At 41.3% G+C, this 72089-nt stretch overlaps 1 long non-coding RNA gene across 1 annotated transcript; it reads right to left on the bottom strand.

Annotated features, from left to right (window-relative positions):
- Positions 1-35394: 35394 nt before the first annotated feature.
- On the bottom strand, positions 35395-51892 carry LOC141140748 (uncharacterized). The gene is made up of 3 exons (XR_012243994.1): positions 51782-51892; positions 42796-43038; positions 35395-35591 (listed from the first exon to the last, which is right to left on the bottom strand). It is a non-coding gene; the product is annotated as an uncharacterized lncRNA (long non-coding RNA).
- Between the last annotated feature and the right edge of the window lie 20197 nt (positions 51893-72089).

The raw sequence follows: 72089 nt of genomic DNA, 5'->3' as shown, positions 1-72089 counted from the left end.
ATAAGTTAGGTTTTAGGGTCAGATAGGGTCTGCGTCGCCCCAGGCAGCATCAGGTTAGCGTCAGTATCGCTAACACCCACGCACACACCATACACCTCCCTTAGTGGTATAGTATCTGAACGGATCAATATCTGATCCGATCAGATCTATACTAGCGTCCCCAGCAGTTTAGGGTTCCGAAAAACACAGTGTTAGCGGGATCAGCCCAGATACCTGCTAGCACCTACGTTTTGCCCCTCCGCCCAGCCCAGCCCAGCCCACCCAAGTGCAGTATCGATCGATCACTGTTCCTTACAAAATACTATACGCATAACTGCAGTGTTCGCAGAGTCAGGCCTGATCCCTGTGATCGCTAACAGTTTTTTTGGTAGCGTTTTGGTGAACTGGCAAGCACCAGCCCCAGGCAGCATCAGGTTAGTGCCAGTAGCGCTAACACCCACACACGCACCGTACACCTCCCTTAACACCCACGCACGCACCGTACACCTCCCTTAGTGGTATAGTATCTGAACAGATCAATATCTGATCCGATCAGATCTATACTAGCGTCCCCAGCAGTTTAGGGTTCCCAAAAGCACAGTGTTAGCGGGATCAGCCTAGATACCTGCTAGCACCTGCGTTTTGCCCCTCCGCCCAGCCCAGCCCACCCAAGTGCAGTATTGATCAATCACTGTCACTTACAAAACACTAAACACATAACTGCAGCGTTTGCAGAGTCAGGCCTGATCCCTGCGATCGCTAACAGTTTTTTTGGCAAGCACCAGCAGCCTAGTACACCCCAGTTGTAGTCAAACCAGCACTGCAGTAACACTTGGTGATGTGGCGAATCCCATAAGTGCATTTCAAGCTGTTGAGGTGGCAAGCACAAGTAGTGTCCCGCTGCAACCAAGAAAAAGACAAACACAGGCCTGTCGTGCTCATAATGCCCTTCCTGCTGCATTTGCCAATCCTAATTGGGACCCGACCACTTCTGCAGCACCCGTACTTCCCCCATTCACATCCCCAACCAAATGCAGTCGGCTGCATGAGAGGCATTTTCTTCATGTCCTCCCGGGTACCCCTACCCAACGAACCCCCCCAAAAAAGATGTCGTGTTTGCAGCAAGCGCGGATATAGGCGTGACACCCGCTATTATTGTCCTTCCTGTCCTGACAATCCTGGTCTTTGCATTGGTGAATGTTTTGAACGCTACCATACACTAGTTGAGTATTAGCGTAGGGTACAGCATTGCACAGACTAGGCACACTTTCACAGGGTCTCTCAAGATGCCATCGCATTTTGAGAGACCCGAACCTGGAACCGGTTACAGTTCTAAAAGTTACAGTTACAAAAAAAATAAAAAAATAAAAAAAAATAGTTGTCATTTTATTGTTCTCTCTCTCTATTCTCTCTCTATTGTTCTGCTCTTTTTTACTGTATTCTATTCTGCAATGTTTTATTGTTATTATGTTTTATCATGTTTGCTTTTCAGGTATGCAATTTTTTATACTTTACTGTTTACTGTGTTTTATAAAGCCTTGACTCCAGCGGAGGTGATATATACAAGAAAAGGACAATTCCATAGCTCAACTCACCAACCAGTCTGCTGACCAACCAAATTTACCTGTCTAACCGTATGTTAAAAGCAGGGGTTTCGTTAGCACACATTTGCAAACGCATGTGAAAGCTGCAAGGCCTCGTCAAGGCACCCTGTATTACTTGCAGTCCTAACACTAAATTTATAAGTGTCTCCACAGTGGAAGCACATGCATTGAATGGATAGGTGTGAGACAGGTGAGCCTGGAGGCCGCCCTAGCCCCCTTAAAGGGACAGGACACACACTGGACACCCAGCAAGAGCAGCAAAGGCGTCCAGTGTGTCCCCGACCCAAATATACAAACGTTAACAAGACACTGGTCACCGCCCACACCCATAACTGGCCTTCACAGTAAGGAGCACATGGAGGGCATATACATACAAGAAAAGGACAATTCCATAGCTCAACTCACCAACCAGTCTGCTGACCAACCAAATTTACCTGTCTAACCGTATGTTAAAAGCAGGGGTTTAGTTAGCACACATTTGCAAACGCATGTGAAAGCTGCAAGGCCTCGTCAAGGCACCCTGTATTACTTGCAGTCCTAACACTAAATTTATAAGTGTCTCCACAGTGGAAGCACATGCATTGAATGGATAGGTGTGAGACAGGTGAGCCTGGAGGCCGCCCTAGCCCCCTTAAAGGGACAGGACACACACTGGACACCCAGCAAGAGCAGCAAAGGCGTCCAGTGTGTCCCCGACCCAAATATACAAACGTTAACAAGACACTGGTCACCGCCCACACCCATAACTGGCCTTCACAGTAAGGAGCACATGGAGGGCATATACATACAAGAAAAGGACAATTCCATAGCTCAACTCACCAACCAGTCTGCTGACCAACCAAATTTACCTGTCTAACCGTATGTTAAAAGCAGGGGTTTATATGCCAAAGCAGGGGGGCAGCAGGGGGTGGAGGAGAGATTTGCTCCTAACTTTTGGAGCAGATGCCCCCATGTTTCGGCATATATAAATGGTGCATGTATGCCCGTCATTAGAAGTGGGTGGATGAAGGGAGGTATTCTAAGGGTGGGCATACCCACCGATCAATCTCTTTTTTTCGTTCAGCCCACAGGCTGCATGAAAAAAAAACATTACAATATATGCCCAACAAGGACCAGAAACATACTGATATGTTGCTGGACTTTGAGTGGTTATACCAGAATGATGCCTGCAGGTTTAGGTATCATCTTGGTATCATTCTTTTCAGCCAGCGGTCAGCTTTCATGTAAAAGCAATCCTAGCAGGCTAATTAGCCTCTAGACTGCTTTTACAAGCAGTGGGAGGGAATGCCCCCCCCACCATCTTCCATGTTTTTCTCTGGCTCTCCTGTCCCAACAGGGAACCTGAATATGCAGCCGGTGATTCAGCAAGCTGACCATAGAGCTGATCAGAGACCAGAGTGGCTCCAAACGTCTCTATGGCCTAAGAAACCGGAAGCTACGAGCATTTCATGACTTGATTTTGCCGGATGTAAACAGCGCCATTGGGAAATTGGGAAAGCATTTTATCACACCGATCTTGGTGTGATCAGATGCTTTGAGGGCAGAGGAGAGATCTAGGGTCTAATAGAGCCCAATTTTTTCAAAAAAGAGTACCTGTCACTACCTATTGCTATCATAGGGGATATTTACATTCCCTGAGATAACAATAAAAATTATAAAAAAAAAAAAATGAAAGGAACAGTTTAAAAATAAGATAAAAAAGCAAAAAATAATTTTAAAAAAGCACCCCTGTCCCCCCCTGCTCTCACGCAAAGGCGAACGCAAGCGTCAAATGTGAACAGCAATTGCACCATGCATGTGAAGGATCACTGCAAAGGTCAGATCGAGGGCAGTAATTTTAGCAGTAGACCTCCTCTGTAAATCTAAAGTGGTAACCTATAAAGGCTTTTAAAGGCTTTTAAAAATGTATTTAGTTTGTCGCCACTGCACGTTTGTGCGCAATTTTAAAGCGTGTCATGTTTGGTATCCATGTACTTGGCCTAAGATCATCTTTTTTACTTCATCAAACATTTGGGCAATATAGTGGGTTTTAGTGCATTAAAATTTTAAAAAGTGTGTTTTTTCCCCCAAAAAAATGCATTTGAAAAATCGCTGCGCAAATACTGTGTGAAAAAAAAAATGAAACACCCACCATTTTAATCTGTAGGGCATTTGCTTTAAAAAATATATAATGTTTGGGGTTTCAAAGTAATTTTCTTGCAAAAAAAATAGTTTTTTCATGTAAACAAAAAGTGTCAGAAAGGGCTTTGTCTTCAAGTGGTTAGAAGAGTGGGTGATGTGTGACATAAGCTTCTAAATGTTGTGCATAAAATGCCAGGACAGTTCAAAACCCCCCAAATGACCCCATTTTGGAAAGTAGACACCCCAAGCTATTTGCTGAGAGGCATGTCGAGTCCATGGAATATTTTATATTTTGACACAAGTTGCAGGAAAAAGACAATTTTTTTTTTTTTGCACAAAGTTGTCACTAAATGATATATTGCTCAAACATGCCATGGGAATATGTGAACTTACACCCCAAAATACATTCTGTTGCTTCTCCTGAGTACGGGGATACCACATGTGTGAGACTTTTTGGGAGCCTAGCCGTGTACGGGACCCCGAAAACCAAGCACCGCCTTCAGGCTTTCTAAGGGCGTACATTTTTGATTTCACTCTTCACTGCCTATCACAGTTTCGGAGGCCATGGAATGCCCAGATGGCAAACCCCCCCCCCCAAATTACCCTATTGTGGAAAATAGACATCCCACGCTATTTGCTGAGAGGTATAGTGAGTATTTTGCAGACCTCACTTTTTGTCACAAAGTTTTAAAATTTGAAAAAAGAAAAAAAAAATTTTTTTTTCTTGTCTTTCTTCATTTTCAAAAACAAATGAGAGCTGCAAAATACTCACCATGCCTCTCAGCAAATAGCTTGGGGTGTCTACTTTCCAAAATGGGGTAATTTGGGGGGGTTTGTGCTATCTTGACATTTTATGGCCTTCGAAACTGTGATAGGTAGTGAGGAGTGAATCAAAAATGTACGCCCTTTGAAATCCTGAAAGCGGTGATTGGTTTTCAGGGGCCCCGTATGCAGCTAGGCTCCCAAAAAGTCTCACACATATGGTATCCCCATACTCAGGAGAAGCAGAAGAATGTATTTTGGGGTTTAATTTCACATATGCCCATGACATGTTTGAGCAATATATCATTTAGTGACAACTTTAGTGACAATACCCAGTAACCCAGAGGATTTTTGGTGGGAAAGGTGTCCAAGTCAGATCTTGCCCCTAGGTATTCCTGCACCATGTAAAACAGATGCTAGCGATGGTTGCTGGAACCGATCATACCTTGGGGCTGCGGACTAAAAAATTGTCTGAACGCATCAGTCAGACGGCCACCTTCTCCACCGCTCCTTCTTTGACTGACCGAAGCCTCAGCAACACGCCCAGAAACAGGAGTTTGTAACCTCCCAGTCTCTGGGAATGCGTTGCACAGACCTTTCTGCAAGGCCTCCCGAAGATGTTTCATCCTCTGCTCCCTCTGCGATGGCAAGATAAGGTCCGCAACCTTACCCTTGTAACATGGATTAAGGAGGGTTGCCAGCCAGTATTGTTCCTTCTCCTTGATACCATGAACACGAGGATCCTTCCACAGGCTTTGCAGGATCAGGGAGGCCATGCAGCGTAGGTTTGCTGAGGCATTCGGTCCGGAGTCCTCTTAGTCACTAAGGACGACATGATCCGCAGCCACCTCCTCCCAGCCACGTACAAGTCCATGTGTTTCTTGGGACTGTAAATGATCCCTTAAAGACTGCTGCTGATGCTGAGTGCCAGGCTCCACCTCCATACTGACACAATCCTCCTCCTCCTCGTCCTCTTCCTGTGTGATCGGCGGGCATGCAGGAACACTGTCTGGATAAAGGGGGCCTTGAGAGCTAAGGAAGTCCTCCTCTTCCTGCCTCTGTTCTGCCTCAAGTGCCCTGTCTATTATTCCAAGCAGCGTGTGCTCCAACAGGTGGACAAGGGGGACAGTGTCACTGATGCATGCACTGTCACTGCTCACCATCCTCGTGGCCTCCTCAAATGGTGACAGGACAGTGCATGCATCCCTGATCATGGCCCACTGGCGTGGGGGAAAAAAAACAAGCTCCCCTGACCCTGTCCTGGTGCCATAGTCGCACAGGTACTCATTGATTACCCTCTGCTGCGTGTGCAGCCGCTGCAGCATGGCCAACGTTGAGTTCCACCTGGTGGGCATGTCACAGATTAGGCGGTTCTTGGGCAGGTTAAATTTCTTTTGGAGTTCTGCCAGCCGAGCACTAGCATTATATGACCGGCGGAAATGCACACAGACTTTCCTGGCCTGCCTCAGGACATCCTGTAAGCCCGGGTACCTGCCCAAGAACTGCTGCACCACCAAGTTAAGGACGTGAGCCAAACAGGGCACATGGGTCAGTTGTCCCTGTCGGAGGGCAGAGAGGAGGTTGGTGCCATTGTCGCAAACCACCATTCCTGCCTTAAGTTGGCGTGGCGTCAACCACCATCTTTTGGCCTGCGTACTTGCGTAGCCCCTTGAACGCCTACGGAGCACCGCTGGTTCCTAGTACAAAGCACAGTAAGAGGCCATGGAGGAAGAATAAGAGGAGGGGGTGGAGGAGAGAGGTGTGTCAGAATTACTAGTAGTGGCATTTTGGAGGCGTGGTGGCGGAACAACCTCCAACACTACTGCACCTTGTCCTGCATCCTTCCCAGCTGCCAGAAGAGTCACCCAATGCGCAGTAAAACTAAGGTAACGTCCCTATCCATGCCTGCTGGACCATGAGTCAGCGGTAATATGCACCTTACCGCTGACCGCCCTGTCCAGCGAGGCCAAGACATTGCCTTCCACATGCCGGTAGAGAGCCGGAATCACCTTCCGTGAGAAAAAGTGACGTTTGGGAACCTGCCATTGAGAAACCGCACATTCCACAAACTCACGGAAGGGGGCAGGGTCTACCAACTGAAAAGGTAGCAGTTGAAATGCTAGCAATTTTGCCAAGCTAGCATTCAACCGCTGGGCATGTAGATGGCTGGGAGCAAACTTCTTTTTGCAGCTGGGGCAGGGAAATTTGCCTGGTACAATCTGACGTCGGTGTACCGATAGCAGATTGCCTGCAAGCACTTGGCTGTGACACACCTAATTCTACACCTTCATTCCTCTCAGTGCAGGTCTCAGAGAGGACTGAAGGTATAGTGGGGTTGGAGATTCCAGCTGATGAGGAGTAAGGAGAGGTCCTCTTTGTTTTTTGGTGTGGGTCTTTTAGGTATGCTTGCCAATGAACTGCATGGCAGGTCAACATATGTCTGGTCAAGCATGTGGTGCCCAAGCGGGAGATGTTTTGGCCACGCAAGATACGCTTGAGACATATGTTGCAAATAGCAGCGGTGCCATCTGATGCACTCGTCTCAAAAAAGGCCCACACCAAAGAACTTTTGGAATAATGCGCAGAGACAGCAGCGCCCTGCACATGCGAAGCTCTGAGGTGTGATGCAGTCAGTGTGCTGCCCTTAGACTGGTCCCTGGAGGGCATCCTGCCTTGTCGGTGATGTGCCTCCTCCTCCTCCTCTCTCCTATCAGGCACCCATGTTGAGTCAGTGACCTCATCATCTCCTCCCTCCTCATCACTGGAGCAAACCTGGCAGTATGCTGCAGCAGGGGGAACATGACTGCCAGATTGCTGTCCTTCTTGGGAACCCCCTCTGTCTGTGCTCACGTTACTGCCTTCATCTAGCTCAGTATCATCATCAGAGCCTTCTAAACGCTGGGCATCCTCCTGGAGCATGTACCCAACATTGTGGTCAAACAGTTCGAGGGACTCCTCAGGAGGACATGGTGGGGCTAGGGAAGGAGTCACTGATGCCATTGAGCCGAGGGAAGAGGCCGGGTTGGCAGCTGCTTTGCCAGACTAAGTACCCTGAGCATGGGTGAGAGAGGATGAGGAGGATGATGACAGCTTGGTCATCCACTCGACCAAGTCTTCTGCATGTTGTGGCTCAACGCGGCCAGCTGCCGAAAAAAGGCCAAGTGTGTCCCACGGCCACGTGCTGATGAGGATGCACAATGTCCACGGCCAGCACTGCTGCCTCTAGACACAGAGCCTGCTTGCCCTCTTTTATTGGCTTGTGACTGTCTGCCTCTCCTTGTTGGCCTTCCAGATATGGCCTGCAGTGAGATGTAGCTGCCCTAATCTGGGATATATATATATATATATATATATATATATATATATATATATATACTGATACTTCAGCTAGCAAAATCAACTGCCTGCCTGTAGTATTATTAGTATGAGAACACCACCAATCTTCTACAGGTAGCTTTAGCTGAACACTGTGCAGAGGTCGAACTACACTAACTTGTAGCTTTAGCTGAACACTGTGCAGAGGTCGCACTACACTAACTTGGAGCTTTAGCTGAACACTGTGCAGAGGATGCACTACACTAACGTTTAAATAATGTAGCTGCCTGCGGTAGTGATAGGATCAGGAAAACACCACCAACCTTTTACTGGTAGCTTTAGCTGAACACTGTGCAGAGACCGCACTACACTGACGTGTAAATAATGAAACTGCCTGTGGTAGTGATAGGATCAGGAAAACAACACCAACCTTCGACAGGTAGTTTTAGCTGAACACTGTGCAGAGTTCGCACTACACTAACGTGTAAATAATGTAGCTGCCTGCGGTAGAGGTAGGATCAGGAAAACACCACCAACCTTCTACAGGTAGCTTTAGTTGAACATTGTACAGAGGTCGCAATACACTAACGTGTAAATAATGTAGCTGCCTGCGGTAGTGATAGGATCAGGAAAACACCACCAACCTTCTACAGGTAGCTTTAGTTGAACACTGTACAGAGGTCGCAATACACTAACGTGTAAATAATGTAGCTTCCTGCGGTAGTGATAGGATCAGGAAAACACCACCAATCTTCTACAGGTAGCTTTAGCTGAACACTGTGCAGAGGTCGCACTAAACTAACTTGGAGCTTTAGCTAAACACTGTGCAGAGGTCGCACTACACTAACTTGGAGCTTTAGCTGAACACTCTGCAGAGATCGTGCTACACTAACTTGTAGCTTTAGTTGAACACTGTGCAGAGGTCGTACTACACTAACTTGTAGCTTTAGCTGAACACTGTGCAGAGGTCGTACTAAACTAACCTGGAGCTTTAGCTGAACACTGTGCAGAATTCGCACTACACTAACTTGTAGCTTTAGCTGAACACTGTGCAGAGGTCGCACTACACTAACTTGTAGCTGTAGCTGAACACTGTGCAGAGGTCGCACTACACTAACTTGTAGCTTTAGCTGAACACTGTGCAGAGGTCGCACTACACTAACTTGGAGCTTTAGCTGAACACTGTGCAGAGGTCGCACTACACTAACTTGTAGCTTTAGCTGAACACTGTGCAAAGGTCGCATTACTCTAACTTGTAGCTTTAGCTGAACACTGTGCAGAGGTTGCACTACACTAACTTGTAGCTTTAGCTGAACACTGTGCAGAGGTCGCACTACTCTAACTTGTAGCTTTAGCTGAACACTGTGCAGAGGACACACTACACTAACGTTTAAATAATGTAGCTGCCTGCGGTAGTGATAGGATCAGGAAAACACCACCAACCTTCTACAGGTAGCTTTAACTGAACACTGTGCAGAGGTCGCACTACACTAACATGTAAATAATGTAGCTGCCTGCGGTAGTGATAGGATCAGGAAAACAACACCAACCTTCTACAGGTAGCTTTAGCTGAACACTGTGCAGAGGTCGCACTACACTAACGTGTAAATAATGTAGCTGCCTGCGGTAGTGATAGGATCAGGAAAACACCACCAACCTTCTACAGGTAGCTTTAGCTGAACACTGTGCAGAGGTCGCACTACACTAACTTATAGCTTTAGCTGAACACTGTGCAGAGGTCGCACTACACTAACTTGTAGCTTTAGCTGAACACTGAGCAGAGGTCGCACTACACTAACTTGTAGCTTTAGCTGAACACTGTGCAGAGGTCACACTACACTAACCTGGAGCTTTAGCTGAACACTGTGCAGAATTCGCACTACACTAACTTGTAGCTTTAGCTGAACACTGTGCAGAGGTCGCACTACACTAACTTGTAGCTTTAGCTGAACACTGTTCCGAGGGCGCACTACACTAACTTGGAACTTTAGCTCAACACTGTGCAGAGGTCGCACTACACTAACTTGTAGCTTTAGCTGAACACTGTGCAGAGGTCGCACTACACTATCTTGTAGCTTTAGCTGAACACTGTGCAGAGGTCGCACTACACTAACTTGTAGCTTTAGCTGAACACTGTGCAGAGGTCGCACTACACTAACTTGGAGCTTTAGCTGAACACAGTGCAGAGGTCGCACTACACTAAAAAATAATGTAGCTGCCTGCGGTAGTGATAGGATCAGAAAAACACCACCAATCTTCTACAGGTAGCTTTAGGTGCACACTGTGCAGAGGACGCACTACACTAACTGTAAATACTGTAGCTAATAGGACTAATAGGATCAGAAGAATACCAGCAATTTTCTTCAAATACTGTAACAACACCTGCCTGCCTGTCAGTAGGAAGATAATAACAGGAACGGATCTAGCTAAACTGAATAAAGTGTATATATATATATATATATATATATATATATATATATATATATATATATACAACCTGGGATGCATATATATATATATATACATAATACACTGTAAATGCAGCTAACTGACTGACTGTCCTGCCTAATCTATCTAACTTAAATAAAATGACACTGTCTCTCTGTCTCTGTCTCTCAACGTCGGAACACACTACACTGGACCGACGTGCAGGCGGCCTTATATAGCGTGGGGCGTATACTAAACCCCCTTAGCCATAATTGGCCAAAGCCACCCTGGCTTTAGCCAATTACAGCTCTCTGTACAGACGGCGCTGTGATTGGCCAAGCATGCGGGTCATAGTGCATGCTTGGCCAATCATCAGCCGGCAATGCACTGTGATGCCGTAGTGAATTATGGGCCGTGACGCGCCACTCGAATTTGGTGCGAACGGCCCATATCGTTCGCAATTCGGCGAACGATCGAACAGAGGATGTTCGAGTCGAATATGGGTTCAACTCTAACACAAAGCTCATCCCTAATTGGAAGGGTGCTTTGGGGTAGCCCCCCAAAACACCTTGTCCCCATGTTTAAGCATTATTAAAATCACTGCTCCCGAAAAAACGTCCGTTTTTAAAACTTTTTTTTGCATTGATCCATGTCCCCTGGGGCAGGACCCAGGTCCCTAAACACTTTTTATGACAATAACTTGCATATAAGCCTTTAAAATTAGCACTTTTGATTATTCATGTTCGTGTGCCATAGACTTTAACGGTGTTCGCGTGTTTGAACAAATATTTTGCCTGTTCGCATGTTCTGGTGTGAACCGAACAGGGGGGTGTTCGGCTCATCCCTATCCACAGTCACTCCTTCCATAGCCCAACCATCATGCATAGAGGAGTCCCCTGAACAATTCGACCACAGTGTCGGATACATGCTGCTGGAGGATACGCAGCGATTTGAAGGCTCTGATGTTGGTTCCCAGGTTGAGGAAGGGAGTAATGTGAGCCTAGAGAGAGGGGATGCCCAAGAAGGACAAGAACCTGGCAGTCATGTTCCCCCAGCTGCAGCATAGTGCCAAGTTTGCTCCAGTGTTGAAGAGGGAGGGGATGATGAGGTCACTGACTCTACTTGGGTGCCTAATAGAATAGAGGAGGAGGAGGAGGCACAAATCCAACAAAGCAGGATGTCCTCTAGGGGGCAGTTTAAGGGCAGCCACCCTACTGCATCATGCCGCAGAGCTCTGCAGGTGCAGGGTGCTGCTGACTCCCTGCTGATTTTGAAAAGTTCCTTGGTGTGGGCCTTTTTCAACACGTGTGCAGCAGATCGCACCGTTACTGTTTGCAACCTATGTCTGAAGCGGATCAAGCGTGGCCACAACAGCAGCCGCTTGGGCACCACATGCTTGACCAGACATATGATGACCTCCCATGCAGTCTTTTTCCCGTATACTATATTTGAGATTTAATATCTCTCAGATATGATTTGGGTTAAATGAGAGTTCTTTGACCATGAGTGAAAGCTTTAACACAATAACAACATTTATTGGTGAGTAGTTTTTAAGTCTATCTAATACACAACCATCTATATATAGTCTACACCAAGGAAGAAAATATTAGGTTAAAATAAGAGAATTACATGAAGGAATACAGAGTATATTCCTGAAAACATTAATCTGCAAACATATTTAGTTACAAGTAAAATGTAGACCTTTCCCATAATTACCCTTTGCACCAAGGTTCCATTCTGATGGTTGCTCTCCCATAAAAGTGTGTGTTTCCCTCCCATCTAGTCTGTGTATATCATTACATGCTGATGCCTCATTGGTTGGCATAGCGTGGCTCTGATTGGTGAGCTTCCTTATTCCTGGTTAAGGACTGGCTACATCTCCAATCCCTATACTTTGCATAAGTCAGCCCCCTTTAATGCAAAAACTTGTGACTATTCTGAGCAGGAGTTTAACTTGAATTTTCCCGGGAAGTTAAGTATTGATTATGGATTGGCCTCCCTTCATTGCATATCCCAGCATGGGATCCTTTGAAGTGAGTATGTGTAAAACAATAAGGTTTGGATCCCATTGTTTGTATACACAAGCCTAGGCACCCATTTGTCTGCTCTAACAGAGATTTCTGTGAAGATAATATGTTCTGCCCTACATAGATAAAAGGTAAATTAAATATATTCAATAAATATAAATACATTTATTATAAATTAAATATAAAATATATAAATATAAATAATTAAATATAAATTAAATATAAATTAAATATATTCATAATTCCAATATTTTACAGCTATTAATGTAGATTTCACATAAACTCATAAGACTTCTCCTTGCTCCTCATCTGGGATCTCCAACCCTACTCCAGTCCTCTCGAAAAAACCTGCACTGAGAGGAATGAAGGTATAGCAATAGGTGTCCCAAGTACTTGCAGCCAATCTGCTAGCAGTACACCACCATCTGATTTTAGCAGGCAAATTTCCCTACCCCAGTTGCTAAACCGTAAAAAGAAATTTGGTTCCAGCCATCCACATGCTCATAGTCTGAATGCTAGCTTGAATGCCAGCTTGGCCAAATTGCTAGCACTGAACTACTGCCTTTTCAGCTGGTAGACTCTGCCCCCTTTCATGAATTTGTGGAATGTGCTGTACCTTAGTTGCAGGTTCCAAAACGCCATTTCGTTTCATGAAAGGCCATTCCAGCTCTCTACCGGCATGTGGAAGGCAATGTTTTTGTCTTGTTGGACAGGGCGGTCAGCAGTAAGGTGTATATTACCGCAGACTCATGGTCTAGCAGGCATGGGCAGGGATGTTACATTTCTTTCACGGCACATTGGGTAACTCTGCTGGCAGCTGGGAAGGATGCAGGACAGGATTCAGTATTGTTGGAGCTTGTTCCACGCCTCCAAAATGCTAGCGGTGATTCTGCCATAGCTCTCTCCTCCACTCCCTCCTCTTCTTCTTCCTCTATAGCCTCTTCTGCAGATTTGTTCTCTGAACCAGCAGTGCTCCATAAACGTTCAAGGTGCTACGCAAGCACAAAAAGATGCCATGCAGTGCATGAATTACATAGTTACATAGTAGGTGAGGTTGAAGAAAGACACAAGTCCGTCAAGTCCAACCTATGTGTGTGATTATATGTCAGTATTACATTGTATATATATTGCGGTCGTTCAGGTGCTTATCTAATAGCTTCTTGAAACTATTGAAGCCCCCCGCTGAGACCACTGCCTGTGGAAGGGAATTCCACATCCTTGCCGCTCTTACAGTAAAGAACCCTCTATGTAGTTTAAGGTTAAACCACTGCTTAGGAGACAGGAGCCACACTGGGGCAGAGATTCTGTCAGCTCTGCAGGGGCAGGCTCAGAAGTGGTTGACGCCATGCCAGCTTCAGCGAGGAATGGTTGTATGCGACAATGGCACCAACCTTCTCTCCGCCTTCCGACAGGGACACTTGACCCACGTTCCATGTTTGGCACACATCCTGAATTTGGTGGTGCAGCGGTTCTTGAGCAGGTACCTAGGCTTACAAGATCTCCTGAGGCAGGCCAGAAAAGTCTGTGGTCATTTCCAACGGTCATACAATGCCAGTGCTTGGCTGGCTGATATTCAAAGGGAATGCAACCTGCCCACCAATCACCTCATTTGTGACATGTCCACCAGGTGGAAGTCAATGTTGGCAATGTTGCAGCGGCTGTACAAGCAGCAGAGGGCCATCAATGAGTACCTGTGTGAATATGGCACCAGGACAGGGTCAGGGGAGCTTGGCTTCTTTTCGCCACGCCAGTGGCTACTGATCAAGGATGCATGAACTGTCCAGTCACCATTTGATGAGGCCACAAGGATGGTGAGCAGTGACAATGCATGCATCAGTGATACTGTCCCTCTTCCTGTTGGAGCATGCGCTTCATGGAATAATGGACAGAGCACTTGAGGCAGAACAGTGTGAGGAAGAGGAGGACTTCCTTACCTCTCAAGGCCCCCTTTATCCAGATATTATTCCTGCAGGCCTGCCAAACACACAGGAAGAATAGGAGGAGGAGGATTGTGTCAGCATGGATGCGGAGAATAACACTCAGCAGCAGTCTTCAAGGGATGGTTTTCATTCCCCAGAAACCCAAGGAGTTGTACGTGGCTGGGAGGAGGTTGTTACAGATCGTGTGATCCTTAGTGACCCAGAAGACTCAAAATTGAATGCCTCTGCAAACTTTCGCAGGCTTTGCAGAATCAGGGAGGCCATGCAGCAGAAGGACCCTAGGATTCGGGGTATCAAAGAGAAGGAATCATTACTGGCTGGCAACCCTTCATGATCCACGTTACAAGGGTAAGGTTGCAGAACTCATCCTGCCTTCGCAGAGGGAGCAGAGGATGAAACATCTTCTGGAGGCCTTGAAGAAAGGTTTGTGCAATGCATTTCCAGACCCTGTGAGGTTACAATTTCCTGGAGATGGACAATGTGTTGCTGAGGCTTCTGTCAGGTCACCTGAGGCCAGGTGACAGATGCACACCATTGGGGTCAGGAGTGCACCGCAAAGGTAGCAGACCCTACGGCTGACTGATGCGGATAGGAGTCTAGGTGGTTAAGGAAGACAGGCCCACTAGAACACCAACACAGATCCCACAGGGGATAGAACGTAAGATTCCCCAGGGCATGGAGTCTAAGAGCCAGCAGGTGTTCACCAGAGCCTCTAGTGGTGAGGATGGACTGGGCTGCAACTGGCTCCAGGTCGTGACCCCAGGATCTCCCAGCTGATGCCCACAGTAGGTTACAGAAGCACAAAGATAGTAAGGGAATAAGCTAAAGGTCGGGGCGACTAGCAGACAAGGATAAACATACAACATGCCAAAGGTCAGGGTCACAAGCAGGCAGGGATAGTCGAGAACAAGCCAAGATCGGTAACTGGACGTAGAAGACACAGCAAGATGCACATGAAAGCTAAACACACAAAGGTTGATCAGCAAGGCAAGCTTGCAGTGCACAGGTTAATATAGAGTTCCCTGATAGGGGCTGGGGTGGAGCCATGCTTTGAGGAGAGATTATTTAAGTACCCAGGTGAGAGTGGCTGGCCTCTAAAGGTGAACACGTGGAGGAGAGGTAAGCTGACAAACAAAGATTACTGCATAACCATGACGGCTTCATTCAGTCAGAGGAAGAGCAGTGGAGAAGGTGGCTGGCTGACTGATGCCTTTAGACAATTTTTCAGTCCTCAGCACCAAGGTCTGATCGGTTCAAGCAACCATCACCAGCATCTGCATTACATGGTGCAGGAATATCTAGGGGCAAGAGCAGACTTAGCGACCTTTCCAACAGAGCATCCACTGGTTTACTGGGTCTTGAGGATGGACCACTGGACAGAACTTGCTCAATATGCAATTGATCTACTGGCCTGTCCTGCATCCAGCGTTCCTTCTGAACGCACACTCAGTGCTGCTGGAGAGTTTGTAATGGATCATAGAGTGTGCCTGTCCACAGACTCCCTTGATAGGCTCACATTCATAAAAATGAATCAATCTTTGATCAGCAGCAGCTATCAAGCACCTGATGCTGATGTAACTGATTGATTTTTCTATGGATGTGGGATCCCTTGAAGACTGCCTATGCTGAGTGACTTTCCTATTCCTCCTCAATCTTGATGATGCTAGCTTCCAACAATATTTTTGGTTTAGGGCACCACCACCACTGCCTAAGTCCCAATTTTTATGTCCCTGTTTAACAGGGGCATGTAATTACAATTTCTGATCTAATATTTCACAGCAGGGCCGTTCCTGCACCCAACAAGAGGGGTTACAGTGTTGTAGCACCACCACCACCAAAGGCCCAATTTTTCTGCCCCTGTCCCAGCAGCAGAAAAAAAGGACAATCGTGCCCCATAGCCACCTGCAGAAGATGCACCATGTCCATGACCAACACTGTTGACTGTAGACACAGAGCCTGCTTGCCCTCTTTTAGTTGCCTGTGAGCATCTGCCTCTCCTTGATGGCCTTCCGGACATGATGGGGGTTTTGTTTTGCAACACCACACTACACTGTATTGTGTACTGTGAACATCACCAGAAAAGTAGTAGCAACTGCACTATGGGTGTTCACGGTACTGTGTACACCAACAGAAGTGTAATAACAACTATGAGTGTACTTTATTGTGTACACCACCAGAAAAGTAGTAGCAACTGCACAATGGGTGCACGGTATTGTGTACACCACCAGAAGTCTAATAGCAACTATAGGTGCACTGTATGTACTGTGTACACCACCAGAAAAATAATAGCAACTGCACTAGGTGTGCATGGTACTGTGTACTGTGTACACCACCTGAAGTATATTAGAAACAGTACACCAGGAACGGCCTGCAGTGAGATCTAGCTAAACTGTATGCAGTGGATATATATATATATATATATATATATATATATATATATATATATATATATATATATATATATATATAAATACAAGACTGTCTGTATATATAAATTAAATACACTGCAGCTAACTGAATCATCTGCCTGCCTGATGTATATTAGAAAAAGTACACCAGGAACGGCCTGCAGTGAGATCTAGTTAAACTGGATACAGTGGATGTATATATATATATATATATATATATATATACGAGACTGACTGTATATATATACATTAAATACACTGCAGCTAACTGAATAACCTGTATGCCTGCTCGATCTAAATGACACTCTCCCTCCGTCCACGCCAACAACACACTACACTAGTTCGACGTGCAGGTGGCCTTATATAGTGTGGGGAGTGAACTTAGTCCCCCTGAGCCATGATTGACAAAAGGCACCCTGCCTTTGGCCAATTATGGCTCTCTTAGCTGAGGGTGCTGTGATTGGCCAAAGCATGCAGGTCATGGTGCATGCTCTGGCCAATCATCATACAGCAATGCACTGCGCACCCGCAGTGCATTATGGGACGTTACGCACCGCTCAAATTCGGTGCGAACGGCCCATAATGTTCGGTTTTCGATGAACGGGCGATCAGCCAATGTTTGAGTCAAACTCATGTTTGACCCGAACAGAAAGCTCATCCCTACTTAGCAGGTACGCCATTCAGCTGCAGCACTGATTTATTTATCTTGACAGCAACAACGTTTGCTCCCATGATACGTAAATCAATGACTCCAGCGCTGTAGGAGGTGATTTCACCACCACAGTTAAAAAAAAACATGTATGAATGCCCATCATTAGAAGTGGGTGGATGAAGGGCTGTATTCTAATGGTGGGCATACCCACCGATCAATCTTTTTTTTTCCTTCAGCCCACAGGCTACATGAAAAAAAGAACATTACAATGCATGCCCAACAAGGTCCAGCGACGTACTGGTATGTTGCTGGACTCTGAGTGGTTATACCAGAATAATGCCTGCAGGTTTAGGTATCATCTTGATATCATTATTTTCAGCCAGTGGTCGGCTTTCATGTAAAAGCAATCCTAGTGGCTAATTAGCTAATGACCACCCCTCCCGCCGTCTTCCATGGTTTTCTTGGGCTCTCCTGTCCCAATAAGGAACCCGAGAATGCAGCCGGTGGTTCTGCTAGCTGACCATAGAGCTGATCACAGACCAGAATGGCTCCAATCATTTCTTTGGCCTAAGAAATCAGAAGCTACAAGCATTTCATGACTTAGGTTTCGCCGGATATAAACAGCGCCATTGGGAAATTGGGAAATCATTTTATCACACTGATCTTGGTGTGGTCAGATGCTTTGAGGGCAGAGGGGAAATCTAGGGTCTAATAGACCACATTTTTTTTAAAAAGAGTACCAGTCACTAACTATTGCTATCATAGGGGATATTTACATTCCCTGAGATAACAATAAAAATTATTTCAAAAAAGGAAAGGAACAGTTTAAAAAAAAATAAAAGAGCAAAATAAATAATAATAAAAAAAAAAAAAGCACCCCTGTCTCCCCATGCTTACATGCAAAGGCAAAGCAAGCATCAGTCTGGTGTCATATGTAAACAGCAATTGCACCATGCATGTGAGGTATCACTACAAAGGTCAGATCAAGGGCAGTAATTTTAGCAGTAGACCCCCTCTGTAAATCTAAAGTGGTAATCTGTAAAGGCTTTTAAAAATGTATGTAATTTGTCGCCACTGCATGTTTGTGCACAATTTTAAAGCATGTCATGTTTGGAATCTATGTACTTTGCATAAGATCATCTTTTTTATCTCATCAAAAATTTGGGCAATATAGTGTGTTTTAGTGCATTCAAATTAAGAAAGTGTGTTTTTCCCAAAAAATTGCGTTTGAAAAATCGCTGCGCAAATACTGTGTGGAAAAAAAAATTGCAACACCCAACATTTTAATCTGTAGGGCCTTTGCTTTAAAAAAATATATAATTTTGGGGGGTTCAAAGTAATTTTCTTGCAACAATTTTTTTTTTTTTCATGTAAACAAAAAGTGTCAGAAAGGGCTTTGTCTTCAAGTGGTTAGAAGAATGGGTGATCTGTGACATCAAGCTTCTAAAGGTTGTGCATAAAATGCAAGGACAGTTCAATCCACCCCCAAAAATGAACCCTTTTTGGAAAGTAGACATCCCAAGCTATTTGCTGATTTGCTGATAGGCATATTGAGTCCATGGAATATTTTATATTTTGCCACAAGTTGCAGGAAAATTAAAAAAAAAAAAAGTTTTATTTTTTTTGCACAAATTAGTCACTAAATGATATATTGCTCAAACATGCCATGGGCATATGTGAAATTACACCCCAAAATAGCTCCCAAAAAGTCTCACACATGTGGTATCCCCATACTCAGGAGAAGCAGCAGAATGTATTTTGGGGTGCAATTCCACATATAACCATGGCATGTTTGAGCGATATATCTTTTTTTTTTATAACTGACAGTTTTTATTATTATTTTTCCACAAAAATATACAAATCTGCAGCATTGGGTACAGAAAATAGAGTACGTAACATCACAGTTCAATTTGACAGACAATCAAATGAGCGTCGAACGACAAGGCCGTTCAGTGCAGACATTTAGTGATTAAACAGAATGAATTTACTGGATTAGTATACATCTCAAACAGTATATCCATTAATACCCTTTGCACAAGTGTATAAACACATAAAAGAAAGAAAAGGAAAAGAGTAGAGAAAGAGGGAGAGGGAAAAAAAAAAGGACAACCACCCATCTCCCGGGTCTAGGACAGTCCAAAAAGGAATGGCCATAAATACGCAAGTGACTCAAAGCGTTAGGTCGCAGGAGTCTCCAACATGACCCAGGGTTCCCAAATACGGTTATGCTTATCCAGGGTATCATTTAATGAGGCTGTAAGATATTCCATTCTTTTAACATCTCTGATCCTGGAATGCAGCTCAGACAGTGAGGGGGGTTCCCTCTTTTTCCACTTTAGAGCCACCAAACATCGTGCTGCAGTGAGCACATGAGCTAAGAGTTTTTTTGATATTTTAGAGGTGGCAGGTGGGAGACCTAGAAGAAAGATCTTCGGATTGAGGAGCATTCCAACATCAAAGATGGACTGGAGTAAGGATTGTACCATATGCCAATAGGGGATGATTAGAGGGCAAGTCCAATAGACATGAAATAACGTTCCCCTATCTTTAGAACATCGCCAACAACGGGAATCGGCCGTGGGGTATATGGAGTGGAGCAGATCAGGGGTCTGATACCAGTGAAATAAAATCTTATATTGATTCTCTTTATAAAGCGTGCATATGGAGCTTTTAGTAACCTGTATCCATATGGATTGCCAGGTCTTTAAGGATAGGTCTGTACCCAAGGCCTGCTCCCACTTAACCATATATGAATGTCGCGGCCCATCCGGTGAGAAATCTGTGACCAGAATCTGATAGGTGCGGGAAATCATGCCCTTAGGGGACAAACCCTCTAAACATAGCTTTTCGAAGTCCGTGAGGGGAGAAAATCTTAAGTTCGACACTAGTGATTGTGCGTAGTGGCGTATTTGTAAGTAACTGAAAAAAGCCTGTTTAGGAATATCAAAGGCGATTTGTAGTTCTCGGAAGGATCTTAGCAGTCTGGTTTTAGGATCAATTAATTGGCCATAACAAAATAAAGCCTTATCCATCCAGAAATGAGACATCTGTGAGGTTAAGCTGTCAGGAATGTTGGGTGTAAATAGAAATGAGGTTACTGGGGAAGACGTGGTAGAGAGCGGATACGTCGATTTGGCACGTCGCCATAATGTGCGTAAGAGGGCCATTGGTCCTAACAGTTGTACGCTGCCAGGTGGTATATCAGAACTCCAAAGCATGGAATTTGGGTGGGTGGGGGCTAACCATAACTTCTCAATCTGTGTCCACCTATTATAGGCATGTAGGAAACACCAGGAGGCTACAGGTCTTAACTGGGCTGCTAGGTAATACTTAGCTATGTTGGGGAATGCCAGTCCGCCTTGATTACGAGGAGCGTATAAAACCGATCTAGCAATGCGATGTCTTTTATAGTTCCAGAAAAAATGTATCAGGTCACCCTGAAGTTTTTTTAGGTGTGAGGATGGAATGGGAATAGGGAGTGTCTCAAAAAGATACAAAAGTCTGGGTAATATCGTCATCTTCAGGGTTGCAAGTCTACCAAAAAGGGACAATTTCAAAGATTTCCATTTGGTTAGGGAGGCTCTGATAGAGTTAAATATTTGGGGAAAGTTAGCTTTATATAGAGTGTCGTATGTGGGTGTGATATGTATCCCGAGGTATTTTAAGGAAGAGGACTGCCAAGAGTAAGGAAATGTTTGCGAAAGTGTTGATAGTGTTTGAAGGGATAGATTGAGAGGAAGGACCTCCGTTTTTGAACTGTTAATTTTATAACCCGAGAGGGTGCTATATCTATCCAGCTCAGCCTGTAAGTTCGGAAGAGATATATGAGGTTGGGTAAGAGTAAGAAGAACATCATCCGCAAATAGGGAAATCTTAAAATCTTTAGTGCAAACTGGGATACCATGAATACTTGGGTTATTTCTAATATGAGCTGCTAGAGGTTCAATGCATAGGGCATATAGAAGAGGGGAAAGTGGGCAGCCTTGGCGAGTCCCATTAGAAATCAGAAAGGTAGGGGAAGTGGCGAACTGAGTGTGAACCTGGGCCGTAGGGGCCGAATATAGGTGGATGATAGCTCGGAGGAATGGACCTTCAATACCAGACCAATTGAGAGTTGCAAACAGGAAAGGCCAGCCTAGCCTATCAAAGGCTTTTTCGGCATCCAGACTGAGCAGTATTGCCTCCAATTTGTTCCTGTTCGCAACCTCAACCAAGTCGATAACCCTCCAGGTGTTTTCCCCGGCCTGTCTACAAGGGATAAATCCCACTTGGTCTCTATGAACCAGGGATGGCATGAAGTTGTTTAATCTGTTTGCCAGTAATTTTGTAAACATTTTTAAGTCTGTATTGAGGAGTGCTATTGGTCTGTAATTAGACGAGAGAGTATGGTCTTTTCCTGGTTTTGGGATTAGTGTCAGGTAGGAATTCTGCATATCTCTGGGAATTGGTGTATCAGAGAGAAATGAATTAAAGAGTTTTGTCATATGGGGGACTAAATGTGGTAGGAACGTCTTGTAGTAAAGGTATGGCAATCCATCAGGTCCAGTGGCTTTATTATTTGTCAACTGTTTAATCGTGTCTGTTACTTCTTCCTCCGCAATGGGGGCATTAAGAATCTCTAGAGCAGAGGAGGTGAGCCTAGGAGTATCTGTGTCTGCTAAATAAGTATGGATGGCTTGAGACAGGTCCGGAGGGGACGGGTTGTGCGGGACACTTGGGTCATTATACAGGGTAGAATAGAAATCATGAAAAAGCTGTGCTATTTTGTTAGGGTGAGATTGAAGGACACCATTTGTGTCTCTAAGATGTGTAGTGGTGGTAGTTGCTGCCCTGTCGCGAAGCTGTTTCGCTAGGAGCGTGTGTGGCTTATTGGCCTTGTCATAATAAGTCTGTCTGAGCCTAATCAGCGCCTTTTCTATCTTACCCAAGTCACTATCTCTCAATCCAGCCCTAACACTGACGAGTTCTCTAAGGATCGCTAGGGACGGGGATGAGAGCAGGCGCGCTTCTAAATGCTTAAGTTTGTCTAGAAGGGTGCGGCGTGTTGCATTAACGTTCCTTTTCAGGGCGGTAGAAAGCGAGATACATTGGCCTCGGAAGACTGCCTTATGGCCCTCCCACAGAGATGAGGTTGAGATCTCAGGGGAACAGTTTTCTACGAAGTAGAGCTTCAGGGTTTGTTCCAATTCTTCTCTAGATGGGTAATGTTTAAGTAAGAATTTGTTCAGGCGCCAATGGCATTTACGAAAGGAGCTTGAGGAGAGTGCTAGGGAGAGTATAATCGGGGCATGATCCGACCATGAAATGGCCCGGATATCTGAGTCCTTGCACGTTCGCAGGGTCGGAGCATTGACAAAAAAGTAATCTAGTCGCGAATGGGACTTATGGGGATGGGAATAAAAAGTAAATTGCTTAGCTGATGGGTAGGTGGTACGCCATGTGTCGAACAGGGCATATTTTCTAGTTAATTGGCGAAATTGGGTGGCTTTTCTATTGATAGTTACTTGGGTCTTCCCCCGACTCACAGAATGTTTATCAAGACCTGGAGAGTGGATGAGGTTAAAGTCCCCTCCAATCACCAGGTATTGATGGGGGGTTTCAAAAAGGCGATCAAAGACCTTAGACAAAAAGGTAATTTGGTTCGTGTTTGGGGCATAGACATTGCATAAAGTGAGATTAGCACCCTTCCAAAGGCCTCGGAGGATAAGGTAGTGTCCCAATGGGTCAGAATATAGAGACTGTAACTGGCAGGGGGAACCTTGCTTAAAAAGGATTGCTACCCCTGCTCGTTTATGTGGACCAGAGGCCTGGTATATGTGTGAATAGTGTCTTCGCGCAAATGTCATGGTGCGCGTTTAAGCAAGGTGTGTCTCCTGAATGAGAATAATGTCAGCCTTAGACCGTTTAAACTCTCGTAATGCCAAGCTTCTCTTAGCATTAGAGTTAAGGCCTTTTACGTTTAGTGAAAATATGTCAATCATGGTGGATACATTGGGGGTGGAACAGTAGCTTACCTAGTGGATTTAGTAGAGCCTCAATGTATAGGATGTCCACAAAGCGGATCTCCATGGAGAGTGCGGTTTGGAGGTCTGTGACCCCCCGAGCAAGAGCCGGGACCCGGAGGTGGATGGCGCCCAAAAGGTTGAGAGGGATAGAAACGAGAGGAATAGAAAAAACAGTAGGAAAGATGTAGTGAAAAAGGTACAAAAAAAAGACACAAAAAATTAGTACAAAATTAAGGTCAATTAACCATTCACAGTATAATCCACCTACACGAGGTGGTAAGCTGGGAAACTCCGGAGGGCCCCCTCTGACATAGGAGGTAGAGGCGCCACTGTCAAAGAAAATGGGGAAGGGAGCTATTCGGAGATCCCCGGGGGGGGAGGAGAGGATGGACCCAAGGAGGGGGTGACCCTCTTCCGGGCCTGCCTGCATCAAAATTAAAAAAGAAAAACTAATTAACAGAAGAAACATGGAACCTGCATTTATCAACTGATAACCGACATATCTATAAGCATAACTATGACCCGAAAAGAAAAGAAAAACTGATGAGACTATTGATACGGGGAATTTTGAGCAGTAGTAAAACTGGTCTGTGGAGTCAATAGCAGTGAAGTAAAGGTACAGAGGTTTTCCTTCTTTATAATGTTCCCCTAAGGTTTGCTCTTAAACAGGAGGGAAGAAAAGGGGAAGGAATATCCTTCCCAACCAGCCAAGCCCCCCCTCGGGGCAGGAAGGTAAGAGGGAGGGGAGGGAGGGGGAGGAAGGGAGTAGAAATAGGTAGATAATAAAGGGGGGGAGGAGAAGAATGGAAGAGGGAAGAAAGGGGGGAAAGGTAGGGAAAGAGAGAGTGTGTGATAGAAAGGAGAGATGAGGGGGGGTGGTAAATCCCGGCTAGCTGTACAAATTCTATCCGATACTTATAGTCACAATCAAACATGTATTGCTAACATAAAAGAAAACCATCTTGCTATCATAAAAGAAAACCTTCTTGCTAAGTAGGCCCATACTGTGGATGGATGGGTTGAGCAGGATATATCTACGGGCCCTCAGGTAGAGAAACAGGAAATGGACGGAATAGGTCTGATATCAAACATCAAGGTGGAAAAGGGACTTAAAGAAGCAGAAGTTCATCTCTGACGAGGTGGCGGGGAAGGACCCGCAGAACGCGGTCTTGTACGTTTCCGGCCAGTAACTTGGAACCAAGGATCAGGACGAGGAGGGGGTGCCGGCAGCGGTTCCCACCCAGGGGTAGGTGGGACCGGGATATCCAATTCTCTACAGAAAGATTGAAGATCTTCTGGATATCGGAGGGTTGTAGACCTCCCATCTTTTTTTGTCGTGAGGCTAAAGGGGAAACCCCAATGATAGCGAAAGTCATGTTCTCTTAACAGGGTGAGAAGTGGTTGTAAGGATCATCTTTGTTGGAGGGTGATCCATGATAAGTCCGGAAAAAGTTGAATGGAGGCTCAATCAAAATCAATGGCGTGCATGTTTCATGCCTTTCTCATAATATCCTCTTTAAGGGTGTAGTTGTGCACCCTACAGATCACATCTCGCGGTCGGGATCCTGGCCCACGGGGGCGCAAAGCTCGATGTGCTCGATCTAGCTTAACTCGCTGATGTCCCGGGCGACCTAGTATGCTGTTGAAGATGGCTTGCAAGGTCACATGCAGGTCTTCATCCTGAGTCGCCTCTGGGAGGCCTCGGACCCGAATATTGTTACTCCTACCTCTATTATCAAGGTCTTCGAGATGGCGTTGGAAGTCTCTAAGGTTAGAGGCTTGGGAGGTTAGGCAATCGTGTATTTGCGAGAGTTCAATTTTAGTGTCGTATGTTTCCTCCTCCAAAGATGCGACTTTAGTAGACAGTTGGTGAAGGTCAGTGCGAAGCATGTTAATCTCGGTTCTACAAGTATCCCGTACTTCTTGGATAAGCATACGGAAGTCTTGTTTTGTGGGCATACAACGAACGTAATCTCGCCAAGATGTACATGCTTCAGGGTCAGGGTCAAAATCCAGTGTGGTGTGATCATGGAAGTCCTGTACTACGGCCGAGTAAGAAGCTGGCATGGGGGATCCCCTCTGAGGTGGCAGTGAAGGGGGAGTAGTGCTGGGCTCCCCGTGTGAGAATAAGCCCCCTGGAATCCTGATGGCTGTAAGGCCTGGGGAGGTGCTGGAGCCTGGGCTATATCTCTCTGGAGAGGGGAGAGAGAGGGGGCTCTGTCCCTGTGTGGCTGGGAGCGTTGTGGCAGGGAGTTGGGGTCCCAGTCCGGAGCACAGGAGTCCCAGGAGGGGGATGGCTGGTCGGGGGATACAGAGGACGCGGGTCCTATGAGGCATGGGGGAAAAGTTTGTGACAGGCTGCCCAGCATTTGTCCTCCGGAGGGGGCCGGGTGGCTGATCGAGAGGTCGGCAGGGGGGCGTCGGAGAGTGTGTAGCTGGTAAGTCACCTTCGGATCCGTACCTGTTGTTCCTGCTGTCCATGGAGGCTTGTAGAGAAGGAGAGGAAACGGCTGCTGTGCATGGCGCCGGCACCATCTTGGCCTCGTGTTGTCTGGCCGTAGTTCCCTGCCCGAAATACTCGGTGATGAGCGGTGGGGTAACCGAGGAAGAGCGGGTGGTGTGTCCCCTGGAGTCCCCTTCTTTATTTTTGCGCGGTTTACCCATGGTTAATGGCAAGAAAGAGCAGGTTCCAGCTGTGTGCAGGCAGGCCGGAGCGGGAGCTTCAGAGAGACACGTCTGCCCGGGAAGCCATCCAAGCCACGCCCCAAGCGATATATCATTTAGTGACAACTTTGTGCAAAAAAAAAAAAAAAAAGATGTAATTTTCCCACAACTTGTGGCAAAATATAAAATATTCCATGGACTCAACATGTCTCTCAGCAAATAGCTTGGTGTGTCTACTTTCCAAAATGGGGTCATTCGGGGAGGGGTTGTGCTATCTTGGCATTTTATGGCCTTCGAAACTGTGATAGGTAGTGAGGAGTGAAATAAAAAATGTACGCCCTTAGAAAGCCTGAAGGCGGTGATTGGTTTTCGGGGTCCTGTACACAGCTAGGCTCCCAAAAAGTCTCACACATGTGGTATCTCTGTATTCAGGAGAAGCAGCAGAATGTATTTTGGGGTGTAATTCCACATATGCCCATGGCATGTTTGAGCAATATATCATTTAGTGACAACAAAAAAATAAAAAAATAAAAACGTTTGTAATTTTCCTGCAACTTGTGGCAAAATATAAAATATTCCATGGACTCAACATGCCTCTCAGAAAATAGCTTTGGGTGTCTTCTTTCCAAAATGGGGTCATTTGGGGGGGTTTTGTGCTATCTGGGCATTTTATGGCTTTCGAAACAGTGATAGGTAATGAGAAGTGAAATTTACGCCCTTAGAAATCCTGAAGGCGGTGCTTGGTTTTGGGGCCCTGTATGCAGATAGGCTCCCAAAAAGTCTCACACATGTGGTATCCCCATACTCAGAAGAAGCAGCAGAATGTATTTTGGGGTGTAATTTCACATATAACCATGGCATGTGTGAGCAATATATCATTTAATGACAACTTTGTGTAATTTTGTTTGTTTTTTTGTCATTTTTCAATCACTTCTGACAAAAAATAAAATATTCAATATTCAATATTGAATTAAATTCAGGCAGAGTGCCAGAGGCTTTTTTGGGGGGTCCCAAAATCATTTGGAACCCTCCCTCCCCCCAACTGCTAAATCAACCAATACCAATCCTCTATCTGCTGACTTTGCCAAACCCATACACACTATACCTACAGATTTTGTGTTCATATTTATGGATGAATTCACCAAAGCATGTAGTGCAAGGGCCTGCCTGAATACTTTCAAATGGTACTGTTTAAAGTTTGGTTCTCCTATTATCTTTCTAGTTAATTGCAGAATGTAAAAATGTGCTTCAATTTGTACAGTGTGTATTCATATTTTTGTATTATGACACTTCTTACCTGTCCAGTGGGCTGCCAATATTGTGAGTAAGGAGGGGCTGGCCAAAGTAACACACATTTTTTATGCATTCAGCTCTCAATGAAGTGGAGAGGGTTACCTCTCCAAAACATACCCCCCTAAAATTTTTACAATGGGCTATCAGAGGGGGGGATGAAGCTGCTCAGTGGACCTTATATTTTTGCCTTTAAATACTCCTTCAAAAAAATGTTATACTGGTGTTGGCCAATAATGTTTGTGTCCAATCTGCTTGCAATGTTTATGTGCAAAATTACTAATTTTTATGTTTTTGTTTGACTTCACAGTTTCCTTCAGCGCCACAGGAATTGCAGACTGTGGCATCCCACTTTGCCGACTGTTGGGACTTTCCCAACTGTGGAGGGGGAATTGATGGGAAACACGTCCACATCGTACCACCACCCCATTCGGGGTCATACTATTATAACTATAAGGGGTTTCATAGTATTGTGTTGATGGCGGTGGTGTCGGCGACATATGAGTTTCTGTATGTGGATGTGGGGAGGAATGGTTGGATGTCGGATGGTGGAGTCTTTGTCCTGACCGAGTTCTATCAAGGTCTCCAGAGTGGTGGCTTGGGATTGCCACCTGCGGAAGAGAACGTTGAGGGACTGCCATTTGTGTTCATCTCAGATGAGGCATTCGGTCTGGGTGATCACGTGATGAGGCCATTCCCCCAGAGGACCCTCATCCCGGAGAAGAGGGTTTTTAATTACCGGCTGGCCAGAGCCAGAAGAGTCGTGGAGAATGCGTTTGGGATAATGGCCAGCCGGTTCCGCCTATTTTTAACTGTCATAAATATGGCGGAGTACAAACAAAACAACATTGGGTTATCTTGCTGCATACTGCACAACAAAATAATCCAAGTCATGTTGCCTTAGTTGGGCCTAAGGCCGGACTTAATGAAACACTGAGGGCCCTGGAAATGGGCCGTCCTGGCTTGCCCCCCCAAAGCACCCATGAAGTGTGGGAAAAATATGTTAAATATTTTACAGGTAGGGTGGCCATTGCTTTGGCAGCCAATTTGGAATACATTTTCGATTTTATCGGATAAAATCTGGATTTTCATTTACTGCTTGTGTTTCTTTTTGCTGTCTCCTAGGTTCTCCTAGTGCACTTGTATTACCAAGTGGTTTTTCCATTATTAAATAACACCCATTGTCACTGTAAACACAAACTTAATACAAAAACTGGTATTGATCATTGAAAGAAGAAGCCACACATTGTTGAGTATAAAACCTTTTACTCCGTGCACATGCACATGTGATTTGTAAAACTTTTTTTTAAAAAACAAAAAATATGGGTTTCTTCAAGTTTTACCTTCAATTTTTTTAGGGTACATAAACAGGCATGTTTCAAAACATAACATACACAACTCAGGAACTTACAAAGTTCAACATTGAAAAACTGAAGGCAATATTAGATATTATAGTGTCCAAAATGTGTTGATATTGCCTTCCTCATATGGGGTGATGTCACCCCTGTAAAAGCCAAATTTTGAAGATGCACACAAATTGGGAGTCAATCTGGGGATTTTCCTCCTGATCACATACCTAATGTCAACATGTGCTATCTCCTATCATGGGGGATCAATGGACGTGTTTTGGGGGTGCAACCACTTCCTCACAGCTACTTGAGTTGCGAGGAAGGGGTTGCAGCCACAAAACGCGTACATTGATATACCCTGATTGCAGATAGCACATGTTGACACACTGTGTGCATCTTCAAAATTTTAAAATGCATAAAAAATTGGTTATAAAAAATAAAAATGGTGGCATTTTTTGGGTATTTATATTCTTTCTAGTACATCAATCATGTTCTTCAGTTTTTGTTCAATCTCATTTGTTTTAAATCCTGACTACAATACATGATGTCCTGGATAAGCCTTTGGGCACTGTCACTGGTGAAATGAGGAGCTTGTTCTTCAACAACATGCACATCACCTAAAAGAAAAAATACACACCATGTATTATAAATATGCAGGCATACATCTATTACATGAATCTGTGGTGTCAGACACTCTCCTGTTGTGGTGACAATTTCCACCACCTCTCCTTCCTCCACATCCTCAGCTTGTGGTGTTCCCTGGTCCCCTTCTTCAGGAGGTGGGGGGGGTTCCTGGAGTCCTCAGACATCCTGTCTTTTCTCCCCTATGAGAATGAAACAAAAGGTATACTTAGCACACAGATATTTGAGGCCAGAAATAGTAATATGAAACATTGCTTGGAAGTGGGGTTTAATTGTTTGTTTGGGCAGAGTTCAAAGGTGAAGACGTGATTTATTCCCTTAACCAAGCTGGAATACTTACCTTTTTTGGACAAGTTTCACACATGGAGACACCCCAAGTATCCACTAGAGCACCTGTGTGGGACACCCTAAAAAGTTTGTTCTTGTGTCCTACACTAGTGCTACTGAGTCCAGATGTGTAAACAGCTGCTGAGTGACCTCTCTTTACATTACACTGAATCAAGTTTGCAATTCCTTCTAGTTTCAAACACATTTAGACAACAATGTCCTAAACTTCTTTTAATACAAATTATCATGACCAAATGTAGTTAACCCTGTATCTGGCAAAAACATTGTATTTAGTTGCAAATGAACGATGTTTACTACGACCGATTACTGTGCCCATGAACATGAAAGTCGCCATTTTAAACTGTTCAATAGTAAAGAAAAGCACAGTGGCATGCAAGTAATAATAGTAATCGGAACACACAACAAGTACTTATTTTTAGAAGCACTCTCTTGAGTTTCAGGTATGACCAGCGTTTCCTCAATTGCTCCTTGGATCGTCATACCCCAAACTTCCTGTGCAGACTCTTCACAACTTTAGTCATGATCTTAGAATTTCTCTCATTAGGGTTGGTGTACGGTCCATGCTTCCCATCACAGTCGGCCCTCTTCAATATGTCGACCATCTTCACCATCTCTACAAAGGCCATATTTGAGGCCTTAAATCTCCTCCTCCTGGATCGGGACGTTTTTTGCTCCGGGCTTTCCTCCTCATTACTATTATCACACACCTGCTGTGTCTCCGCCATGTCGTCTTCCACTGGGCGCCGAAAGAGAAGGGGTGGGGAGTACTGTAGAAAGAACGTCAGGGGTGGGCGACGCGGGCGGAGTTTCATACATGCACAGTGCATATAAAGCTAACACGCATGTGTCGTACCTACATTCTGTGTGTGGAAGAAGGAGGAACGGAAGCGACGAATGTAATAACGAAGGTAACATTTTAACTTGGGACATGAGTGGCCTATACTGATTATAGATTGAGGCCTATATTGGGATAAGATTAGGAGAGTTTAGCTTGATATTAGTGTTTTTGTCTTTTGTTTGGTCTTGCATAAAAAATGAAACAATTTAAAGACTCAGAATTCATGGGCCAGTTCATTGGTAAATACAGGGATATGCGCTATTTGTGGGAGGTGAAAAACCCCTTATATAGAAATAAACCAGCTAGGAAGGCATCACTGGAAAAACTGCTGGAATTTGTGAATACGCAGGTCCCCAACGCAGACATCAACTTTGTGGAGAGGAAAATTGGTAGCTTGAAAAGCACGTATAGGAAGGAAATTCAGAAGGTCCAAAGGGTCCATGAGGTCAGGAGCAGCAGCAGAGGATGTGTATGTACCCAGTCTGTGGTACTACAACAAGAGGCAGTTTCTAGGAGACCTGATGGAAGCCAGGGAATCACTTTGGACTCTTCCGGCCCCCCTTCCATCCAGCCTTCCCTCAACCCTTCCCTCAACCCCAGCTGAGGCTTCCGAGGACCAACCTGGGCCTTCCATCCTGGAAGAAATTGAGGAGCCCAGCTGGAGCCAGGTATAGTATTTTTAAACATATTTTTTGTGGGAAAATTATTGTTGTTAACTAGATGTTATTATTTCTAAGAAATGAATTATTTAACAAAAAGTTTTTGACATATCAATAGACAGTAGGGGTCAAAAATGATTGGGACAAGAATGAAAAATGCTGGGCTCAGAATGATAGTCTTTTCTATTTATTAACATTCAATTTGCAACAGTCATAAGCTGAAAATTTTGTGTGATTGATGAACCAAAAACTAAAACTATGTCCCTTTTTCATACACAGGAAGACCTCAGCCAGGAGGAGGCTCTGGAATGTGGCACACAGGAGGAGGCGGGGGGAAGTGTCAGCCAGGAGGTGGGGGTTAATGTCAGCAGGAGGTGGGGGTTAGTGTCAGCCAGGAGGTGGCCAGGCCCAGCCTCACCCAATCCCAGGTCCCTCCCCTCCGTCTTTCACCCAAAAGGCCCAGGAAGGGGAGGAACGTGGAGGAGGCAGCACTTGTCCTCATTAAGGAGGCTAATGAGGCCCTGAAAGCCCTCCTCGACACTGGAGAGGCCTATGGCTACTATATAGCCTCAAATTTGCACAAAATGGAGGAGGGCCAATGCCTCAACTGTGAAAAAAAATTTTTTGAGGCCATTCACAAGGGGTTGAGGGGGCAAATGACCGATGATGTCCACTTATGTGCGCTCACCCATCCTCTTCCTCCTCCTCCTTCTGCCACAAGTCCCCCTCCAGAGCCACAGGCTGCAGGGAAGGCTGCAGGGCAGCGTCGAGGGAAGGCTGCAAGGAGGACAAGAAAGTGATGACCTGGCTTCAGTCTGGTCTGACAGAAGATGCAGGCTGTTGTAGTACCATAGCCTGGGGACATATATGTCATCTGATGCTGTTCGTGATCTCTGGGAGTCCTGGACCAGTTTGTGCTCCCTATTATATGGACTTCTCAGGCTAATTTTAATTTACAAAGAGTTGATGTCTGCCCTGGGGTAGAAAGGCTTCACAAATTCCAGCAGTTTCTCCAGCGTTGCCTTCCTCTTTATTTTGTTATTAAGAGCCAGAATAAATGGAGATTTTTTATATGAAAATACTTGCCTATGTGTTTTTCTTCAAATATGATAGTTTTTTTGTGAGTAGGCATCTACATTTCAAAAATACAATGTCTAATTAACAAAGGACACCAAGCAACCTCCTTGAGGTTTACAAATACAAGATAATAATGTTGTTGTGGAAACGTGACATACAAAATAAAAAAAAATATGGAGATCACTAAAATAATTTATAAATAAAAAAAACAACAGGAGATATTGATTAAAAAAAAAAAATAAAATAAAATAAAAATGACTATTAAAAAAAAATGTTAAACATTGTTATGGAGATCTGGCTTTAAAAACAAAAAAGATTATTCATGAGATCACAAGAAATAATAAAGAAATCAGTTTGTGAGAACTGTGTGAATATGAGCAGCAAAATAACTTCATTCTTCTAGCATTCTAAAGAAGAAGAGAATGCGCTGCATTAAACTATTTAAAACATTTCAGTGTGACAAATGTGCCATCGTCATTACGAACGGTAGTTTTACCATACAGAGCTCTTCCATCTCATACTTGATTCTGAGCATACGTGATTTTTTTGCACGTCGGAATTGCATACAGACAATCGCTTTTTCAGATAGGAACGTTTCGTGACCGAAAAATTGAGAACATGCTCTCAATCTTTTGCTGGCTGGAATTCCACCAGCAAAAGACTGATGGAGCATACACATGGTCACATTTTCCAAACAAAAGCTCTCATCGGAGTTTTGCTGGCGGCATTTTCGATCATGTGCACGCGGCATTAGACAGTCGTAACCTAAAAGCTGCGTAAATTCCAGAAAAAGCACCATAGTTTGTAGACGCTATAAGTTTTGCACAAACCAGTAAATATATGCTTATTGACATTTTTTCTACCAAAGACATGTGGCTGAATACATTTTGGCCTAAATGTATGACTAAAATTTAGTTGATTGGATTTTTATTACAACAAATACTAGAAAATATCCTTTTTTTTTCAACATTTTCAGTCTTTTTCCGTTTATATTGCAAAAAATAAAAATTGCAGAGGCAATCAAATGCCATCAAAAGAAAGCTCTATTTGTGGGAAAAAAGCACGCAAATTTCCTTTGGGTACAACATTGCAAGACCGCGCAATTACCAGTTAAAGCAGCACAGTGCCCAATTGCAAAAAGTGCTCTGGTCATTGAGCAGCCTAATCTTCCGGGGCTGAAGTGGTTAAAGGGTAACTCCACTTTTGTAGGGGAAAAAATAGCATATATAGAAAAAATAATATATATAAAATAATAATATACAATTGTGATACAAGTCATATTGTAATTGAATGTTATTACCTTTCCTTTTCAATTAGCAGCTGCTGTAATTTTCTATATATGCAATGCAATATGGCTACATGGAGCTGTTCTGTACACAGACTGTTTACTGACCACTCCCCAGAAACCTAATTACCTGCTTGTGTGATTGGCTTGTCAATTTTCCCAGAAGTCTGCCTAAGATACAAGTCAGATTTCAGGCACCCCTGCAACAAAAATGTCATTTTTGGTGAGATACTCCCAATAGGAACACGGGTAAAGGGATGCAGGCCCAGCAGCTGTCCTCATAAGTGTCCTGCAGCTGCCACAGCTGACTGATAATTATGAAACCACTCCCATTAGACCCACTGTGCCCAGAGGCACAGACAAACACACAGGGATTTCTTCAGAATAACTAAAGGTAGGAATCTGCAACAAAGGTTGTTATAATCTTTGCAATGTACACAGATCACCCAGGGGGAATGTTTTTTTCTCAACAAAAGTGGAGTTATGCTTTAAGTTTTTCTTTTTGTAAAATTTGCAAAAGTGCTTTAAATGGATTACAAAGTGGTTTTAATTAATATTTTCTCTTCAGTTACAGTGTTCGGGTGGTTTTTTTAGGTCCTGCTGATTTGTGAGGGTTAAATACATGTAAACATCCAGTTTGTATACTGGACATCAATTTGTATGCAAGTACTAGAAATGGTATGTATAGATTTGGGATTGTTCAAGGAGTATGATGGTACCAATACTCTGAGTATAAACAATATACTGGAGAGAAGGAGTAAGGGACATTTAATGTTTCCTGGAAGGGATCATAAAGTGTATACAGTATATTAAAAGTTGATAGCTTATATTTAAGTCATGAAATAGTACATAATTGATAAAACAAGACTAATATTCCTCATGTGTCTGTCTAATATTCTGTAAAATGAGAACATCATCTTCTAAAAGTTCATTTATAGCTTAATCGTAACATTATTGGAAAAAGATGAGCAATCAACTCTACGTGTTTCGTTGATTTCCAACTTTTTCAAGAGTTAATGATGGGTAAACAATCTAAAGTATACAAAACAAGAACAAATTATGTATGATTGCAAATATCAATAATATATACAAAATCCAAACTAAAGTACAAATGGCCATATTTTATCATGGGTACTTACGAACATGATAAAAACCATCCCTATGCATAATCATGTAGAGATCAGTGAATAAAATACACACAGCACTTGCTCCACCTTAAACTAATATAAGGTACCACTACTATAATGATATATACTGTGAAAATATTATTACACCAATCAATATTGATGCATGGTGACAAAAACATAATCCAATATTGTATTGTGTACTCAAAAATATTCTTAAAATATCTTAATGTAGAAATGATCAATCAATAATTTAAAGTGACAAATATAGTGCATACAGTGATAACTGTGCAAAACAAAGGGGTTGATTTGCTAAAACTGGAGAGTGCAAAATCTGATGCAGCTGTACATGGTAGCCAATCAGCTTCTAAACTCAGCGTGTTCAATTATGCTTTGACAATAAAACCTAGAAGCTGCTTGGTTTCTATGCAGAGCTGGACCAGATATTGCACTCTCCAGTTTTAGTAAATAGCTCCCAAAGTCTCTTTTCTGTACAATAAAGTGCTTTCATGCTCTGTTTCCAAATTGATGTCTGTGCATCCACCACGTGAAAGACTGTAAACACTCCGCACTCACCATATATGATTGACTCCCTACCATATAGTAAGGAAAGTCTGCTGAGCTTGTAGGTCTTTGTTGGGGGACCTATCCCACTGCGATATCCTCTGGTGACTCCCACTGGTAGAGATTACCTCCAACGATGGCTCTCGCGTTCCAAAACCGAGTTATACAGGTATGCAATCAATAGAGAGAAAACTTCTCATTGTGTAAAATCCTTAGGTGATTTATTCAATATAAGGCATTTTACATGGTAAAAAAAACTCTTGGGAATTGGTTGTGTAAAAACTAAAGGTAAAATGGACAAAACGTTACTGGTAAAAACGGCCTCCAAAGGATTGATAGTAATGGTTACCTGGCATGCGTTCCACTTTCTGGGCCAGAGGTGACGCATGGGAGATTTGGCTTGATGCATTTCGTCATCTATGTGCAACGTTATCAAAAGCAGCTTGATGAGCCATCAACTCTACGCTTTTAGTTGAATTTCAAATTTTAGAGTTAATGATGGGTAAACAATCTAAAGTGTAGAATACAAGAAGAAATTATAAATGATTGCAAATAATAGTAATATCTACAAAACCCAAAGTAAAGTACAAATGTCCATATTTTATCATGGGTACTTACGAACAGGGGCGTTGCTAGGGGGTGGCTATTGGGGCTATAGGCCCGAATCTGGGGCCCATAGCCCCGAGTCTCTTGCTGCAGGGTCCCTGCCTAACCAGCGAGTTGCGGCTGCTGCAGTGGGCGGGCTGGCTGCATGAGAGTGGCGGGGGAGAAGAGAGAAGCGAGAAGGCAGACGAGCAGAGATGACATCTCCACATCAGCGCTCTTCACAGCCAGGCCTCATCAATTTGGGAGTGAGGTGCGGCGAGCAGCAAAGAGATGACATCATCTCTCACTGCCAGCCACACATCAGCACTCTTCCGCCCTAACAGCATGGTGGAGTTGAGGCCATGTGCTACCTGTCATCATAGAGCTCCACTTTGCAGCCAGACCCCCTTGCTTCAATGTCGGAGGTGCTTGTCAGCCTGCCACCAATGCAGCGTCAATGCACATTTGGTGGCACTGACTGGCATGGCAAGTGACAATCCACATCAGTTGGCAAGTGACAACCCACATCTGGTGGCCGGTGACGTGGCAAGTGACAATCTGCAAATGGTGGCAGAAGATGTGGCAATCTGCAAATGGTGCCAGGAGACGTGGCAAGTGACAATCTGCAAATAGTGGCAGGTGACGTGGCAAGTGACAATCTGCAAATGGTGGCAAGAGATGTGGCAAGTGACAATCTGCAAATGGTGGCAGGAGACGTGGCAAGTGACAATCCACATTTGCTGCCAGGTGAAAGTGGCAAGTAACACGCTGCATCTGGTGACAGGTGACGGTGGCAAGTGACACGCTGCATCTGGTGGCAGGAGATGTGGCAAGTGACACGCCCAGGGCTCCCACTGATTCTGCAGTATAGTGAGTTGAACCACTTCATTATATATTAGAATTTAACAAGTTGTAAGAAATAATGTACTTCTTCAATCTCCTTGACACGATATCAACCATGGTGCCATGGTGATTGAAGCGCCAACATGAGCCATCGGCCGTGAAAAATTGCTTACCACCGGTCTACCCCCCCCCCCCCCCCCCGGGCATGCAAAAAGGTTGGTGACCGTTGCTATGGGCTCTAGCCCCAGATCTTTTGCAGACCTAGCAACGCCCCTGCTTACGAACATGATAAAAACCACCCATATGCATAATCATGTAGAGATCAGTGTTTACAAGGCAAGAACAAGAGGAGGCACTGCCTGGGACCAGAGGAGAACACTACCCCAAAGATATTGAAAGATATATTTAAAATGATTGCTAATTGATAGGATTTATAAATAAACAAATAGTACACTTACACATAATTATTTACTATTCAATCATTAATGTGTATTCACCCCCGAATAGTCCACCAGAGAGAAACACCCAGAAAAGCACTTCAAACAAGTTGACTCTATGTAAAACTTTGCTAATTTCAACATTTCAGAGTCTTCTAGCAACTTCAAGCAAAACTGCAGCCTAAAATAGATAAAGTCAGTCATATATACTTTTGAGCCCACTAAAGGGGGTCCAAATTAAACAGAAATAGTTAAAAAATTAAACCAAGCATTACTGTACAACTGGTAAATGTCTGTAAATGTTTTACCTCATTGTTATTACATAGCCATTTGTGATCCCAAGCATGGCAAAGAAGCTATGTTCAGGGTGTGTCCCCCTTATATGTCATTTTTAGACAAGAAGCCAAAATGAAATTTGTTTAAAAATGTTTTTATTTATTTAATATATTAATAAACTAAATGGCCTCTGGGTTTATGCCAATGCTAAAACATGTTGGCGGCACAGTGAAGCTTGGATATAGCAATCAGGAATGTGTAGCTCAGTTCATTAGTGTGCTAATGTTTTTGTATTTTTTTAAAGTTATGGAGTAATGGTAAATTATGTTGATTAACTTTATTTCTTTTAGAATTGGGTATATTCTAAAGTAAAGCTATCGCCTAAGCCGTTTAAAGTAAAACTTCATCCTAAAGGGTAGGTTTTGCTTTATGCCCTCCTCCCCCTTCTATTTTTTATGCCCTCCTCCCCCTTTTTTTTTGGACTTTATTTTTTAGAGGGGGACCAGGTACCTGGTTTTGACAGGTACATACTCCTACAGCAGATTGCCATGGCAATCCACCCAAAGTATTTCTCCCCATGCGCCCGCAACCTTCTGGGACACCTCACAGGTCCTAGAAGGCTGAACATTCACAAAGCGCAGCACGGCTTGCACATGCTCTATGGGCAGTAGGCTGTGAAGCCTCAAGGAATGACAGCTGCCTGCCCAGAGTAAACATGCTGGTGCCATGGACCCAAAGACCGGTGAAGAAGCATTTAGTTGGGCATGCTGCTGGACCCCTGGACAAGTGAGTGTTCTTTTATTAAGAGCCAGCAGCTACCAGCTACCTGACTTTTAATATTTTTTTTCAAAAAAACTAAAGAACCACTTTAACTGACAACTGGCCCTAACAGATGTCATATGTTAACCTCCCTGGCAGTTTTCCCGAGTGTGGCTCGGGATTAAATTTCAGCACCAATAGCAGTAACTCCAAGCCACACTCGGGATTGCATTGCAGGATCCTGGTGCAGTGTATTTACCTTGTCCCCAGGATCCTGCAATGTCCCCCCGCTGTGTTTGCGGGCTCTGTCCTTCACCTGAAGCCTCTCTGTGCCAGGCTCCCTTTCCGGCCAGCGTCGCAACTTCAAAAAAGTGAAAGTGAAAAAACATAATACATACAGTACACTGTAATCTTACAGATTACATTACTGTATGAAATTATTTCACATCCCTTTTGTCCCCAGTGATTTGTCCAATGCCCTGTATGCAGTTTTATATTATGTATACTGTTCTTTCTACCTGGAAACTTGAGATTGTCCATAGCAACCAAAAAGTGTCCCTTTACGTCAAAAGTGGTTTTAGACCAGCTAGAAAACAGCAATAGTAAATTAGAACACTTGCAGAATTGAGCGATAGTGAATCGTTGGGAAATTAATTTTATTATTATTTTTTATAATTATTTATATTTATTTATTATATTATAATTTGTGATTTTGTGTTTCAAACTTCATCATACCCAGGATATCTACTAGACTCTTGGTGGACAGATTTAAGTGTGTTATTGCTAAGAATTACAGGCCTACAATATAAAACGCCAAATTTCTATGCAAAATAATTGTACCGCTTTGAGATGCAAAATTCTGATATAATCATACCGCCAGGGAGGCTACAGGCTTCAGAAGCCTCAACATACACCACAGGACCTTGTAATTTGATTGGATATTGGGGTACCTTTTTATGAACCATTGCAAAACCCCATTATATAGTGGAACAGATGGGGATGTGCCCAAAATATGAGTTTTATCAGATATTAGGCTTTTAGAAAAAGTGCTGTTTAGTTCAAGGAATCATGGGCTCCATGCCAATAATTCTCTTCGTGAGAGAAGGATTTTCAAGAAATTAATTTGCTTTAAACTGGTATCTTCCTAAAATCTTAGCATTACCAGTGTATTGCTGAATGAAATAAGATGCCTCACCCATTCTATGTTTGCTTCTGTTAATTTTCTAACTGCCATAGAACAGCAGCTGGGCTGCAGGTTGACCTTGCAGTATATGGTAATTTGCAAAAACAAGACTAAAAATAGTGCAAAACTTGATTTAAAATGTTGTGCTTTTATTTTTTAACCTTACAAATCAAACAGGAAAAAAAGCTACTAAAAGTTATACATTAATAAATATTTGCCTGTCTTCATGACATAATCTAAATATTTCCTTTGGTGTGTTGGTGTTTTTCCAAGCCTTTTGTACTAGCAATTAGCATGTAGGAAAAATATATAAATCACCTAGCATATAGCGATTAAAGATTTATTTTTAAATTGCATTGCAGTAATATAATAAGCAGGAAATTAGACATTTTTATTGTATATTTTTTGCAATTAAATTACATTGTTCAATTATTCAGCTATGCTGTACAGTTTTTTGGTGTGTTTTTTGTTTATCCAGCAAAGATAAATGACTCGGTCCTTTGTTAAGAAAGTAAAGGCATACTGTAATAATTACCAAGCAACTGTTGTTAGAGTTCATTGCTGGCGAATGCTCAGATGATTATAGAAGAAAATAACCATAAATAACCAAGTTTTTATACTATAATAAATATTTCATATTGCATTTGAGAGTTGTGTATGTGAGTAGGCATGTGTATTTTTTCATGCCACTGAGTAGTCCCGATTTTAATACTAATCCAAAGCCACTCAAACCAAAGTCAGATTTATGGTTGTGATGTCCGGTTGTGAAATGTATTTAATCATCATGGACGCCAAGGCTTTGTATTTAAAATTACTTGCAGCTTCCCCAAATGATAATGACAGCCCATGCAGGGCAATGTCTGTGGTCACTGTGTTCACAAGCCCATGCGATTTAGAACTGTTCAGCCACTGGCAACCTCCCATTTCTTATCTACAACAAAATTGCATTTGCACGCCTGAGTGGGAGTAGGTAATGCATTTTTCTAAACATCTCCCCCTGACCAGAGCCTGTATTATCACTCTACAGCCAGGTTCCTAAGGATTCTAATTGCCATGAAAATTAACTTAATCTCATAAAAAATATGCATTTGTGAAGAAAGCTTCAGGGCGCCCAACAAAGTTCAGCAAGCGCCAGGACCATCTCCTACAGTTGATTCAGCTGCGGGATCGGGGCCCCACCAGTACAGAGCTTGCTCAGGAATGGCAGCAGGCAGGTGTAAGTCTGTGCACAGTGAGGTAAAAACTTTTGGAGAGTGGCCTGGGGTCAAGAAGGGCAACAAAGAAGCCACTTCTCTCCAGGAAAAACATCAGGCACAGACTGAAATTCTGAAAAGGGTACAGGGATTGGACTGCTGAGGACTGGAGTAAAGTTACTTATTTTGATGAATCCCCTTTTCGATTGTTTGGGGCATCCAGAAAAAATATTATCCAGAAAAGAAAAGGTGAGCGCTACCATCAGTCCTGTGTCATGTTGTGCCAACAGTAAAGCATCCTGAGACCATTCACATGTGGGATTGCTACTCAGCCAAGGGAATGGGCTCACTCTCAATTTTGCCTAAGAACACAGCCATGAATAAAGAATGAACAGAAAAGTCAGTGCTACTACCCATACACCACATAGATAGCAGAGCTCCCAGGTGCTCGTCCATAGTCACTGGCTGAGTAGAGTAATGTTGAAAAAAATGATCCACACTACAGTTGTTGCTCTTAAAATTTCTTCATTTTATTAAATAGCCACAGTGAACAAACGCAGATTAAGTCAGTTTGCACGTTTCAGCCTATAAGGCCTTAGTTATGACTAAGGCCTTATAGGCTGAAATGCATCAACTAACCGGAGTATGGATCATTTTTTTCAGCATGAATAAAGAATGGTACAAAAACATCCTCATCCAACATTTTCCAGAATGATGGAGCACCTTGCCATAAGGCAAAAGTGATAAGGGCTTGGGGAACAAAGCATATACATTTTGGGTCCATGGCCAGAAAACTCCCGAGACCTTAATCCCATTGAGAACTTGCGGCCAATCATCAAGAGGGGGGTGAACAAAGAAAACCCTATAAATTCTGACAAGCTCCAAGCATTGATTATGCAAGAATGGGCTGCCATCAGTCAGGATGTGGCCCAGAAGTTGATTGACAGCATGCCAGGGTGAATTGCAGAGGTCTTGAAAAAGAAGGGTCAGTACTGCAAATATTGACTCTTTGCATAAACTTAACATAATTGTCAATAAATGCCTTTGACACTTATGAAATGCTTGTAATTATACTTCAGTTGACCCTAGTAACATCTGACAATAAAATCTAAAAACACAGAAGCAGCAAACTTTGTGAAAATTATTATTTGTGCCATTCTCAAAACTTTTGGCCACGGCTATATATTCGCAGGAAAAAAGTACATTTATTATTTTATTCACAGGAGCCATTTAAAAAAAATGTTTTCGCAGGGCACAGTGACAGGCACCTATAAACTCTTCCTCCAATGAGTGCATTGATTACCGCACTCATGTTCCATAGAGAACTATAAGTCCATCTGCCAAGGGTAGATGGGCCTTGTAATTTATTTACAAAATGATCTCTGTGAATGAAGCATGATGCAGTGCTGGTCTTTTCTATAAGGTAGCCAAATATGCTTTACAAGCAAGCAATTTCAAAGTAAGCATCAAAGAAGATCGATGAGGTAGGCAGTGTCACAGGCTCAGGCTTGCACAGATAGACAGCAGCAGCAAATTGGGCTTACGTATGAGGACAATATCTGCATTGTCTTGCACTTTTGCTGGCTTTTGAAATGAAGGTGAACGCTCAAGGCTATTTCTAGCCAGCTCTGGTTGCTGCTCTGTACTTGTAGGACAGCTGAAGTCCAGTGCATGTTACTTTACTGGGACTGTCAGACACCCTGGGGTTCTTACAGTCCCAGAAAAGTGATGCACACTAGGTTCTTTGTTTCCTACTAGAATAGAGGAGCGGGCAGAGTTGGCTAGAAGGAGCTCTGCAGCTTTACCCTCATTCCATGAGCCAACAACAGCACACTTCTGCCAGGCCATGGCTTCCTGCCTGTTCCAACAGCTACAGTCTAACTATTGAAGCAGACATGAAACTATCACCCCACAGGAGGGAGGCCATGGCCTAGCAGTGAGCCGATGCCCAATGGTTGGTAACCACTGCTCCAGAGGGCTCCAAGTAAGTAAGCAGTAACACCTACAGAGTATTGCAAACTAAAAAGATATTGGAAAAAAAATCTGTACTGCTGTCTAATCTTTTAGGCTTATAATGCAATGTATTTAAAATTCCGATTTAGTGTCCGCGTGATGTAAATTATCTGTTTTGCCAAAGATATTATTTTTGATTCTACAGTAGGCTGTCAAAACTTGATGCATGGTTGGTCCCTGGATACCATTGTTTAACACTAAATATGTCTATATAATAATGTTTTTTATTCCTAGCACCATCATAATCACTCATCACAGAACTAACATAGCAACTGTCATGCTGTTCCTTTAGATTCAGCGAGGTCAGTTTGGTGAGTTAAATGTTTTATATGGACACTCCCAGGCTTGCTGTGGATCTGATACTGCTATGTTCATCTAAAAAGTCCTAAGCAGATCATTTATATGCTGAATTAATTTTTTCTTTACCTTGTCTAGGAATTCTTTGCCTTTCCTTGGAAGTGATTATGTCTTCTGAGTAACAAAGATGTTTCCATAGTCTTTGCAATTGCTATTGACATCCTTTGTCTCTTTCTTTACATGTTGACAATGAGAAGTACACAGAGCCTGTTTGTTCAAATAATTAACTTTTCGAGGGGTGTTTTTTTTTTTTTTACTATTGTCGATTTGCCCATAGGATTATTTTTAAACTTGGATACACAAAAGTGCAGTCTAAAATACAAATAAAAATGTATTGGTATGAATACCATCAGGTCAGCATAGATTGATTTCCTAGCAGTTGCCCCTACCATCTTTACAATATTGGTTCAAAGATATCAGTGATAAAAAGGAAAAAGAATGCTAAGATGAAATTTAGAATATAAAATTGAAAGTCGCTGTCACAACCAAGATAACCTTATTATATATAACATCAGAATAACAAGCATGACACCCTAAAGGGGAGGTTCTGCTTTTCCACCTCCTCCCCCTTCCTCTGACAATTTTGGACAAATTTTTTTGGGGGGGAGCAGGAACCTAGTTTTGACAGGTACCCGCTCCTACTTCCGCTCAAACTTTTGCACATATCGCCTAAGTGTTCCAACTGAAAGTTTGGCTCCCCACTTTGCCTGCAGCCTTATGGGACACATCACAGGAGCATTCAACAAAGTGCAGCATGCCTTTTGCATGTACAGTCGGAAGCCAGCTGTGAAGCTGCAAGGAGTCGTAGCTGGCTTTCCTTAGTAAACATGCTGACGCCTGAGCCCTGAAAGCAGGTGAAAAACTGGCTAGGGTGAGGATAGTGGTGGATCCCCGAACAAGTCAGTGTCCTTCTATTGAAAGTCACCAGCTACAGTTTTTTTTGCGGGTGGCGGGATGGATATCCTCCTTAAATTAGAAAATGTGAGGCTTTTTATTGGTCATGCCTACTGAAAATCCTGAAATCTGACCAATGGTATTGGATGGCAGACTGGTTACCTGAAAAAAGCAATCACAGCATTACCTGTCCTAATTAGTTTACTATATGCAACACTGTTGATTCACAAGATGAATTGATTTACTAAAGGCAAAAAAACAGTTTGCTTTGCAAGGAAAGTTGCACATCTCAAAGGAATTTTCCTCAAAGCTTACTGAATGGGCTGAAATTTCACTTTGCAAAGAATACCAAATCATGAGCAAGGAAAAAAAAATAATTAAGCTCTGGGAGAAATTTCCCTTGAAAAGTGCGACTTCCTCTGCAAAATAAACAGTCTATTTGTATTTAGTAAATCAAAACCCATTGTGTTTGATATTTCAAAGGCGATATCGAAGTAGCTATAAAAATTGACTTCATATTTAACAGTTTTCATAAATGAGCCAATTTGATCACTTATCTTCTACAAAACAAGAACTTGTGTCCTTTATTACTGTGCTATTCTCATTTTCCACTTTAAGCCAGGTAGGACTACTAAATTGGGGTAATAAATAAAATTTACCAAAATTTACCAAAATGGGGTGAAATTTCACACACCCCAAAATAATATACATCAAAAACCACAAAAAAAGAACAAGGAGAACATATACACACTCAAATATCAAAAAGTTTATTATTAAAAATATGGATACTTCTTACCACTTTATTAAACTATCTGTCCTTAATAAATTGTCTGTTTTAATTATAATGGGGGGGGGGGTAATATGTTATATTGGTAAGGAGCATCTGTGTTTTTGATAATAAATGTTTTTGATATTTGAGTGTGCATATGTTCTCCTTATTCTTTCTTTAGTGTTTTTTTCAGTTCTACTGCATTGTTGCATTGTTGTGTGCTACTTTTAAGTCTTGCTGAACAGTCATCCATCTTGTATTTCTGTTAATGCAAATGCATTCAGTTGTGAAGTCTTTGTAAAGGAGTTATGCTCCTACCACAGTTTGATGGTCTATTGCCTTGTCTAACCAGAATTCACATCTCTAAACATCCTGACAAATTTGACATAGCCTGCAATTCAAAAGACAGCGTGAGTCAGAATATGTGGACAAGCAACACACTGCATGGGGTCAGAAACCCGTCATCCCATAAGAAGATGTGAGCATTACGGAATTCTACAACTGTTTTTGAGCCTGAGTTATAAATCAAAACAGCTATTTACAAAGGGTATTATTCTGCATTATTTGGTCATTATTTAATTGGTTTTATTCACGAGGCCTGAAGTATGTTTCTAAATTGATGCAGTTAACAGTAATGTGAAATAAATAACTCAAACTATCCTTTACATGCTTCCTTGCCGATACAATAATGTAGCAGGCACCCCTGTACATTAAGCAGGCCTTTACTTTCATGTACAACTTACATGGACATGTCCTAATTCATTTGGACATTCCACTGTGTTTTATATGAAAGAAATGTAGTTCAAATTCTGGAGCTGTAAAATGTACAGTGATCGTGAAACCATGTGTCTGACAGAGAGGTCATGTCAAGAGAGTCTGTTTATTTTATTCCCAGTATGTGTCTAAGATCACTTTCAAGCACCTTAATACCACAAAAAACAAGATATGTTAACTTTGAATATTTTAGTATACAGAAAAGAAATCTCCATGCTACACAAAATATTCATATCTTTTCCAATGATACAGCTGTCAGAACAAATATAACCAATTAAACAGAACTAGAATAATGGTCCTAAAGTTTTTGAACTTTGTTTTATATCGGTCTTTTAAAAAAAAAAACACATCACTAGTTGTCTGGTTTGAGGCCTGCTGTCTATGACTAAAACCTTGGACACAGCTGTCCAGTATGGGATGAATCATCTCACTGACTCCTTCACTTGTGTGTGTAAATTTCAGCTTGAGTTATAATTCTGTAAACAACAAGCTTTTAAAGCTGAACTTTGAGGATTAAATATTTTGCAATTGGGCCAGCTTGCACAATGTAAGTACGCATATATGATACCTGACAAGCCTATGTAGAATCTGTAAATCACTGTAGTGGCTTGAGCAATTCATTCTCAAAGCATTCTCTGATTGGATGAGGTGGAGTTCATGATGTTACCCCACCCCTCTTATCCCCACCTCATCCAATCCAGTGCTGCAGTGCTGGTGGGGGACATGAATGGCAGACTCAATAAGTTAAGTGAAAAACTTTTTTTATTAAAAAAAAACAAAAAAAAATGGCTGAGTAATGAGGCCTCTAAATTGTGTAGGTATTTTATTAATATTAAGGTTAAGCAATGCTTTCATGTATTCTGCTTATTATTTCACTATTTCACTGTAAAATGTATGTTTATTATATGGTCTAAGCTTATATAAAAAACAATTGAAAAGAAAAAAAGGCTGAAAATGGGTAAGAGGACGATGGGTGTGAAGGATGGGGAGGGGAGAGGGGGATAAAAAAGATTGGCTTTATTGACTGAAAGTTTTCCTGCTGGCCCTACGCATGACCATTTTACCCACCTTTCCATGGAAAGAAACTAACAGATTGATAAATAAAACTCACCACCTACAACATACATTGATCTAATGTCCGTGGCAGGCTTGTTTTCACAAGTGAGAGCTCACTGAAAGTGGTTGAATTTGCCTGGAAATTCCCTGAAAAGTGTGGAAGGTCAGAAATAAGATTAGGAATTTTGTTTTGTTTCATAGGTAGAACAGTTTAAATTTGTAATCCCTTTCTACTAGTGGCCTTACCAGCCCATCCATTATTTTCAGGGCAGGTAGGACTTTTACTAGTCAATAGTTGTCAATAAATATACATTTAAAATATTTAAAATTTAAAAACGTAAAAATCTAAAACATTTAAAACATTTAAAATCTGAAGCAATTCTGATTACTCCTTGATAAAAATCCTTATTATTGAGATTTCCTAAAGGTTTCTAATGTGTAATAGAAATGTGATTATGGCTTCTTCTTCTCTATATTAAGATATAGTTCAAGGGGCAAGATTGTGGCAAAAAAAGAAAACTGGGTCAGAGAGACAGGCACAAGCAACTTTTTTTTCTTTTTTATTGATTATGTACAAAAGGTACATTTTTCAGGATACTGCTTAGACAAAATTAAAATTTCTCAATTTTTCTTATAATAAAGCAAATCAACACTTTTTGAGTTCAGCTCCGCTTTAAAGTGACACTAAACAACTGGTTTAAAAAAAATCTATTCAACATATATTCTAAACTTCTAAACTCAAAAAAGTACCTTCTCAGCCTCCTCCAAATCTCCAAATTCTTTTCTTTTGCTGCTGTGATCTGACTTTCTATTAGAGGGTGGCTATGTTTGTTCTCCATGGTCCCACTGTATGTAGGAAGGTGGCCCCCTCTCTTGCTCACTCCTGAGATGGACTTTAGACTATGGCAATTGTAGTATGCATAGAGCAGTGCATATTACTGCAACTAACTTTCACTGCTCGTTCCAAACAAATGGAAGTGAGGGAGGAAAAAGGGAGGTTGCAGAGCTCACAGAAGACATTATACGGAGGGAGAAAAGCAGAGTAAGTTTAGATTGTAAGCTCTAAGGAGCAGGGCCCTTTGATTCCTCTTGTACCAACTGTAATGTAACTGTAATGTCTACCTTCATTTTGTTAAGCGCTGCGCAAACTGTTGGCGCTATATAAAAGCTGTATAATAATAATAATTGTAACTAATGATTTCATAAAAAAATAGGCTACAGGGCCATTAAGTACATAGTTACATAGTTACATAGTTACATAGTAGTTGAGGTTGAAAAAAGACACAAGTCCATCAAGTTCAACCTATGTGTGTGTGATTATGTGTCAGTATTACATTATATATCCCTGTATGTTGCAGTCGTTCAGGTGCTTGTCTAATAGTTTCTTGAAGCTATCGATGCTCCCCGCTGAGACCACCGCCTGTGGAAGGGAATTCTACATCCTTGCCGCTCTTACAGTAAAGAACCCTCTACGTAGTTTAAGGTTCAACCTCTTTTCTTCTAATTTTAATGAGTGGCCGCGAGTCTTGTTAAACTCTCTTCTGCAAAAAAGTTTTATTTCTATTGTAGGGTCACCAGTACGGTATTTGTATAGCGAAATCATATCCCCTCTCAAGCGTCTCTTCTCTAGAGAGAATAAGTTCAGTGCTCGCAACCTTTTCTCATAACTAAGATCCTCCAGACCCTTTATTAGCTTTGTTGCCCTTCTTTGTACTCGCTCCATTTCCAGTACATCCTTCCTGAGGACTGGTGCCCAGAACTGGACAGCATACTCCAGGTGCGGCCGGACTAGAGTCTTGTAGAGTGGGAGAATTATCGTTTTATCTCTGGATTTGATCCCCCTTTTAATGCATGCCAATATTCTGTTTGCTTTTTTAACAGCAGCTTGGCATTGCATGCCATTGCTGAGCCTATCATCTACTAGGACCCCCATGTCCTTTTCCATCCTAGATTCGCCCAGAGGTTCTCCCCCCCAGTGTATAGATTGCATTCATATTTTTGCCACCCAGATGCATTATTTTACATTTTTCTACATTGAACCTCATTTGCCATGTAGTTGCCCACCCCATTGATTTGTTCAGATCTTTTTGCAAGGTTTCCACATCCTGCGGAGAGGTTATTGCCCTGCTTATCTTAGTATCGTCTGCAAATACAGAGATTGAACTGTTTATCCCATCCTCCAGGTCATTTATGAACAAATTAAATAGGATTGATCCCAGCACAGAACACTGGGGAACCCCACTACCCACCCCTGACCATTCCGAGTACTCCCCATTTTTCACCACCCTCTAAACTCGCCCTTGTAGCCAGTTTTCAATCCATGTACTTACCCTATGGTCCATGCCAACGGACCTTATTTTGTACAGTAAACGTTTATGGGGAACTGTGTCAAATGCTTTTGCAAAATCCAGATACACCACGTCTACGGGCCTTCCTTTATCTAGATGGCAACTCACCTCCTCATAGAAGGTTAGTAGATTGGTTTGGCAAGAACGATTCTTCATGAATCCATGCTGATTACTGCTAATGATACTGTTCTTATTACTAAAATCTTGTATATAGTCCCTTACCATCCCCTCCAAGAGTTTACATACTATTGATGTTAGGCTAAATGGTCTGTAATTCCCAGGGATGTATTTTGGACCCTTTTTAAATATTGGTGCTACATTGGCTTTTCTCCAATCAGCTGGTACTGTAGTAGTGTTGAAAACAAAAAACAATGCAGTGCTATACTGTGTAACTGTGTTTCAGGGTAGGTAGAACTTTTACTAGTCAATAGTTGTCAATAAATAAACATTTAAAATATTTAAAATTTAAAAATGTAAAAATCTAAAACATTTAAAACATTTAAAATCTGAAGCAATTCTGATTACTCCTTGATAAAAATCATTATTATTGAGATTTCCTAAAGGTTTCTAATTTGTAATAGAAATGTGATTATGGCTTCTTCTTCTCTATATTAAGATATAGTTCAAGGGGCAAGATTGTGGCAAAAAAAGAAAACTGGGTCAGAGAGACAGGCACAAGCAACTTTTTTTTCTTCTTTTTTTTTTTTTTTTTTATTGATTATGTACAAAAGGTACATTTTTCAGGATACTGCTTAGACAAAATTAAAATTTCTTGATTTTTCTTATAATAAAGCAAATCAACACTTTTTGAGTTCAGCTCCACTTTAAAGTGACACTAAACACTGGTTTAAAAAAATCTATTCAACATATATTCTAAACTTCTAAACTCAAAAAGTACCTTCTCAGCCTCCTCCAAATCTCCAAATTCCTTTCTTTTGCTGCTCTGATCTGACTTTCTATTAGAGGGTGGCTATGTTTGTTCTCCATGGTCCCACTGTATGTAGGAAGGTGGCCCCCTCTCTTGCTCACTCCTGAGACTATGGCAATTGTAGTATGCATAGAGCAGTGCATATTACTGCAACTAACTTTCACTGCTCGTTCCAAACAAATGGAAGTGTGGGAGGAAAAAGGGAGGTTGCAGAGCTCACAGAAGACATTATATGGAGGGAGAAAAGCAGAGTAAGTTTACATTGTAAGCAAATACAGAGATTGAACTGTTTATCCCATCCTCCAGGTCGTTTATGAACAAATTAAATAGGATTGGTCCCAGCACAGAACCCTGGGGAACTCCACTACCCACCCCTGACCATTCCGAGTACTCCCCATTTATCACCACCCTCTGAACTCGCCCTTGTAGCCAGTTTTCAATCCATGTACTCACCCTATGGTCCATGCCAACTGACCTTATTTTGTACAGTAAACGTTTATGGGGAACTGTGTCAAATGCTTATGCAAAATCCAGATACACCACATAACCAATGTTGGTATCCCACTAAATACAAAGCAGTAAAAATGTAATTCACTACAATATAAATATATGTGTCTAGTGTCCCATATGTACTCAGTAATACTCTTAGTGCAAGTGTCCACAATAAATTAATATTATGCTGCCCAAATGTCTCTGCAAAAATAAAAAACTTTATGGATGCTCCTTATGTGCTTTGATGCTTTGATCGGCTGAATTGAAGTCTCACCAGAAATCCCAGCTGCTCAATTAAGTGCAGCAAACTCATATCTATCATGGATTCCACATGGTTCATTGAAGCTAATTGGGTCTCCCCACAAATCCCACAGACAATCAGCTTTGGTGGACCATGTGGAATCCATTATAGATACACGAGTTTGCTACACTTAATTGAGGAGCCAGGATTTCTGGTGAGTCTTCAATAAAGCCGATCAAAGCACATAAGAAGCATCCATAAAGTTTTTTATTTCACAGAGACATTTGGGCAGTGTAATATTCATTTATTGTGGACACTTGCACTAAGAATTACTGAGTATATATGGGACACTAGACACATATTTATATTGTAGTGAATTAATTTTTCACTGCTTTGTATTCAGTCTGATACTAACAGTGGTTACACTGTATAGCACTGCATTGTTTTTTGTTTTCATTGCTTATAAGGATTGAGTATATTGCTTTTATTGCAAGCAGCTATATATGCTTGGGGTGATTAGTGCTGACTACCTTTATATTTGAACACATTAAGTAGTGGCAATGTACTGTATATGTATGATTTTTCGAAAATAAGAATAAGGGGGGTTATTTACGAAAAGCAAATCCACTTTGCACTATAAGTGCAAACTACAAGTGCAAAGTGCACTTGAAATTGCACTGAAAGTACACTTGGAAGTGCAATCGCTGTAGATCTGAGGGGGACATGCAAGGAAAATAAAAAACAGCATTTTAGCTTGCACATGATTGGATAATAAAATCAGCAGAGCTTCCCCTCATTTCAGATCTTCCCCTCAGATCTACAGCGACTGCACTTCCAAGTGCACTTTCAGTGCAATTTCAAGTGCACTTTGCACTTGTAGTTTGCACTTGTAGTGCAAAGTGGATTTGCATTTCCTAAATAACCCCCATTGTTTTGTATCACTTTAAGTCATTCTAATACCATTTTGAGGATGATATGCAGTTCACATTTTTGGGTGATCCTATGTAAAGGCCAAGCAGTGCTTTGTTTCCAATAGCTTCCAATGCTGTCCTCCCCAACTGTCCAGCAAGTTACATTTGTGCAGTGCACAGATTAACTACTGTCATAAGAAATGCATTCACAGCCCAGCTGAGTACACACACAAGGATTTTCTTGTGCTGTGGACATTACAATGTGTGTAAAGCCGCTGCAGTTTAAAAGAGACATCTGCATCAAAGCAACAAATGTCATTACATGCGGTGATATGTTCTTTACAACATCTGGTTCACTTACAGTACACTGGTATCAAACTACTCCCTGCATTCATCTGAAAAATGCATTCTATGAGAGTCTTAAAGCAGTCATGTGAAATATTGACAAATGTTAAATTCTTTTACCATATGTAATTGACAACAGCTGTGTTTGTGCATATCGAGAAAAACTCACAAACATGAACTTTTTCCTTCTACAGCCTGGTTCATTCTGATTCATATTTTCTACAAACAAAGGCCTTTGATATGCAACAATGCAATACGTGTTCAGGTTCCTTGCTTATTTTAAGATCTTTTATTTACCTCTTGATGTCTGTAGGTCGTTGACATGCCGTTTAACTCTTCTAATCCTGTTTACACAATTGTTGCACAAATTAAAAATGTGCTCTTGTGGATAACATTAGCATTCTTCAGAATAATTCATCAAAAGCCTGAAACAGAGCTTACTTTAAGATGTTTGTTTTAGTGTTGTTAAGTAGAAAGCAATGCACACATTAAGTGAAAATGCCTGATTAAACAAACCCAAATAAGTGATGCCAATGCATAAGCAAAACTCAAAAACCCATAACGGTTAAATATTCTGTGTAATTGTCTTTGGACCACAATGGTGCTATGTAAAAAAAATAAACATAGTAGCATTATGATTAATGGGTATGCAAACTCCACAAATTAATTTCTTTTTGTGTTAAGCCGGTCATACATGGATCAAAATTCATCCAGTTGAGCAGGAACCAGTCAATTTTTGATCCATGTATGGGCAGGCTGATTGTACCAAGTCAATCCTTCAATTGACTTGGGTACAACCAGCCTGTCATATTTTTTAACATGTGATTACTGCCAGAAGCTATAGCCACTAACAGTAATCATTGTGTTTTGCTGGTTGGGAAGGCTCCTCCCCAGAGTGTTTGGACCACAATGGTGCTATGTAAATGAATAAGAATTGTAACATTATTAATAAAGGCAGTGGCGGCTGGTGTTCAATATTTGGGGGGGCAAACAGAGGCGGGTCGGCAGTGATCCATGGCCTTACCTTCCGATGACACTCCTGGAAGCAGCTGTTGCTGCCCCTTCGCCCACTGCTCCTTGCTCCAGCTTGCCAAGGGAAGAGCCGGGGCCATTGCTTCTCTCCTGGCCAAACAGGAAGTGGGTCCTGAGACCCGGGACTCCCGGCCAATCGGGTCTCAGGACCCGCTTTCTGCACCCGAGCCCACCCTTTTTTGAATCCAATTAGAGCCTCAGGCTCTAATCATGTATTTCTAAAAAAAACAAACAAAAAAAACACATTAAAATCCATGTGTCCGCCGCCCTGCATGGAATGGGGGGTAGGCACCCCTGCTCCCCTAATGGAGTGGCCGCTACTGAATAAAGGGTATATAAATCCTAATGATATATTTCTCTTAGGCCAGCCGTACACGAAAGTAAATTTATCTGGTTCAGCAGGGACTGAATCGATCTATGGACTGACTTGTGTACAACCAGCCTGTTGGAAAATGTTCTCTCAAAAGCCGGCAGTGCTGAGTGTATTCTGACTGTGGGGAAGTCTCGCTGCTGCCAAAATACAATAGCTCAGTGGGATGGATTCCTCCATCCACTTCAAGTGTGTGGATAGAGGAATCAAGTAATTTTCTATAATTCAACCCGCTGGTTGAAAGGAAAAAACGACTCATGTATGGCCGGCCTAATTTTCTCCTTTTGGTTTGTTAAATACAGTATATTACAGGCATACCCCACTTTTAAGTACACAATGGTGTTTATTTACTAAAGCTGGAAAGTGCAAAATCAGACTCGCTTCCGCATAGAAACCAATGAGCTTCTAACCCCAGCTTGTTCAATTAAGCTCTGGTAATAAAACCTAGAAGCTCATTGGTTTCTATGCAGAAGTGAGCCTGATTTTGCACTTTCCAGCTTTTTTGCGTACTTAAAAGTGGGGTATGCCTGTATTGACATTTTTTTGGTATATCTGTTTGATAAGTCTGATAATTACCTCTTGATTTTGACCAAAATAAAATCAGTCCACTCTGTTATAGAGAAGATCAGTGGGGGTATTTGTAGTTTAAAGTGACAAAGCTTCTTTACTATTCAGTATGCTGAGTGAGCATTGACGCCCTAGAACAGGAAGTGTGTTACTGGCAGGATCGCCATGTAAAAAAAAACTAAAAAAGAAAAGAAAGCAGCCACCACATCTATGGACTAGTAAGCTGCAATATATTACAATTTAGTTTTCGAAGAACTTTAACCACTAGCCGACTAGCTGCCGCAGTTATACTGTGGCAGGTTGGCACGGCTGCGCAAATCGGTGTAGCTGTACGTCGCTCCTTTAAGACGTCACAGCAGGCACGCGCACACTGCCATAGGCACACACCCACCGTAAGTCCCTGGAGCCGATGCACATGCCTGGCGGGTGCAATGACAAAGCGAGAACTGGGATCTGTGTGTGTGTGAACACACAAATCCCGGTTCTCTCAGGGGAGAGGAGACAGATCCTGTGTTCGTACTAAGTATGAACACTGATCTCTCTCATCCCCTAGTCAGTCCCTTGCCCCCCTTCAGTTAGAACACACCTAGGGAACACAGTTAACCTCTTGATCGCCCCCTGGTGTTAACCCCTTCCCTGCCAGTAACATTTATACAGTAATCAATGGCTATTTTTAGCTCTGATCGCTGAGGTGATCAAATACCACCAAAAGAAAGCTCTATTTGTGGGGAAAAAAGGACATAAATTTTGTTTGGGTACAACGTCGCATGACTGCACAATTGTCAGTTAAAGCGACGCAGTGCTGTATAGCAAAAAATGGCCTGGTCAGGAAAGGGGCAAATCCTTCTGGGGCTGAACTGGTTAAGAACATGGCTGTAATCTCAACCATTAACCACCGCTACCATACACTATATTAATCATGGTATCCTTTTTATTAATTGGCATATACAAGCTTTTTTTATTCAATACACAATATGAGCGTCACATATTTTGCCAGGTATGCCCGTAAGGAATAAATCACCAGTTTAGCAGTTGGTTAACTTGCAAATATATTTACATTTTAAACCTAAGTGGCCGCCGGTTCCCCTACTGTTTTAGTTAGCTAGGAAAACAGTTCTATCAAAGTAAGTATTATTTTAAAACCTAACTTCCTGTGCAAAATATTCCCTTGTGTTCCATCAGTCTGCCTCTCTGATGAACTACGTCGTTTCTTATAAACTGTCCATGCTCCATAAATTTCCAGGCATAAAGACTATTACTGTGCCGGGCAAATCTGCTGTGCATTGTATCCCTGCTTAGCCTGTCTTTAACTGTTGCAATAGAGATGTAAAATAATTAATTAATACTGCTAAATATTGATATTGCAGATTATCTGGATTAAAATTGAAGGACATGTTTCATCATCATGTATATTTTCCCTTTAGTTAAAGGGATTTGGGATATGCAGTGTAAACAGAACCTAGTTAAACACATACATAGTAAAGTTTACATGAATAGATAGGCAGATTTATACTCAGATTTATAGGCAGATTTATACTCAGATTTTCCTCAAAGTGTATGTAAAGCCAAAACGTTTGTTTTGTTTTTGATAGAAGATGGAAGTCATCAGCGTTTCACGTCATTCTCTAAGCTAAGTGAAAATTCCCTTGCAAAAGGGAAAAGCCCATTAGCCTTTGAAAAATCAATCCCAGAGTATCAAAAGTGAGATAATATCTGTTGTGCTCTGTGGTACAGTGGTAAAGAATATTATCTAACTCTTCATACATCTATATTCATTTGTTTAAAAATGTATAACGTATTATTTAAAAAATGACAGCAAAACCCCTTATAGTTTCATTAATACTTTCTGTGTAAATTTTTTTAATATATATTTTTTACATTTTCGTACAAAAGTATAAAATTTTGGACCATGTGGCTTAGAGCCTGCAAACATTTGTATAATTAGTAACATAGTATCTGGTCTAACAAGAGTAACTTACCAAAGATTCTACCAAAGAGGTGACTTAAGGAGTAGAAGCAGGTAAACATTCCACCCAGAAACGGGGAGAAATATTAACGGAGTTATGAAGAAATAATGAACATTTCACATCAAATAAGGTATCACTGGTTTACATAGAGTAGGTGGAATGCCTAGGGGAGGGAATAAGGGGGTCAAGGAGTTGGAGGTGTCTTGGATCCTGAGTTTGCCCAGTGCGATGGTAAGGTCTGCACGCAGGTACCAGTCCTTATAGCGGAAGGGAGACAAGTGAAAAGAGATCTCTTCTGGAGAGAAAAACTTTTTTCCATGAAGCAACGCCATCTGGCAATAAAGCGTTTTAGTGATTTATAGGGCGTACACACGGTCGGACTTTGTTCGGACATTCCGACAACAAAATCCTAGGATTTTTTCCGACGGATGTTGGCTCAAACTTGTCTTGCATACACACGGTCACACAAAGTTGTCGGAAAATCCGATCGTTCTGAACGTGGTGACGTAAAACACGTACGTCTGGACTATAAACGGGGCAGTGGCCAATAGCTTTCATCTCTTTATTTATTCTGAGCATGCGTGGCACTTTGTCCGTCGGATTTGTGTACACACGATCGGAATTTCCGACAACGGATTTTGTTGTCGGAAAATTTTATATCCTGCTCTCAAACTTTGTGTGTCGGAAAATCCGATGGAAAATGTGTGATGGAGCCTACACACGGTCGGAATTTCCGACAACAAGGTCCTATCACACATTTTCCGTCGGAAAATCCGACCGTGTGTACGGGGCATTAGAGTGTTGGGTGATAGTGTCCAATTTCTCAATGTGAAATAGAGTTTAAAGTGCTTGTTTCACTGAAGCAATTTAAGGTGGGGAAGGGTGGATCCAAGCTTGCATTAGTGCCCTGCAAGTTGTCAAAAGGAAGATATGGACCCACTGAGGTAGAGAGTCACAGGTAGGTGCTTTTATGAGTTTTGAAGTATCTTATAGGATTGGATTACCCTAAACATATCACAGTAATAGCTGCCTTGCCTGACAATTTGTTTCTATGGCATAATCCAATGTTCAAATCCTTAAGTGTGCCCCTAATTATTGTTCACTTCTTTAGTTTTTAGGGTGTTTATTGACAGTAAATTTTTCATTAGTACTCCATGGCATATAGTGACAAAAGTATATATAATGACCGGCTGTGCTAGGTAGTGAAATACATACATTTCAACAAATAAAAAATGTAAAAATAATAAAATAGCTGTTGGCACAATATTGCTGGAAGATAACAATATACATAAACAGGTATACTAAGGGTGCAGTGCTAAAATAATAATTAAATTATAACATCCATTTCTCCACTTAAAAGAGCCATAAGAAAGTCTTTTACATTTTTTTCTCAAACTTGTTTCCTAAGTGATCGAGAGATGTGGTCAACAGAGGCACAAGACTGAGTGCTTCACAGGAAAGACACCACCAACACCATCACCTGATCACACTGCCTCTTACCTTTAGGTGTGGCGCCCCACAAAGGAAGGTCAAACACGCAGTTTAGAAAATAATCCTGAACAGGAATCCAATGGGGATGTTTCACCACTCTCCTCTTACTAATAAACTCCCAATCAGCCGAGGATCTCCTCTAAGATCTCCTGAATGAAATAGGGAAAAGCAAAAAAATAAGAATTGAACAAGTATTCCTTGTTAAAGGGATTGTTTATAAAGTTTTATTGGTTTAGAAAATATTGCACTCACTTCAATATGAAATAACAATATGAAATAACAATCCGCATGTCACAAAACAACTAGGCATTTCCAACTGACAGAATGGCCACCACATCCCAATGCGTGATGACAACACACATTAGACTCCTCCATGTGCGTTTCATCATCAATGGCCCCTGAGATATCCTGATCATAGTGTTCATTGTTTTACCACTTCTAGGTTGTGAAGCAGTCCTTGTATATTTCAAAGAAGCTCTTTTTTAGGGAAGGGATTTACAAAGTATCAGCTCTCGGTCCATTTGCTTTGTGCAGAAATACACATGTAGTGGAAGAGCTTAAAAATTTGAGCTGAGCTTAGGGTTACATATGTCTGTGAGATTCTTGTTTATTCCACGTTAATTAAAGCACATTTTGGGGGTATTTAAGGAATGTGGTATATGCGTGTCATTTATACAGTAAGTAGAGATTTTATTTAACTCTACTCAACTAGGCCACATGCTGCATACACCGTGGTGCAATACATACATTGTATGAGTTCTTTCTCTGGGTCCCAAAGGGGGGCCCCAGGTCTTTCACAATCCTAGTTTCACCCCTGGATCAGAAACACTTTATATAAAAACAAGTATGTATCATGCAACCCCTCACACAAACATTAGAACATGAAACTTAGTAACTCTCAGCAACTGGGTGGGTCTTATCACTGAGTAGATCTTCTGACAATAGTCCATTCACTCCACGTGCATTGGGTTGCATCACGTGGTACATCCCAGTGCAAAAGCGGGCTAAAATCTATTGTTTTCAATAGACTCTTTACCGTGCAATGTAACAGTGAAGTGCAATGTAATGCATTACAGCAAGTCAGAGCATGCTGCAACACATGTTAAGGAACGGACGGCAATTCATTTTTAACCACTGAGTAAAAAAAGCCCTTAAATCACTGAAAAGTGTTAAAAAAGTGCACATCGTTGCAACACAATGCATTAAAAAACAGATGTCAACTCAAGTGCATTTATCATGCATCAACGCTCGCTAAAGCAGTAGAAGTGGTGTGAATCCAGCCTCAGTGTCTGACTTCACAATTGCTTTTTAAGTCAAAAGCTCAACACTTTCACCCTGTGTCATTAAAAAAGGCTTACTTGGTATTAGGAATACTTGTTAAATTTTTATTTTTTTTCAATCATTTATTAGAAAGTTTAATAGACAGAAATAACAAGTTTGCTTATAAACATTACATTTATAAAGGCAGTGGATAATACATAAGATGGTAATCTAATAGAATGCAACTATATTAGGAAAAAAAACAGGACGACAAGGGTGGGGGAGGGCAGAAGAGGAATAACTGTGAGGGGAAGAGAAGAGAAGGTTTGGAGGGGGTATGGAAAGGATTAGGTTTCTTAGGTTAACCTCCCTGGCGGTATGATTATTTCGGATTTTAGGTGCTGAAAGCGGTACAATTATTTTGCATGGAAATTTGGCGTTTTATATTGTAGGCCTGTAATTCTTAACAATAACACTCTTAAATCTGTCCAAACAAGAGTCTAGTAGATATCCCGGGTATGATGAAGTTTGAAACACAAAAACATAAATTATAATATAATAAATAAATATAAATAATTAAAAAAAAATAATATAATAATAATAAAATAAATTTCCCCATGATTCACTATCGCTCAATTCTGCAAGTGTTCTAATTTACTATCGCTGTTTTCTAGCTGATCTAAAGCCACTTTTGACGTAAAGGGACACTTTTTGGTTGCTATGGACAATCTCCAGTTTCCAGGTAGAAAGAACAGTATATATCATATAAAACTGCATGCAGGGCATGGGCCAAAGCACTGGGGACAAAAGGGATGTGAAATAATTTCATACAGTACCGTAATCTGTAATCAGTACTGTATGTGTTATGGTTTTTAATTTTTTTTTAATTTGCCGCCAGGCTCCGCCCAGTGCATCGCGCCGCTCGCAGGGAATGGAGCCTGGCACAGAGAGGCTTCGGAGGAGACAGAGCCCGCAGACACATCGGGGGACATTGCAGGATCCTGGGGACAAGGTAAGTAATGCCGCACCAGGATCCTGCAATGTAATCCCGAGTGTGGCTCGGGGTTACCGCTAATGGGACTGAAATTTAACCCCAAGCCACACTCGGGATTACCATCAGGGAGGCTACGGGGAGGGGGCAAGCAGAGTTTGGCCGGGGAAGATTTTGCAGTAAATATGTGTGCTAATAGCTTAGTATGTAGTGTATGTCATAGTTCTAGGAGGAGACAATCAAAAAACTGCACAACCCACTGTTCCCAGACCTTTTGGAACTTAGACATGAAGCCTTGCTACTTTCCTAATTTCTCATTAAGTAACACCCCCTGTAAATAAGACTAAAGTTGGGTACACACTATACTTTTTTTTGTTCAACTCAGCGAGCTAAACAAAAAAAACTGAGAGATCGCTGTACTAACATAAACTATATTAGTACAGCCATCTCCCACGCTGAGCTATTGTACTCTGACAGAGGGATTGCCCTCCCCAGACAGAACACACTGATCAGCACTCTCAGCCATTGGCTGCCAGTACTGATCGGATGCCAGTTGAATGCTGGTTATTCAGCAATCTCGTTCAACAGAAGCTGGACGTAAAACCGGCTTCTGTAGAACAGAGAGCTGTACACACTGGTTGAAAGTTGACCGGTTCCTGATGATTTTCGGCATGTGTGTGCCCAGCTTTAACTTCTGAAGTACTAATCCCAATGCACACGTTCCTGTTGAAATGGCTGTGCAAATGACTGGGTGCTATGGTGACCAACGGCTGGAACTGTTTAAAGTCAAAACAAAAAATGTCACCAGCACACCAGCGATCTCCAAAAATGGGTCCAAAGTTTTATTAGTAATCACATCATTACAGCAGAAAGCAATGTTTCGGAGCCACGCAGGATCCCTTCATCAGGCATGTCACATGGCATGGCATGTTATGGCTCTCAGGACATGTGTCATGAGTATAAACTGGTGCCTGGAAATGTTGGGATGGGTTCCAGTTTGGGAGTGCTTCATATGGATTCATAGGAAGCAACTATTTCATTTCCATTCTAATTCTAAATCATTAGATTTTTTTGACAGACACACAATGAAGATCTCAGCTGTTCAGATGACACAATTGTCTGATATCTGTATTTAAACATTCTTTAAAGTTCCTAAAAGAGCAATTTTTACACAACTTTCATTCAATAATTATTTCACTGGAAGGGAAGGTAGAGTAAGTGAAAATGTTCACATGAAACTGTTACACGAAGAACAGATGTTCAGGAAACCAAAAATGTATTGAATCATATGACAATTAAAATGTTTAAAAGCAAACAGTCAAGTTTCAAGCCAACAGAGTTATCAGAGATAAAAAAAATTTAAACAAGTGGAAACAGATTTTTACTTGGAGTCATATAATCAATAAAAGTCTAAAAAAATTCTCTTCTTGCTCAATATGTCTCCAAAAGCAGTGTGCTCTCATCCAAGATATCTTGTTGGCAGATTATCCAAAGAGGATGTTTTTAAACAAGAGTGTTTGCAGTATTCTATCCACACAGGATTGATGTTAACACTTGACATTGACAGCACCATGTGGTATAAACATATTATCTATAAACCATATGTAGACTGCACCTGTGGTGATATCTGGCAAGATTTAAGACATGCACTAGTTGGTTGTAGCCACAAACAAGTCTTCATTGTCCTGGCCACACATGCACAATAAAGTGGTTGTAAACCCTTACAGACCACTTTGACCTACAGGTAAGCCTAGATTAAGGCTTACCTGTAGGTCCAAGAAATATCTCCTAAACCTACACGGTTTAGGAGATATTTGCAAAAAGACAGGCATGCTGTCTACGGCGTGCAGGCGCACTGAGCATGCCGCTGCTAACGGCAATATGCCGTTAGTGGAGGCTCCCATGCGCATGCATGGGAGTGACGTCATCGCGGCTCCGGCCAATCACAGCGCCGGAGCCACGATACCCGGGAAGAAGATGGACGCTCCGTAGCAGAGGGGATAGCGGTGACATCGCAGGCTCCTGTGTCAGGTAAGTGACACATAATGGGCTACTATGCGATGCATAGTAGCCCATTATGCTTTACCTTTGAAGGGAAACAAAGAGGAAGTAAAACCATCAGGGTTTACTTCCTCTTTAAAGACCCAGGGACTTTAAGAAGACTGTGTCCCAAGTGTCTCCAGCCTCAGAATATGGCCCTATTATAGGGCTGTAATACACAGACATGGCCAGAACACTGAAGACCTAAGGTGCTGAATGTAAACAAACAGTGCAGGCTGCAGCCATTAGATTAAGGGAGGTATGTGTCTGGGGAGGGTAGGCAAGGTTAAGTTAGGGAAGGGAAGTTAAAATGATAAGTGCTCTTTCCGTTAAAGCTCACCTGTTTTAAATAAAAAACTATCATGCAAATCCTATATGTCTGAAAATATCAAATTGTTTAATATTTCAAATTGTGTACTGAACAATTTACATGTAATAGCAAAGCTTTAAAACGTTAGAATGTTGAATATTTGTCTAATTCTAGAAAATGGTCAGGAGTTTTTCTTTGTCATTTCTTACATAGTTACATAGTTGGTGAGGCTGAATGAAGACATCAGTCCATCCAGTTCAACCCATGTGGGTGTGTGTATGCATGTATGTCTTTAACACTTCCCATATCCCTGTATATTGGTTACACTGAGATGCTTATCTAAAAGTCTTTTTTTTGTAATTTTCAACAATTTCCACTAATACCACCAATTGTAGAGTTCTATATTCTTACTGTTCTAATGGTAAAGAACCCCTTGCGCAGTTTAAGGTTAAACCACTTCTGGTCAACTTCATTGAGTGACCACGTGTCCTCTTGAGCAACATGAGACTGAACAGTTTTCTCCCTGGGACTGGGGACTGGTTAAAAGAACAGAACAGCAGACAATAGGCTACCCCCAGATTACAGAAGACATACTCTATAGCCTTAAATGAGTATTACCCTGCTATTCTTGTGACGTCATGATATTTTCTTAAAAAAATAGACAGTGCAGTTAAATTTACCAGTGAACTACTCCCCCATCACATCAAAAAACAGTTTTAATTAGCAATTAACTGTAAGAAACATTAAAGGATAACTAAATCCGAGAACAAACATGTACGTATCTTGCATTTTACCAGTCCAGATGTGGTGGCTGAATTCGTTATATTTTCAGGTTAGGGGAGATTGGGGAGGGAGTAACAAGGACTTCTCCAATTAAGTCCTACCTCACCATAAGAGCACAATATGGACTATCGCGGTACCTCATAGACACATGCAATATAAGTAAAATTTCAATTTATTTAAATATAAACAATAAAAAATCTATATATACAATACAGATTAACAATAATATAATTTGGACATGTTACAACACAATATTTGTTTACATAACAGTTTGTAGCGCCCGCATAGGTGAATGAAGGCAGATTTTAAATACTTAAAGACGTGAGCCTCGACAGTTTCGCGGTCAAGCCGCTTCCTCAGGAGGCGTCCAAGTAAAAGTATCTACAATGTAAGACAGTCACAATTACAAATACATAATGATAAAAAGTAATACAAAGTAAATAGCATGATATTGGAGTAGTTATTTGAATTTCTTAGATACACTCACCAACCACTGCCCCTTCGGGCTTAGACGACGAAGGGGCAGTGGTTGGTGAGTGAATCTAAAAAATCCAAATAACTACTCCAATATCATGCTATTTACTTTGTATTACTTTTTATCATTATGTGTTTGTAATTTTGACTGTCTTACATTGTAGATACTTTTACTTGGACGCCTCCTGAGGAAGTGGCTTGACCGCGAAACTGTCGAGGCTCACGTCCTTAAGTATCTAAAATCTGCCTTCATTCACCTATGCGGGCGCTACAAACTGTTATGTAAACAAATATTGTGTTGTAACATGTCCAAATTATATTATTGTTAACCTCATATACAAAAGAAAAAAAGTCGGAAAAGATTCCAAAAAAGCAGTTTCTTCAATGAGGACACACTGATATTAAGCTTAACTATCTTTATTAGAAACCCTCAGGTAGAAAAGTTCATATATAAACAAATTAACAATAATACAGAAATTAAAGATGAAAATAATCCTCCCTCCAGCTAGAATTAAAAATAAGACTGACGTCTTACATGGGACATTGGGTGGCCACCTTACCCCCGTGCTTAACAGCGCCATACTGCATGGATCTCTGTTCAATATATTCGGGTCAATCCTACGGGTGGATTTCTCGCCTTTATGCAGCTCTGATACAGTCAATTGTCCTGTGTATATGCCCATGGTACTCTACTTTTATCACTTTATATATCTGAGCAACATTTGAACAATATTTACTCAATAAGACCCGGGTCAAGGACTTTTTGTCTGTATGTGTATGCAAGACGAGTGATTGATGGAGGTGTGTATATAGGGTAAGGTGGCCACCCAATGTCCCATGTAAGACGTCAGTCTTATTTTTAATTCTAGCTGGAGGGAGGATTATTTTCATCTTTAATTTCTGTATTATTGTTAATTTGTTTATATATGAACTTTTCTACCTGAGGGTTTCTAATAAAGATAGTTAAGCTTAATATCAGTGTGTCCTCATTGAAGAAACTGCTTTTTTGGAATCTTTTCCGACATTTTTTATCTTTTGTATATGCTGTTGGTTAAGTTCAGAGGACAATTACCCTGTTTTATGTGGTTTTTTTCACGATCTATAGTCTGTGGTAATGATATACGCAGGTGTATATATCTGAGCAGGTAATCGGTAAGCCGTCAGTAAAGCTCACGCACACCTGCGCTTGATTGGCAACGTCAGTGGTCTTTTTTTCTTTTGTTTATATTATTGTTAACCTCCCTGGCGGTATGATTATTTCAGATTTTAGGTGCTGAAAGCGGTACCATTATTTTGCACAGAAATTTGTCGTTTTATATTGTAGGCCTGTAATTCTTAGGAATAGTTCACTTAAATCTGTCCAAACAAGAGTCTAGTAGACATCCCGGTATGATAAAGTTTGAAAAACGAAATAAAAAATTATAATATAATAAATAACTATAAATAATTAAAACACATAATAATATAATAATAATAAAAATTATATAATAATGTAATCAAATCAAAAACACTGAAATTTGCTCAGTTCCAGAATTTTAGCTTTTATTACTTTTAGTGTTTGATGACGTATCTCCCCACAAATCACTATCGCTCAATTCTGCAAGTGATTATAATTTGTTATCGCTTTTTTCTAGCTGGTCTAAAACCACTTTTGATGTAAAGAGACAGTTTTGGTTGCTATGGACAATCTCCAGTTTCCAGGCAGAAAGAACAGTTTTATATATATAAAACTGCATGCAGGACACTGGGCAGACCACTAGGGACAAAGGGGATGTGTAGTTATTTGATACAGTACTGTAATCTGTAAGATTACAGTATGCTGTATCTATACTGTGTGTTTCACTTTTGAATTTGCTGCCGAACTCCGTCCCCGTGCGTCGCAACGCTCGCAGGGAACGGAGCTCGGCACTGTGAATCGAGCGAGACACAGCGGCTCGCCGATCACAGCGGAGAGACATCGCAGGAACCAGGGGACAAGGTAAGTAACCTCTTCCTGGATCCTGCGATGCAAGCCCGAGTCTGGCTCGGGGATACCGCTTTTGGTATGTAAAATCCACCCCGAGCCAGACTCGGGAATACCGCCAGGGGGGTTAATCTGTATTGTATATATAGATTTTTTATTGTTTATATTCGAATAAATTGAAATTTTACTTATATTGCATTTGTCTATGAGGTACCGCGATAGTCCATATTGTGCTCTTATGGTGAGGTAGGACTTAATTGGGGAAGTCCTTGTTACTCCCTCCCCAATCTCCCCTATCAATAATTTTCAAAGGATGATGGTACCTATTAAGCGTACAACCCCCCTTTCCTAACCCTGTGGCATTTACTTACAATATTTTCAGGTTAAGAATGTTATAAGTAAGTTAGGAAAATACCTGTTGATTTTTTTAGATGAGCAATACACTTTTCACATCTTGTGAGCTGAACTGAAAACAAAAACTATGTTATATTTGTTCTTTAAACTACTTCCCTTATCAGCCCCCATTTAAATGATGGATAAGTGCAGAAATGTTTGAAATCCAGCCTAGATAGCAACCCTGGCTGCCTCCATAAATCCAGTGGAGAAGTGAGTGTAGCCACCCAGGCACAGTAAGTGTGTTATTTGCAGGATCTTCAGAAGAAAATAAAGTCTAAAAAAGAGAAATAATGCAGCCACTACATCAAAGCACTTCTAAATTGCTAAGCTGCTAATCTTGCAATTTCGACAGCAAAGCAGTGGAAGAACGTTACAGCAGCATTCCAGAGATTACATCAGAAGTAAGGTAGATGACTGCTGCACTAACTGTGGCAGCTGGACTAACAGGATATCTGCTGGATGGAATGTAATGGAACTACAGTCTGAGTGTTTAAGTAACATAATCAGAGGGACTGCACCTAAGAAATAAAGAAGTCAAAATGTAAGTGCAAATAAAAAACATAATGCAATGCTTCAGGGACTTGTTAGCGACTGCATTGTCATCGGCCTAATAGTTTAAGTTGCTTGGCAGAATTATTCTCTTAATCCTGCTCAGTAAATAATGGACTGTGTTATCATCGGCTGAACTCTTCACTAACTCTTCAAGAGAGTACTTATTTATTATATTGTGAGGAGTGTTGAGCTAATTGTTACCTGCCAAATCTCAGTTATACCGATGACAGCTCTAAATTTTTGGAATTCCCATCCCTTTCTGTCTTGGTTACAATAGTTACCAGAAGAAAGAGAGAGGGTGAACTTACCTAGGGGGGCACAGACAACAAAAAAATGTCAGGGGTTCTACCTTTATCTACTTAATCTAAAACAAAAAAGTTTGGGCTATACATATGCTTTATCATAGTGTAAATTAAAGCACAAACCTACATTTTTTATATTGAGTTGGGAAAGAGTGGAACCCAATAAAGACAAAGACAATGATAAAAAAGATTTTAACCATTCCCCACTCAATCCAAAACTGGAAAAACTTTTATTTGGAATTGTACTATCCAGCCAAATACTATAGATTAGAAACCAAAAAAAAATATGGATGGTATCTATTATTTTTTATATTGTTAATTTTTTTTATTTGAATAAGCAAATATTTAAACAAACACGTTTACATAGTCACATTTAATTTAAGCTGTAGGATTTCAGGTTTATTTAAACAGAGCAGAGCATCTGAAGTGCAGCCAAAGCAGATTTTCTTTTACATATTTCACCAAATAAAATTAAGCCCTAGAACAAATGGATCATTTGTGTAAATTGCATTTTTACTTTAATTTATAAATGCTCTGTAATTTGAAATTCCATTTAGCTGAAGGTGTTTATTAAAACATTTGTCATTAATTTATTTTGAGAAGCAACATTGCACCATTCTCAAATCTAATCATACAAAAAAAAAAATCCAACAAAGAATTCATGAAATTATTGACATTTAAATTAGTTTTGTAGTAATCTTTTTGTCTTCTTTTGTTCTTTATTTAATGTACATTTTTTAAAGTCATCATTTCAGAATTAGAGGTAAAAAATATACAATGTGTATAGTTATGAAGTCATAAAAAATGATGTATCCTAATGTCTCCATATTAGAACAAAAAAGCAAAAGATAGCATAGTAAAAAAAAATGCCAGTAAAAAGTATATTGCCTTAAATGTACAGGCTGAACTTTTCATGGGAAGAACAACAGAATGTCAGCTAGCTATGTAAAGCATTACATCCTAACATCTGCATGTGCAGATGTCTTAGAGAACCTACATTAAGAAAATATATCTGATGAAAAAAATCTGCGTCTCGTCTATAGCGTTGAAGTAGTAAAGGACGTTAACTGTCAACTGTTTGATTAATTAAACCATAGATACATAGAGGGAACTCATATGTATTCCATTAAATGTGCAAAAGGAAGGCTATACGATTTGTCTTGTGACTTCCTATCATCACATTTATTTGTTTATATTATCTCTTTAAAAACTTTCATATCAGATAGTACATTATGATTGGCTCCAGCGAATGTACCTCTGTAGGAAGTTCTTGGATCATAGCAAACATTATGCTTACAGTGCATTTGTTCATTACTACATTTTGCTACACTAGCTTATTACATGGAAGGGATTCAAGGACTATAAATATTTGCTTGTCATATAATTTTATTGGATTAACTGGAAGATTCATTGCAGTAGCAAACTCTATGTTTTGGTGTTGTTTGGTTTTCAAATGCATGTAAAAGCTTGCAAAAACCACCTGCTGCTCGGAGAATGTGCTATCATTATTAAATCATGTTTTTGTACAAATGAAAATTAGTTCAGTTGTGAAACTACTTGTAGCTTGACTTCCTAAAAAGCATTCAACTACAGGATGAGCTGCTTCCCTGCAGCTGATATTCCATGACCAATTCATGAATAGGCTATTAAGAGAAAAGATATATAAAATACTTGATGGCATTCATAATTTAAGCTATTTCCTCTCACATATAGTAGATTTAGACATGCAGGAGGAATATGTTCCTTGTTTTGAACATAAAAAAGTTCTATACTAATGCCAGCAAGGCAAGAAGCACATTTAGAGAAGGCTCAAACTCTGGATGCTCTGTCTTAAATTGGCAAACAGAAAGCAAAAGACTACTCATCAGTATTGCCTTTGGTTCCATTACTAACCTACCATGCCAATGCCTCTGTGTAGAGACAGCCATTGAAGCCCTTGAAGCAGGACTTTCTTATGTCAGAGCTGACAATGAATGAATGAAGTAGAAGCAGGGAGATCCTTGCACTTTAGGTTCCCAGGTACAATCACCTCTCCAGCAAGAAAAACATTGAGCAGCACAGTAGTGGCATCACTAAATATTATTTAGACTAGCAGTCACAGGCAGCAGTGTCTGATCTCACATGGCAAGTATACAGCTATGAGGCTGTTGGCACAGGAAATGCACTGTCATTTTAGGAGGAATCTGAAACAAAAGGTGTTGTCTAGACAAAACTAACATTTCTAGATGCTCCCTATAACATAGCAAATCTTCATTTTTTTAAATTCAGGTCCATTTTAACAAAATGTACTTTTTGTGTTGGCAGCAATGGTGGACTATGGACACAGGGCTCCGGGCTTTCTAAAACTAGGCAGAGAATTTAGCATCACATATCATTGTGCGCTGGGTAAGGGGTACCTTAACCATTTGAGTCTGCGGTTCCATTTTAGAATGACAACAGGTATTTAAAATGGTACTGGTAATTAGCAGATCCTGTGGCTCCCTGTGGCCATGTAGACTGGAAATGCTGTCTGTCAGCCAGCATCCAACACTAATCCTGTAAGATGAAATGATCAGTTCCTGGGATTTGGGTCTTGCTACAAAGTGCTCTGTAGGAGTTTTTGTAGTAGCTCATTGTAAACGCAATGGGGTTGATTTAATAAAACTGGAGAGTGCAAAATCTTGTGCAGTTCTTCATAGAAACCAATCAACTTCCATTTTTTTTTTTTTTTTGTCAAAGCTTAATTGAACAAGCCGAATCTGATTGGCTACCATGCAGAGCTGCACCAGACGTTGCACTCTCCCGTTTTAGTAAATCAACCCCAATGCATCCACAGTGTGTTACATTGGAAATGATGTGATGTCACTGTCCAGCATTTACTTGTAGCAATAGATCACAGCTATAAGGATCTTTTACTGGCTGATTGCAACCAGCAGTACAACACTATTTTAAGTGATAAGTTGCACAGCTACATGTGGGGTCTAGATCAGTTATCCACTGACCAGATCTAGAACCGCCGTGAAAAAAAGTCTAAAAAACAGAATACATATATATATTTTCCCCTAAAAATACATTTAAAAAAATGTCTCAATAGATTAATCCCGAGGTCCCAACAATACTTTTGAATTATACAGATGATATTTGTGCTTGCTCTGCAAGCCCCAAGTGCTCACAGGAAGGAACTCAATTGTCATTTGGATTTTTAGAAATGGCAAACCTATAAAAAAAGTTGCTGTCATGTTCATTTATGCTCTCATGAACCTGATTGCATCCTAATGTTGTGCTAACACATTTACACAAATTTTTCCCTGTGTGCGCTGCAATGTAGCATCAGATTTGGAATAAAGCTTTCCTAATTGTATTTATTCAAATTGAGTGGCACCATTCCACTGTATTACATAGATATCACACTTATGTGACATAATTTTATTTTCCTTTGATGGTTATTTCCTGGTATTTATGGAGGTTAATACTGTATTGGGCAATTTACAGTAAAGCGTATTTTTTAGACTTTTTCACTATTTATTCCTAAAAACCCACAGAAAAATATATATTTATACAATTATTCTTACAAATTAAATCCATATCTGTTCTGAAAAAATGTATAATAGTTTGGGATAGGCTACAAACAGGCATAATGTAGGGAACCGTGATATTTCTGGAACAGATTAAAAAAAACACTCTGAGACAATAGACATTTTTATATTTATAAATTCCTGACAAGCAGTAAATATACTTTAAAATACATTCTCACTGACCTTTGTTGCTGCAGCCATTGTGGTGTAATCGTGCTCAAAGTTTTCAGCAGAGGACACCCAGGAATTCATTGTCTACAAAACTTAAATTGGTCTTTGTGCCTAGAAGCAACTGAACAGATGGTTAACCTCCCTGGCGGTATGATTATTTCAGATTTTTGCGTCTCAAAGCCGTACAATTATTTTGCATAGAAATTTGGCGTTTTATATTGTAGGTCTGTAATTCTTAGCAATAACACACTTATATCTGTCCACCAAGAGTCTAGAAGATATCCTGGGTATGATGAAGTTTGAAACACAAAATCATAAATTATAATATAATAAATAAATAAATAAAATAATAATATAATAATAATAAAATACATTTTCCCACGATTCACTATCACTCAATTCTGCAAGTGTTCTAATTTACTATCGCTGTTTTCTAGCTGGTCTAAAGCCAATTTTGACGTAAAAGGACACTTTTTGGTTGCTATGGACAATCTCAAGTTTACAGGCAGAACAGTATATATAATATAAAACTGCATGCAGGGCATGGGCCAAAGCACTGGGGACAAAAGGGAAGTGAAATGATTTCATATAGTACTGTAATCTGTAAGATTACAGTACTGTATGTGTTATGAATTTTACATTTTTTGAATTTGCCGCCAGGCTCCGCCCCGTGCGTCGCTCGCAGGGAACGGAGCCTGGCACAGAGAGGCTTCGGGCAGAGGACAGAGCCCGCAGACAGCACGAGGGGACATCGCAGGATCCTAGGGACAAGGTAAGTATACTGCACCAGGATCCTGAGATGTAACCCCGAGTGTGGCTCGGGGTTACCGCTAATGGTGCTGAAATTTAACCCCGTGCCACACTCGGCAATACCGTCATGGAAAATCATTAATATTTTTAAGGTGCACAAATTAACAACCCAGAGGTTACCAGTCCTTTAATGTGGTGACTATTTTACTTTTCTCAAGCTCTTTTCTGCTTTATTTTCACCTGGTTATAATGTACATACATGCACTCCACCACTGTATTTATGGAGGGAGCTATGGTTGCCACCCAGGCTTGACTTTAAAAATGTCTGTCTTTATAAAACTCCATTACATAGGGATGGGGTGGGTTAGCTGTTTAGGGAATAAAGATAACATAATTTTATGCTTCCAGGTCAGTCCACAACAATTTGCAGATGTGAAGAACATTGCATTGCACAGAAAAGAACATCGCATTTCTGGCAGGATCAACTGGTATTTTCTGTACTTGCTTAAAAAAATATTCTTAGCCTAAAAAATTTACTTATGAAGCCCCCAGATGTAAGGACTGATAAGCTGCAATATATTAATTTTTTGTTGTTGGGTTTAGTTATCCTTTAAATGGGAGGGCATACAGAAACACAAAGATTACCAATCAATCCATAAGCTCTATTGATTTCGGCAAAATATCATATTGTACTGTTATTTTTTATATACCTGCTGCAGAATAACAGTGCTTTACGTCAGATTAAAATTTCACATACCAGAAAGAAAAATCTGCCTGCTGAATTTATTATTTTACGAAGTGTTAGAGAAAACAATATACATGTAACAAATTATTCTGCAGATGGTTTTGGAATAAGCAAGTTCACTAAAAATGAAGAAGCAAAAAGGGAAGCTGGGAAAAGATGCATAGTGACCGCCATAAGATCTAACAAGAAACCACATGGGTAAAAGTAGGACAGTGGGTTATTAACTTGTGCACATTACAAGATAATAATGATTTCCCCCATTAGCCATCTGCACAGTTCCTTCTAGGCACAAAGACCAATTTACATCTTGCAGACAGCAAATTTCTAGAAGTAAAAACAAAAGACAAATTAGACACTTTAGGAGAGTAAACTAGATTTTAACGGAACCAAAATTAGACATTAGAAATTGCATAACAATTCCAGAAAGAAACTTAATGCTTGTTTAGTTTACTAAATTTCCATGTTATGCTCTCTTTCACTTATTCCTTTTGAGCAAAATTACAAATCTTCAGGCAGTTAAAACAGTAAGCAAATATGGTTTTCATCTGTATATTTAGCTGCTTATCTGGAGTTAAATGGAGATATGGTGAAGACAGTCAGTGTTGACAACTTCTTCAGAAAATGCTAGCTGCTTGGCTGTAATGCTAATCCAATGCCATCAACGCTTTCTCGGCCACTGGGAAAAACAAGCAGCAGCTAGTGAAGTTCAGAATCCTGATAGAAAAGTGATTTTGAAAGTATTGAAGTATTGAAGTCAATGGGTAAGCATTGCAGCCATGCAACTAGCAATTTTAGGATGAGAATGCAGACACTGCAGCTCATTCATTTCTGTCAGCACAAGTTTGCTTTACAAAATGGAGAAATGTTTTGCTCAGAGCAGTGGAATA

This window comes from Aquarana catesbeiana, linkage group LG04, assembly GCF_042186555.1.
Source record: "Aquarana catesbeiana isolate 2022-GZ linkage group LG04, ASM4218655v1, whole genome shotgun sequence".
Lineage (NCBI taxonomy): Eukaryota > Metazoa > Chordata > Amphibia > Anura > Ranidae > Aquarana > Aquarana catesbeiana.
This window is presented reverse-complemented; position numbering and strand designations above follow the sequence as displayed.